At 31.4% G+C, this 72,089-nt stretch overlaps 2 protein-coding genes across 2 annotated transcripts; one reads left to right on the top strand and one right to left on the bottom strand.

Moving 5' to 3' along the window:
- The first annotated feature begins 16,999 nt into the window (after positions 1-16,999).
- wapl (wings apart-like) lies at positions 17,000-28,158 on the top strand. Its single transcript, XM_068766213.1, has 14 exons — positions 17,000-17,554; positions 17,755-19,733; positions 20,302-20,490; positions 21,222-21,326; positions 21,662-21,805; positions 22,039-22,160; positions 22,322-22,448; positions 23,091-23,306; positions 23,968-24,163; positions 25,312-25,430; positions 25,516-25,676; positions 25,910-26,019; positions 26,586-26,770; positions 27,464-28,158. The coding sequence occupies exons 1-14, from the start codon at positions 17,395-17,397 to the stop codon at positions 27,728-27,730; spliced, it is 4,080 nt and encodes a 1,359-aa protein (XP_068622314.1). The 5' UTR covers positions 17,000-17,394; the 3' UTR covers positions 27,731-28,158.
- A 3,922-nt stretch (positions 28,159-32,080) lies between these two features.
- On the bottom strand, positions 32,081-36,801 carry LOC137927021 (IQ motif and ubiquitin-like domain-containing protein). Its single transcript, XM_068770795.1, has 5 exons — positions 35,874-36,801; positions 35,685-35,797; positions 34,888-35,096; positions 34,636-34,765; positions 32,081-33,220 (listed from the first exon to the last, which is right to left on the bottom strand). Exons 1-5 carry the CDS (start codon positions 36,799-36,801, stop codon positions 32,081-32,083), a joined length of 2,520 nt encoding a protein of 839 aa, XP_068626896.1.
- Between the last annotated feature and the right edge of the window lie 35,288 nt (positions 36,802-72,089).

Raw genomic sequence — 72,089 nt, 5'->3', positions numbered from 1 at the left:
AATTAGGAAAGGACACCGGATACCAGTGCCTAATGTTATAGAAACGTATACAACATTTTTGATTTAGGTAAGTAAGCAAATAATGTTTTAAATCTTGTCATTTTTCGTTGTCAATTGCTATTTGTGCCTTGTAATTTATACAGTGTCACATAATATGTATGTTAAAACAGTAAATCTCTGATATAAGCTGCCCTAGTCTTGTGTCTTTGACAATTTTCTTTTTATTTTTAACGACTAACGACATTATATAATATCTAATAATATTTTAAATTTAAACAAGTTTTCATTAAAAGATTTTTCATCGAAATTTGTATTTTTTCAGGAAGACATGATTTGTCAACCTAAAGTATTTTGTTATAAAACCGATAAACGCTTAAATTAAAATTAATTGTAATGGGAAATTGATGATTATTAGAAATTATCAAAATAAAGTCTATAATACCTTGTTTAATTTATAAGAATTCGTTACCATACATGTGGAAAACATTGTGGATAGAAAAATTATCATATTTACCAAATCTGTACTAAATAGACGAATTATGTTTCGGCGTAACAAATATGATAAACAAAACTTATTTTTTTTTTTAAATTATTTATCTGTATTTAAAGAAAAATATATTATTTATTACTAGGTAAACAAAATGTATACTCACTTTGTGTATTGTAATGTACCAATATACATTTTAGTTAATAATTACAGTATAATCACAAACAAAACCTTTTATTAATTATCACAAGGATATTTTATAAAGTGTATACCATCCAACTGAGCAAAATTAATTAAAGCCGATCTGTGTTCCCAGTAGTTACACAAGTTTTTTGTCGACCAATCACAACTATGCAGGGTCTTATTCAAACCAATCAGATTGTTCTGGTGGATAAAACTATCTCCAAAAAGGTCATATTTTCGGCGGCCATATTGTAATGTGCTCTTAAAAGCGCATGCGCTTCCAAGTTTATAGAAAGCAGGGTAGATATCGACGAATCACAAGCCTTATATTCAACCGCCATTGTAATTCGGGCGGGAACGCTTGTCACATTTTTAATCAATGGCTTTCAAAACAGTGTATGTTCCAGAAACTGTACTATAATGGCTACCGGTTTTTAAAATAGATTTTTCATTCCCGCCTATTCTTAATAAATATATTATTTGTGGAGATATTTAATAACATAAAGAAATAATTCAGATTTAAGTTATGGTGTTTTTTCTGATAATATTTCAGGTTTAACAACTTAAGTAAACAAAATAATATTCTCACAAGCATTGTCTATTATATTATAGGTGCAAAAAAAATCATATCCAGGCTTATATGATTGGACGGGGGAGATAGACTAACATACGTTTTGTCTCATATATAGTATTGTATACTTGTTACAAAGTTTATTTGGGTTCATACTCAAACTATAAAAACGAAAGAACGTTTATACTAGAAAGAATCTATTTTTTATACTAATTGTTATCTATTTTTACTGACACAGTATATTTATTTTAATTTTAACAATCTTTACTTACAATAAAATTTTGTATTCATTAAATAAAAAAACAATGTTTACTTCCAATTGTAAAACTAAAGCTATTATATTTATTATTACATGGTTTATAAATAATACCAATCTAGATACCTATTTTTGTAATTCGAACGTATTTCTCGACCACATTAAAGCCGAATGAGATGAATTAATTTCATTAAGGACCTTGGCAGATGAAACCTTAAGATGTTCCTTATAGACCGAAAATACAAAGTTTCTCTATATAATTTAATATATTATCTTTTATCCGAAAGTTAGAGTTTAATTTTATTTGGGCTATATTTTATTACAGGAAAGGTTTTTTCACATATTTTCGGCAAATTATAAATTCTAATGGATAAAATAAACAACGAATACAGAGATATAACTTTACTAACAATCAAATATTATCTATTATTTTAGAAGATGTAAATTCTTATTGTAGAGTTGAGATTAAGACGATTTGTTGTTGACGAAAAATTATCAAAATTATTTATAGGATAATGTAAGTAAATAATTTATAATGGATAATGTAAGTTATATAATTGTTAAGATTAAAAAGATATTTAATTTAATTTAATACAAAGAGTATTATTATATTTATGTTATAGTATATTGTTCACGTAATAGGAAAAAAATATAGAGGTGACATTTTTCAAAAAAGTACAATTTGCTGTCTTACCACTCAAGGTATTTTCTTACAAACAACCTTAGTATTGAAATAGAAAAAGTACAAATAGTGAATAGTCGACGAGTACAATGTACGAGATTATTTCGAATATCTTTAGTATATACTATAACCAAAAATACAAGTAAAAAAGTACTCACATTCCAGGAAGTGAAAAAAGAAACTGGTAAGAAAAAACTCGGTAAAGTTGACAAAAATTACTCAATCAATTTGTATGTAGTGATTTCGAACGTCTTATATTTACCGATAACGTATCCCATGACCAAATAGACTGTTAGGAAAAATAATCTCAGTTTCTCTGATGTATAACGACTTTTCATGACTATCAAACAGGAATTAAAATTTTGTTTTGTAATGAAAAAGAGTGAGATGATTAATAAGAATATTGTAACAAATCGAGCTTAACACGAAACACGGAAATATGATCATATTTGCGGAATACGAATTTGAAATGAATACAGAAATTTTAAAGGCGCTCAAAATTATTCAAATGGTTTTCAGTAATAGGGAGAAGGAGTGATTGTGCTAGATCTTTTTAGTAGTAGGCAAAAATTAATTTAGCCTGCTAACCCAAATAATTTATGGGTTATTTCTCTAACCAGTCGATTCCACAAAAGCATGTTATCAAGGTAAATGTCAAGATTTTTAATAATGTCACTAAAAGGGATGGGGCGACCGATCGTAATAGCGGCCAGTTTCAATTAGAAAGTCTTGAGATATTGCGAAAAAATCACACAAAATTCAATATGATTTCCGTCTTGATCCATTATATATAATGTACGGTTTTCGCTGGGATATCTAGTACAAGAAAACATTTTTCTCCTATTACGATATAATATTATTATTTCCTACTACAATGATAACAAAGATATCTCGAACAAGAAATGTGCATCTCAATACACAATGTTATGTTATACAATACACTGCCTAATATCATATTATATATTCACAACGCCATGGATTATGAGATCATACTTCTCATAAACTTAAAAGAGTAGATTACAAACAAGGGCGATAAGCCTAGTAGGTTTTATAGAAGCGGGCGCATTTTCATGTAAGAATATTATTCCTAGCTGTCCAAAATATTGGCATTTAAATCTAATTATTAAGGTATTTCTTCATTGCAAGTCATCAACTCAAACACTTACACATTCTCATTAGTTAGCATTTTTATCTACGATCAATATGCGCAGCTTTCGTATAAGTGTAATATCAATTGCTAATTTTATATATAATTACAATTTTAGCTGGGATCAGAATTAATATGCTTTAAAATTATTAAGAAGAATCCAAATATTTATAAAAAAGTGAAGGAAATTACTATTAGAATTGAAATTATTATTACGAATACAATACCAAAAACAAATTTAAATAACTGAATAGTTTTGACTCGACGGTAATTGCCCTGGAGTCATCCAGTAACCATGTCTTAGTATTCTGCTTGGGATGAATAGATGATTTATAGCTAGTCAGTATGAGGTTATTACATGGGGGGAAAAGTTTCACATAATGATCAAAATATGGACATGAAATCAAAGTGGTTTTGGAAAATGTATAAATCGACCTTTTTTCTGAATATTTATAGAGTTTATTCCAAAAGACAAGTGAGTGAATTAAACATTTAATCCGCAGTGACCGTGGAAAAGTATTAATACTACTTGGAAATGTTAAAATACAATAAATTATTGATAATCCATTTCATTTTATTTTTAGTGTAAGACACATAACGAAAACACAAACATGTACATAAAAACTTAAGACTAGTTTATGTATATAAGGACAGACGTGCACAACATTTTTACTTAAATTAGGTGTCTGCACCAAAAATAATTTTCGTAATTGTGTCTTTAATTAAATAATAAAATGTAAACGATAAAAAAAATTATGTAGGAACATTATATAGCCAGAATTTTGTTTTGATTGTCATTGTATAGGCAAAATCTTTATTAAAAAATTCGAAATTAAAAGTTTAAAACCTTATTTATGCATAAAGAAAGTAATAAAAAATAATATTAAATGCCCAATATTAATAAATAATAGTTTCTTTGTTGATGAATTTTCCGATTGCCAACACTGCAAACAGTGATCTTAACTCTTCAATGTATGCAACAAATTTATATCTTGCAGATAGATAAGTACACTTCAATTCAGGAAAGAATAGAAAAAGAAATTATAATACTTTTTATATTTATTTATTAAAAAACCCTTATGTTGCAAATGTACAACACTATGAAGTTACTGTATATTCAAAGCGATATTTGGCAGTTTTTCATCATTATGCATTTAAGGGTTAAATTTCTGGCATTCTGGTTTAGAATTCATTGAAAATTATAAATTTTTATATCATACTTGTTGCGTTGGCAGATATTGCCTTATCAAAAGTTATTGGCCAGTTACATTTAAAAAGAAAAAATAAAGCAACAATTACAAATTCGATGCTATACAACATAAAATTTTACTAACAATGTAATTATATTTTTGAGAGCAAACATCTGCGATACGTTTCTATTTTTAAAGATATACATATATTAACAGTATAATTATTTAATTCTGGTTGGTACTTTCAGGTTTTATTTTTTAAAAATCTGACATTAGTTATGTATCTGTAACATTTTTATGTACTCAACACAATTTACTGCAAGCAAATCTGAAATAACTAAATTAATTTTGCACAAGGAATCGTAAGTAAATAAATAATTTTAACAAACTTTTGAAATATTTACCAATTAAATCCGTTGCAAACGAAAGTGATTACAAAACATATTAAATAGAATTATAGGTTTATAACGCAAGATGAAGCAAAAGTAGTTTGGATGAAATCGCGACCGGGGAGATTACTCTTTGTATTTTATTTTTTTGTCCTATTTTATGCGATTTCCTTTCATTTCCTGATGTATAATAAAGATTTAAAGAATAAATATTAAAATGAATAACGGAAATATTAATAAAAATACGCATACCGTACATTGCGCAGCAACAAAACTTTTTTCGATATTACTTCTCGTTTATGTTCCGTAGTAGATATACAGTTTTATAGGGCATATAAATAATTGATGTAGACGGTAGCGGACACAGCACGTTCGCCATAAAAATAAAAAAGCTATGAGAATGGCCCTGACATAAAGAGTGCACATAAATATATGTATACTCGACCGTAGATATTTTCGTTTAAGTTTTAAATACCAACTACCATATTTACTATCAAATGTTCTTAAGAATTCAGTCGCGTCGGGCGTTTTTGATTAAGTGTTGTATCTTTTGAAAAATAGCTTTCAAAAATGGGCAAAAAAAAACGGGCGCTGTATTATGTATGTACATGGTATTATATGTATTACCTGCACAAAAACTAACGCAATCCTTATTATTTGCTTAAATCCACCCTTTCCTCACATTTTTTGTAGTCAATAGGATACTTTTAGTTTTCGATGAACAGACACAATATATATAATGATTAGAACAAAATATTAAAAATTACAAATGCGTGTAGAAATAAAAGTAAGTATTAATAAAATACTAAATTCAATCGATTCAGAAATTTACAAAATCATAGCAGTTACAATATTTATACATACGAGTGTATGTAAATGTAACGAAATAAAATTTAATTTATAATAAAAGTATGACTTGTTTCTTTAAAACTTTTAAAAAATATGACAAAACCGTTATCGAATGTCATCAATACGCTAGATCGCGATAGAATCATGTTTAATTATAAATGCAACGGATTTTATGAATCATGTGACTACAGCAGTGTACCGTAACATCTTAGAACTTTAAATATTTTTTTAAATCTGCAGTTCACGTATTAACTAAAACTGTATGTTCAATCATCATCTTTTCTAAGAAAAAAGGTATAATAGTAGTAAGTAAGGTAAATTCAAAGTCACAATCTCAGTTATTTTTTACTAAAATAATTTCTATTTTTTGTTTAAGATCGTGGTGATTTTATTAAGTTTTTCAATACTCTGAATACACATTATAACATTACAAACTTCCAAAAAATATTTAGGCCCAATAAGACAACTGCGTTCCAAAACTACGCTTCAAAACATTTTCAACATTACTACTATTATCGATATATTAAAAAAATTACCGAAGATGTAACGTCAACTCAAAACACCAATACACACAAGAACAGAGGCAACATATTTCTAGACAATTTAAAAAAAAATAATTACTTAGAGATTAAAAGAACACTGAGAATAATATTTTTTGTAGCCTGCTCATAAAAATTTTTATCCTATAATACTATAGACGTAAACAAACTATCTTAAAGAAATTTTTCTTCTGGAAATAGATACATACAACATTATTTCACTTTTATGTACTTACCAAATCACCATATATTCCACGCAAAGTTAAACAACATAAGTAAAGTTGATTCTCGCGACCATTTTTCTAATACGTCACCCTAGCTGTAGATTTAGGGGAAATGTTGCACCCTACGAAGTCATGAAACTCAACTGGGGTTCGATATCGAAAGACATCTCGTCTCTCTGATTAGTTCCGCTTTATATGGCCCGCTGTAAAAGGCGCGTAAAACTCTAATTTGAGATTTACGATGTCATATATCAAGATTGTTTACTAGGATTGCAGTCAAAGACCATAGAAACTGTGACTTGTGATAACAATGAACCCGGTATGTTTGAAAATAATTATTAATTATCAATGTTAATAATATATAAGGGCATATATTATATGTATCATATTTTTGACATTTTGACTCTGTGTTTGGCACTAATCGGTGTAACATTACTCCTGAAGATGCCACGTGGAGGGGTGAAACACGTGATGAATAATTTGGCGGTGGTGGTTGTGTGATTCGCATTGTTTGCCGCATACGCATTTATCAGCGGGCTGGCGGGCGGTGCATTTCATTGCACGACTACCACTGCATGTGCGGAAGTGGCTAAATATTTGTCCTTTTCTAACTTAGGATTGACTTCCGCGAGGTAACGCCTGATTCCATTAAATATCATATTTTTTGTTTCTATATAAGGTGATTGGTTTTAGGTGTAAAAGCTTTAAAGTGTGTATGGTGTTATGTACAGCCCCTTTGCTATCGATTAGCCTATGGTATACATCCAAAACATAATCGATGAATTGCTCGTCTTTAGTGGCAGTGGGTTGTTCAACCGATGGCAGTTGAAGCCGAAAAGTTCTCGAGTGGCGACGACGAGCCGGTAGACGTGGCGTGGATATGTTCCCCGCTAGGTAGATCGATGACATAATTATGGTCGCGCAAAGTCGCTGAATGTGGGCAGTGCGACACCAGTGATCGATGCGATCATTGGAGGAAGCCAATGCTTTGCAGTGAGCGCCCATATGCTGAAAATAAGGAAAAAAGGCATTTTATAAATCTGTATTACTTAATATTTAACTAAAATATTCTCCAGACTTTGTAATGCCGGAAGTTAATTGTCTGACGCTTTTCTGTACAAAAAATATTAATGTACCATATTACGAAGTGATCACTTTTTACAAAGTGATTGGTCGTGTGAAAGGTGGTCGTTGTCAACTTTATGTCAACAAATGGACTATATGTGGAGATACGTCCTTCACCCATTTAAAACTTACACTTATAGCCTTTCACGGTGTATATGTATTGACTTCTACAATTCATGACAATTTTAATCACATAGTTAACTTTTAAAGGATTGTACCCGGTTTATTTTATTAGATCACACATAAGATTAAACCACTTTTGGTACAGCGCTCATCGGAAACAAACTGTACTCACAGCTTGTAGATAAAAATAGTACAGAGTCTTAGTGTAGAGGGTGGTACTGCAGCAGAATACATATACATAAAACATCATTCTTTTTGTCAATTTAAGGAAGTAACTTGCTAGGTTAGTCCCTAAAATGACAGGTTTAGTTTAAAATTATTAGTCATTACTCTAGTAATATTTGTGTCATTCTATTCTATATCATTATAAAAAAAATATTTTAATATCTTACTGCTATAATATGGATGTAAACTTATTTAAACAATAAACTGGTTTATTTGGTTGCGGTTGTGTCGCCGGGTTCAGTATCCGGACACACCTGAACCAGATTTTTGAGATAGTGTAATATGAAAAATACGAGTGTCTTTTATATTAAAATAAATAAAAAGATGAACACTGGAGGTAAAGTCGACACTCGGCTTTGCAACTCCATTGGCAGCTGTCGCTTATAGTCGACGCTCATACCAAAGTGTTTTAAATTAGGAAACCTCATCCTCAAAAAGAACATCGATTCCTTGGTTTGCGATTTGCATACTCATAATTATTATATTATAATTATAACTTAAACATAGAGATTGATTACAGGTTAAAAAAACTTTATCCTACATATTATTTTGTATTTATTCCATGAATAAACAAGAACTCTTTCACGTTCACCTAACGATGGGTGTAACGCAATCTTCATTACAATTCCCAACAATACCTTTGTTAAACAAAACAGATATAACGTGATTGATTGTCAGAAATCACGTTTTCTAACAGTTTAAGTATCCGATGAAGATTGTTGCAATTTTGATGTTATCTTTAACAATTTCTACTATTTTTGACTCAGATTAGTTTTATAATTTACACTAGACAAACTGTATTTCGAAATTCCATAAAAAATTCAATCGAAATTATTGAAAAACAGTATAATAACTTCTGTATAAATTTGATTGTAACTAATAACATTAATTTCTTTAATTCTGGATCGCGTTTTTATTTTTGACTACTGTCACATATTTTATTACATCGGTGGCACCAAAAATATGAAAAAATTGCTGGTTAAAAATATTTTTAAATTTAGAAACAATGGCGGCAAGTTAACAATAATATTTCAGTGTCATTATGAATCGATCGCGTAGAAAATTTCGGTGTATGATTTTTATACAATTTTATTGCGTCGTCTTATTCACACACAACATTGGACTTGGGTTAGCTTTTTTAAAAAAATTGCCCCGTTATAGGGGGCCCTTGTTTTCCCCTATCGTATTTATGGGACAGGGTAATTACAATGTTATTAATTTTTTTTCACATAATCTTTAATGCCTTTGCTCATCTTTCTTCGTCTTACGTTCTGCAATTTTTCTAGTACTCCATACCATACTAGTTTTCCTTTAATACGTTGCCTCACCATTCTCCATTATCTCGTTCCTCAACTATTACAGATGTTAGTATTTATTACTTTCATTAATACTGGCTCAAATTTTGGCATTCAGTATCACAAATTAAAATACTTTTTTGATTGCACACTTTATAACAATTAAACAATTTTTGCTTATATATTATATAACTTTCTGTTTTTTTAACATAGGGTGCTTTACTTTTTCTCCTATTCCTTTAATTTGCTACCCGACCTGTACTGTTTTTACCTTTATTCCTATTAATTGCGTCTTAAGTTATCGCTCTGCAACATTTGAAGAACGCAGGCCTGCCTTCGTCACTTCAGTGAGACAATGCTGTCCTCCGCTATCTTTTTTCCTGTAAGGAGTTTCGTGTCGCATTGGAGTCCTCCGAATACTAGACAGTTGGTCACTAGATGCACCACGGTCTGGTCCACCCCCGGGTCACAGAAGCACGAGACTCTCTTTGAGCTTAAGCCCTGTGCCCCGCAAACTGAGACGGCGTTCAGGAAAAATTTCCGCGTTGTCGATGCTGTCGTTCCTTCCATGTACCTCCCATTCCATTCGTCAAGCGTTTCCATCCAAAGCTACCGTTTGACGAATAAGATGGGACATTCCTCGTTGTCCGGTCTTCTTTTGCTTTGAGTTAGCTTTTGGTGGTTAGGGGTCAACGGGCTTAACGAATTCAAGCGTGGTCGTACTAATCTCAGTGATAATCGGAAACTGTCTTATGTACGAGTATAATTATATTTTGACTAGTAAGTCGTTGTAAAATTCGAGACAGCTTGGGCACCGATTTGGGTCAAATTAAAAATATTTTGTATGTTCATTTAAGCGTCATAAGTTTATGCTAACTTTAGCTATGGATACCTCATATTTTGTACAAAGACGCCATCGCAATAATTGGTGTCGTGTAATAATAATGAAGATCGCTGTATTTAATACAGTCAAGGGTAAAAAAACTTGGTTTTATTATTATGATTCCGGAAAAAGGAAGAAGTGGAAGTAAAAAGTTATTTCCCTCGTTGTTTGGTCGAACATGTCAGAATTTTATTATTGTTCTTGTTAAGAAAAAAACAGAAATAACAACGTGGTATGCAAGCATTATATACATATATATATATATATATATATATATATATATATATATATATATTTATATATATATACGTATTGGAAAAAGTATGAGAACAAGAAAGAATTTGAAGAAGAAATGTGCGTCTACGTTAGTACGTAGGTTGGGTTAGTACCCAAGCGCTCAACTTATTATTTGACTATGACAGGTGTCATCCTTCTTACAATTCGAACTTTGTACCGTGTAACTTCTTTTTAATTTGAAAAATTAAAGAAAAACAGAAGGATACCGTTTTTTTGTTGAAGAAGCGGTTCTCAAACGCAGCTACTTATGAGAACGCCACGGAAAACACCTCGAAATGATAGTGTACCCACTGATTCTTACAGTATGCAGCGATAGAATGAATGCATAGATAGCAAAGAGAACTATTTTGTAAAACAATAAATCAGTTTTAATATGAAACTTTTTAAAAAATTTTACCGTCACCTTTTGTATTTCCTTAACTAGTTACTATTTTTTACTAGTTTATTTTAACTTATTTACCCTTCTTGTTCATCGATGTAAATAATCTTAATAAAAATTGTACAATGCATAAATTGCGCAAATATCTCTGGAGTAATTAATTAAAAATAAACTGCAAACTTGATTATATTGTAAATGATAAGTAAATGTTAATCATAACGTTATGGTTATAAAAAACGAAATATTGCTTACGTTCGAATTTACGTCACACTCGTAGTTTGTACTCACGAAAATAATTAATACAGAATGGTGCTTTTTTATTTTCATTATATATAATAGTAGTGAAGAAATAGCACTAAATTAGTGCCAAAACAATTAAAACTAGACATGCTAAGAGGAGAGCGCTTGGCTTTTTTAAATTAAGCATTACTAGAGTTATGATATTCGAAATCATAAATAGTAACTCATTTACGCTTAACCTCTATTTGATGCCTAACATTCACAATTCGTATGTATTATTTTCGATGATGGTGAACATTAACAAATCTTCATAATTTTTTTATTACTTTATATCCATTTCCAATAAGTAATAATGCCTCGACCACTTTAAAAAGTTAAAAATATTACCAATTAATTAAAAGTAATTACGTAGATAACTATGGGGCTTATGGGCAATATATGATCCCATGTAAAAAAAAATAAGATGGCGTATAGACATGGCCAAAACACAATATAGAAGCTGCACAAAATATGAAAAGATCAACTCGAGGTAAATTATAATAACTTTTCAACTCCGTAATCTTCTCCATATTCAGCTGCGTGTCAGAATCGAGGACCTGGAAGAAAGCTGATCGAGATCATAAAGACGATTTAGACGTGTGATGTTCGAGGAAATTACTTCTAATTCCGTGGCCTATGTTTTGCACCAATGAGTCCATTCTACGTAATTTCAAAATTAAAACCAGGCTTTTAATCATATGCTTGCACAAAGTAGGAGAATTTTTGATCACATATCCAAAAAGGACCGACATAACTTAGAATGACTGATATTTCCCGAAAAAATCGTGCGTAAACATTCGAGAGATTGTAGTACCATCAGATAATTGGTCTAAATCTGCTCGTCTCTTAAAATGAAACTTCAAACTGCGATCCACGATGCCAAGGACGAAAACAGATGGCTCGAGTTTAATCTAGATGAAGATTGCTCCGTGTTAATGAGTCAATCATTTATGGAGGAAAACCTTAAAATATTGAAAAATTGTTAAAAAAGGTTATGATAATAATGCTGTTGAAAACACCTATTATATGTACTCGTATATCGTGTAAATCTAGTATCTAGAGCATATTATTTCACTCGGAAATTCCTTAGGTGTACACAATACATACTCATTTTATTTATTTACATATATATTGAAATACTTTTTATACAATGTATGTATAACCGCGAACTTAATGCCGACGGCATCTTCTACCACATGGGAGGTGCAGAGAAAAATTTATGAAAACTTTTTTTATGATATTTACATATTTCACCTAAATAACTTTATATCCAAAATGAGTAAAAAAAAATAATCAAAACGGGTAGGAAAATAATAATAAAGATAAAAAATGTTCTATTTTTATATTAGGCGAATTCACTACTACTACTACTATAAATAAAAAACAAATTTCCACTCTTATTACATTATTACATATTATTTATTATATATTTACTAATATATAATAAATAATAAAATCCAATTATCGCGATGATTCATGATACGCTAAAGTTTTTACGAATACCTTTCTTATTTTATGAACTACAATTGAATAAATCCAAAAAGTATTGCTTCTTGTGCATAATGTTGTGAATATATTTACAAAGAAACTTTAATCAAGTAAAATAGAATCTACCTCGTCATGCCTTCTAGGTGCGTTTGATTAAGATATTAACTAGGGAACGAATTACTTAATATCGTGATAAAATTATTATTGAATATTGTATTTTTTATTGTTAATTAAAACCTAGTGACTCTTAAATTTTAATAACGAAGTTTATCAATTTGTTATCCATAAGCAACAGCTGCAAATGGTAGCAAATTTTTGTGGGCCGTTATATTCGTCACACTTTTTTCCTAAATATAAATGATTTTATGTCACGAAGATGGTTAAAAAGATTACGACACAATAATTCGTCCTAATGTCATTTTGTCAATCAGTTCGTCAAAATACAACTTAGACAGAGGATAGAATACGTACAGCAGCAGTCTCCGCTTGCACTCAGTGACTTAAAAAGGAATTCACAATTCTTTGATAATAGTATAGATAGTAAAAAGATCAGATGAACAAAATTTAGCTTTAAATGTTTCTTGTGATAGTCACAATTGTATGACATAAATTCATCTTAAATAAAACAGATTAGGTATCGAAGGAGATGTCCGTACTTAAAATTTAGGTAGAAATAATAGAAATCGGATGAGGAAAGTTTTACGTTCCCCGTTTCATTATCTACAAAAGCCATTGTTATATTAAATTTTATTAAATGTTATATCAAAGTTTTTTTTTTCAATCTGCACTTTCTATGTTTATATAAGGAAATAACATTTTAAAATCATTTATTCAAAAAGATGTTTGTAAGAAATTGGATTCTTAAAAAATGCTTTATTTTTATAGCACACATAAATAATTTTCATTGTATACTTTTTTTACTTAATCGTCCCTTATCCATTCCACAATACTTTTACATACAACAAAAGGAATTATTTCTAAGAAATAAAACCTCAAAGCAATATCGTCCTATGTTAAATTTACGACCCCATGGAACGCAAAAGGCAGGCAGCATTATGCAATACATGCAATTTTCTTGGCGTACTTTATTCTCGTTTTTATAGACGTCTACTTGAGTAATGAAAAACTATTAAAGTGCCCGCGTGGGGGTAATGCTGGGGTCGTTGGGACCTTCCAGTTTTATTACTGCCCGACAAATAGCATTGCGCTATTTTTACACCCCTGCCAATTTCATGGAGCGGTTAAAGATGGCACCCGTAGTTTACGAGCGGCAGTAAACACAGGACGAATCCGAAATTCAGGCAAAATTGTAGGTAAATAAGAGAACTAAAATTAACTCAAAGAGTTTTCTAATAATATAAATAAACGCGCATATTTCGCTCAGTCCTACAATAACAACCGAACGTCACTCTCGAATCAGATTATTAAACGCTAAACTCTATTATTGAACGACTGCTTAAGCCGAGGTTCTCTTTAAAGAGCTCTTGTTAGGGTTAATCTATGGAACATCCGCCTAAATGAACTTATAGTTCAACGGCCTTGTAATCCGGTAAAATATCTATTTAACAACCCGGGCTGAGGCTCCCATAGAAAATCCTTGTCCTTTGTTTCTGAACCAAAGGCTTAATGTCAATAAGGCTAAGTATCCCGTTCTTACATCTCCATTTTTCTGAATCTATACCACAAAATCCGCAACGAAGCCATCATCCAGCATACGTCGTGATTTGGTGGGGTGTCTCCTGCCAAGGGGTTATAAAATTCCATTTTTGCGAAAAAGGAGTGAAAACTTCAGCCAAAGTGTATCAAGACACCGTGCTAGAAGCGGTAGTTAAACCTCTCAACAACACCCTTATTCAATAACGAAGTGTGGTCATTCCAACAGGATTCAGCCCCGGGTCATAAGGCACTACCCAAATTCGGCTTGAGAAAAATGTTCCAGACTTCATAAAGGCCAATGATTGGCCTTCGGCTAGTCCGGACTTAAACCCTTTGGACTATACATTTTCTATGCTAGAGTACATGGTCTGCTCTAAGCGTCACCCAAATATTGAGTCGCTCTAGATATCTTTGGAAGCAGCAGTAACCAAGTTTCTAATGGAAACTGTTCGTAGATCCATCGACGCATGGCCCGACCGTTTAAAAGCGTGCGTTAAAAAAGCTAAGGGTGGACACTCTAAATAACTAGTTTAGTACGTTAACATATCTTTTTCACTCTACATAACCATATATAAAACTTTAAATTAATTTTATTTTTAGAAATTATCGGATATTTTCTTTGTAACAAAACCTATGGCTAGACTAAGTAGAACTAGGTAATAATAGAAACCTTCCGTAACCCAAAAGTAACTCTATCAAAATTTATTATTGCAATATCATATCATATTTTACAAGTATTTTCACGCAGTGGTAAGTTATAAAGGCAACCTAATGCCACGAATATTAAAAAAATATATCATTTTTTTAAAATAAACGCTAATAAACAAGTAAAACCTGTTAAACGATGTTTGAAATATTTATAATTTCATTGTTTGTATGGGTATAGATCCAACAGAATTTCCTTAGGAATAAATAGTTGAAACTTTAAGTTACTGAAAGGTAAGCAACTCGAAGTTTTTTAGATCTTTTTATTAATCCAATACCCAGTCCCGCAATATTTTAATGGATCATTTTATAGTGTGATATTCACTTTTCGCGCTCACGTTTTCACGTTATTATGTCATGTTTTAACAACAATATTTATAAATAAAGAAAGTTAAAAGTCGATTAAGTATTTACTAATTACAATATTTGTAATAATAATAACTTGTAGTTTGATGACTTTTCCGCCAAAATCCTTTCAAAGTAAAATTTTCTTTTCAAAGTTTTTTCGTTTAGCACTGAAATGTAGATAACTAAAATAATATCGGTCTTCCAGAGTGTCCATTTTAATATGTACAGTGAGGGTCATTGAAAAGCAGCCTTGGAAAACGCTTGTACAGGACTGAACTCAGATAGGACCTATCAAAATAGGATAAAAAAGAAATACTGGCTCTAGTCAACGAGAGTGAGTAATCCATTGGACTCACTTATTTCCATATGGTACGTGTAGTGTTCTAAGGTATTCAGACTATCGTGGCAAAAAGCTAGCTGTTATCCTCACCAGCAGATTCATTATTTGGCATTATACAATTGTGTGTGTTACAGCGAATTTTTACTTCACAGAATAATGTTGCTAATTTAGCTTCCGTCTTTAGTAATTACGGGTTTAAAGAACTTTGGAACTTGGAGAAAGAAATTGCCTTTATTTCTGAGGCCGGTTATGGAATTGCCTCTCCTCTGTTGTTACACTGTCAATAATTTGCTTTTAATAAGGAATTTTTTGAATCGGTAGAATACATAAAGTTCCTCGGGATAAAATTGTCTTTAAATTATAGTGTGCTGCCCCATGCTGATGTCCTAGCGAACAAACTCAACTCGAGAACGTTTCCTCGCCATACGAATTTGGGGATCCGCTATGGAAGCTATTTTCCTCGACGTGGTTTAAGCGTTAGATAAAGTCTGGCATAACGGACTCGCGTGTTATATGATTAACTTGTATTTTACATGATTCCGTTATGTCGGAGCGTTTCATATTCTTAATACGACGCTTTCTGAGCATTTTAACATTTAAGTACCGCCTCGAGACCTATCTTTCGGTCACACCTAGTCAGGGCAGGCATACCCTAAGGATGGGTGTTAGGGCCTGTTCTATACACACTCTATACCAACGATGTACCACGCGTCAAATGTAGCTAAGTAGGCAAAATAGCTAACCCTCGCGGAAATTCTTCCCAGACGCCAGCAGCCTATCGCGTGCTCCGCAGCATCGGGGTGGACGCAGTCTTGTTCCAGCTCTTTTCTGACTACCTTCACCGGTTTAAGCTCAGGGAGGAGCCCTCGTGCTTCTGTGAACCGGGTATGGACCAAAACAAAAAACTTTTATTTGAAAATACAAAAACCTACGGAATAATATAAATGTTCCTAATCATCTTGGCGAATATAAAAGAGCATCAATGATTCCTTATTAAAAAAATACTTCTAACGTTCGCCTGGCAATAAAATAATAATACAAATTCATAATATTTTTGGACCTTAAGACTTTTAAAATTGTTGAAATACTTAATTGCGAAATCATTGAATTAAATATTCGTGTAATATTATCCTCCAATTATAACCAATGACAGTATCATAAAACGTCAAAAGATTATTATTTTTTAGAATCTTTGTTTCTGGCGAAATGCTTATAACCTTGGTACATTCAACGGTATTAAAAAGTACTTTGTTTATGGGTAGAAGCGCACTCCTATTGGCTATATTTTCGCCTTGTTTTGCTTTTCCAATATGGCGCTGCTCCTGTTTTTAGATGACAACATCGCAGTTTGTGTTCAATTTGTCACTATTAATGTTACATTAAACATTAAATAACTACCTCAAGAATTCAAAGAAATGTGGTGATAATTTTGTAAAATTCCCTAAAGTGAAACCTGCTTTATCGTTAAATGTACATTCAAATAGCTCGGTAGGAAAAGTACATAGAACAACTACCGTAAAAATGGCGGGTGTGTTATCTTTATGGATTGTGTTTTCATTTCAATAGAAAAGTTAATATATGACATTTGTGTGGAAGTATTAGCGATTTGAAACAAAACAATCTTAAATAACCATTATTTACGCAACATGTGTCGATTGATGATATGACGATTGCATTAGTGATTGTTCTACGGAGTTAAGGCAGGTGTCAACGGTTTTTGATGATATTATCAGAATGTCACGCTGGGGTAGAGGCCGGGGCGGCAGCGTGGCTGTGCCACTGGACAGCGCTCTCTTTAGAGAAAATAGTAATTGCCCCTCGGCGGCTCGTTCAGCGGGAACTGTGGGCAAGTGGGGTATCACAAGCTTCACATCAATCAGAAGCGCCCCGTACGGTAAGTAAAGAGCTTAGCCTTGAGTTGTTTATATTTTGAACCTGATTATTTAAATAACAAAGTACTTGTAACACGTATTTCTCTTAAGTGTTCTAAGTGCTAAAATTGGCTATGAAAACCAGTCTTGTTAGAATAAATTTAAGTAGTGTGTTTAAAGTATAAACTTGACACCATTGAAGAGTATAACTTTCCATTTTCAGCATATGCCAGTAACCTCCTGAAAAAGCCTGTTCAAGACCAAAACAGTCCCTTAACAGTTCCAGCTGTAGATTCAGAACAACCACCACCGAAACCGAAGAAATTTTTTAAATCTCGAAATGCAGAACCGTACCCTCCCGTCCCCCAAATTGCTTATGCTCCCCACTCTGCAGTCCCACCTCTTTCTCCTGAACACCCACCAAGTATTAAAGAAAAGAAAACAACAAAAAGAAGTAGATACAATAGAGATTCGTCATCGCCAGAATTGCCAAGGCGCAATTCTGAAAAAACTAAAACAAAAAAGAACACAGTTGCCACTAAAGCTTCAAAAAAGGAAGATCCTTCCAGTGAAAATTCACAGCCACCTAATAAACGGTACTTAGTGCGTAACCGTAATAAAGTTATAAATTATGCAGAGGATGGCAGCAACAGTCCAATACCTGAAATGACAACACGATATGAAAACTTGCCACCAAAGGTACCTTCACCAAAAGCTAGTCCATTAGTTTCAAGCCCAGTATCAGTAAAAGCAGATGTAGTGAGTCCATCTACAAGTAAAGAAGCCAATGAAGAACGTAAACCTCCCCCTATTGTACTTAGAATATCAAAAGGCACTTCAAGAATAGTTAGTACTGATTCAAATGAAGGATTTACATCCCCTGGATCTGACAGACACTCTTCTATGGACATTCATTCAGACCTAGACCACAAAAAGAGTCCTTCAATGGAAACAATATGTTCCCCGAAGCATGAAGGTCTTAAAATCACCATAAAGTGTTCATCACTAAATCATGAAAGTAGAAAGGAAAAGAAAAAAGATAAAAAGGAAAGTCATCATAAGTCACACAAACGTCACCATAAAAATGATGATGAATCATTTAGAAAAATTGCTTCACCCACACCAGGTACAGATACATATGACTTGTATAAAACTTTAGCATCTCCACTTCAGGAGGAAACGGAAATAAAAGGTATAGATAACATTGAGTCACAATTAGCAGAGTTAGATTCTTCAAGTAGTACAGCAAAATCTAGTTCTGAGTCAAAAGCTCCTCTTCCTGAACCAAAACCACCTGAAGGGGGTATTGGTAGATCAAGGAGAAATAGACCTAATATTAACTACAATGAAAATGATGACTATTTAGATGCATTAACATCTAAAACTGTAAACAAACAAGCCGCAAAGACTGTTAGTGATATTAAAAAGGAGGTCAGAAAGAGCAAAAGAAGGCTTGATATTACAACAGCTGTTGATGCCTCTGAATTAAATGAGATTCAATCAGGAACTGACAAAGAATCTGAAACTGTTTTGGAAAATAATGAGTTAATTGATATTTTGTCTGGTGATATTAGTAAATCTAAATCAGTAAATGAAAAACCGAAAAACAGAAAGCATAAAAATAAACCAAAACAAATAATTGCCAGTATTAACACTGAATCCATAGATGATAGACTATCAGAGAGAGATAGCAGGTCGGAAAATGATGTACAATTTGAAGAGAGCCTTGAACAAAAAGATGAAAAACTGGCTGTAGAGTCTATAGATAATGAATTAAAGGAATCAGAAGCTGAAGAAACTAATGAAGAAGAATCTCATAAAGAACAGCAAATCAATAATCAAGATGAATTATATAGTCAGACAGATGGTCAGTCTGAGAATTTGATGGAAACTCAAGCAATGTATTCAAGTGAAAACCATTATAATAATACACCAACTCAATCATCAGATTCAGCTTATAATAGTTGTCCTAATGAAAATTCAGAGGAGGAATTACAAAAAAATCAATCTGAAGATCAATTTAAAGCACCAGATGGCCTTAATGAGGCAGACATTGCAGGTGATGATAAGCCAAGTGTCAAGTTGGTCATAACCAAGAAGAAAGGCTCTATATTTAAAAGTAAGTCACTGGTTAATGACAATCCTTCACCTCTACCAGCGAGAAAAAGGAGACATCTATACAAACATCAATGGGCTAATGATGTATGTACAACAATTTATATTTTGTTCTATTGTTAGTGTTCAGTTTTTTAATACATTAAAAGTAATAAGGAAAACACAGATTAGGTAGATAAGTTAACTGTTAAAAAGTTAACTGACTTGGACATGGAATTTGATGTACATAATTAAGATTTTGAACCTATCTATTTTGTAGATGAAAATATTCAAATATCTTACACTTCAACATTAGAGTAGCATAGGTTTTTTTTCTGTTTTTATTTGTTATTACACTCTTACAATATGCATCTATAAGACATTGTTATTTATTAAAATATTCCTTACATAATTGCAAATTGTTAAAAAAATCTATGAAATGTTTCTACACATATCAGTAAGACAGAATTTTATATTGACAGAAGTTATTTCATTAACTTCTGTATAAAATTATTATAGTTGATCACAAAGACTACCATTACAATATGTTTCTTTTTATAATAACAAAACTAGATGATAATGTTAACATACATACTATGAAACAATTTTAATGTCAATTTTCATAATAGTTTTTTTTTATTTATAAATATTCTGTTACATTTTCTTTGGCTTACAGAAAGGAAATGAAACACCTAGACCTGAGAGACCAGAAAATACAGAAGTAGTTAATCCTATTTGCAAAGTACCAGAAGCTTTGACAAGAGTAACAAGATACAGATCTCCTGATCCTATTGTAGATGAATTAGATTCTAATGAGCCTGGAGTACCATACACAAGTGTTAGATGTGCCAAGGAAGCAAAAGAGGTATAATTATAAATCAATCCTAATATTAGTATTAAAAATTTATTATCTAAATTTAGCACCAGACTGCAGTTGCTAGGCCCTCAATTGCAACAAGGTCAGTTGGAAAACTGTGTTAATTTTCTTTGTAATACTATGGCATAATCTCCTTCATTTGCCATTCTCCATACCTTTAATATTATTCATGTTCACATTTTTTTGTATTACCTCTTGTGTAAATAACTTTAGTTATAGTACACATTTTCCAAACAGAAATATACCACTCTCTCTGATGCACTTTAACCTTGTGAAAAGAGATGATTCAAGATGGTATAAATAATTGTAAATAAATTAATAGTATCACATTTTGTTTTACATAATTCAAGTGTCTCAACGTCTACAACCTTACACAGCATGTCACAATCATAAGTTGCACAGAAATAATTCTACAAAAATGCCAAGAGCATGACAATGTGTCTGCACCATCCAAGCAACCTTTATACTTACAAATATTTTGCCCTTTGTAAATGCATCCTTTCTCTGATTGATCTATACTAATCATATTAATTTTATTATAGCTGTTTAATCAGTGTTTCCGTACATTTTTTTGTCACCGTAAGGACCTAAGCCTTTTTAAAATTAGGTGAATACAACTTACTTCCAAGTTGTATTTTTTAAAGATTTAAAAAATGCAATATAGGTGTGAAATTTAAATTATATGGTTAAATATTAATGGAATTAATTTTTATTTTTAGTTCTATACAGTAGTGAGAAATGTGAAAAAAGCACATCAAATTCAAGAAATTGGAGAATTCCAGGAATTTAATGATGATGTGGAATATCTTTTAGATGCTCTGCAGGTAAATTAAAATACATGTTATCTTTAGTCAAATCAATTGGTATTATAGTGCTGTTATTTTCAACTTATTCCAAATTTAATTTTATCTATTCCTTACAATTTTCGACCCTTACCTTTAAAACATTTTTTCAATGATAAAATCAAGGAGAGAACAATACTTATACATTGTATTTTCTTTAAGATACCATTTTATATATGTTATAGATTTTGGTGAATATTCAAAGTGATTATTGCATAATGTTGTTTACCATGTAATAATATCCATTTATATCATTATTAGTTTTATTTCAGATTTATTAATAAGTAGGGATTTATTAATCTTTTTTTTCTATGTAGGATAACAATCCAATGTCAACTCGTTGCCTTTCCGCCATCACATTAGCGAGCAAATGTACTGCACCTGCATTCCGTATGCACTTGCGGGCGCATGGTACCGTGCAGAAGTTCTTCAGTGCACTACATGACGCTACAAATGATCAAGTGAGTTTGTAACAAAGTAATATGCTAGTGACCTTGAGCAATGACATTGTCAACAACTTTGAAATTGTGGAACTGGAGAAGTTATTGTAAATCAATTTATTTCATGAATTCTTTCATCTTTTTGTTACATTATATTTTCCACTGTCCTGTGTGCATTCATAAACAAAACTATCTGTATTATATTTTAAAATTATGTATAGCCAATATGTTTAAATTAAAAAAAATTTTTTCAGAGCTTAGGACTTTGTACAGCAACAGTTATGTTTGTGCTTTCCCAAGACCGACTGAATATGGATTTGGATAGAGAGTCATTGGAACTTATGTTGAATCTCTTAGAATCTGATGCTTCCCATAAGTATGTATTTTGTCTTTTGTATACATTTTCTTAATTTGCTTATTATTATGCCTTCAATTATAAAGATAAATTGTTAGTTAATTTTGATAAACAAGATTTATTAATTTTAGATCAATGAGCTTTAGTAAATGTTTAATACAGTTCTTTGTTTTCTTATTCAGGAATGCTTTAGATGATTGTGGACTCACTTCAGCACAACTTGCAAAGACTCAAGAAAGAGTAAGAGAGTTGTGTGCTGAAATAAAAAGTCAAGGGAAAGCAACACATTTAGATTTGGAAAATATTACTGTAAGTTATTTTTAAAGTTTGTTGCCAAATTTTTATTTGTTGTGAATTTATACATGTCGTGTGAATTTTTGATAATTTAAAATATTTATTGGGTAATTGAGTTGAAGTGTATGTGAACTACGAGTAAATAAGGGTAACACTGCCTATACCTGTCACTAATGTACATGATCATTAAATTTTTTTGTATGTTAAAATAGCATTATTAATTTTTCTAGCCTCAATAATATTGTATCTTCTCCAAACTTTGCTTTTTTAATCTGATGTTTTTTTTTAAATCTTAAAACTTTAATAGTCTATGAGATAGAGTTACCACAAATATTATTTACATTTTGTTAATTTTTTAAAATTAACAATTATTTTTAACATTATTCATTATTTTATTTTAAAAAAAATAGATATAATTTAGTTACATACTACATTAAGTTTAGTTTTAGTATAGTAGTTTTTTTTTTTAAGTAAATATTAGAGATATTTAAATTTACAATTTAATTGTCTATGAAATTAAAACTCAGACTTTCTTTATATAAAAATAAACTATCATAACTTTTTATTCATATTGGTATCTTGTTAAGTCAAAAATATTTTGTGTCATTGTATATATATCATGTAGTAAATGTATTCTTATTTTGTTTATCATTCAAGGTTGGTCATTTAGCAATGGAAACACTATTATCCTTAACATCTAAACGTGCCGGGGAATGGTTTAAGGAAGAGCTACGTGTGTTGGGAGGTGTTGACCATATTGTTCGCACAATTCAGGACTGTGCGAGTCGATTGGAAACTCCTGCTAGCATGTGGACTAATGCCGAAGTTGATATTTTAAGGAAAGCTGACCGGTGTATGCGAGTTTTAGAAAATGTAAGTGTTACAAAAGCATTTTTGTTGTTTGTTCTAATAACAATTGCAACAGTGAGTTGCATGGATAGAAAGATATTAGAATACTAGCTTGACTAGAAATGACAATAAAAATGTTTAAAAATGAAGTAATCGTTTTTTATAATTAATTATCAATTTAAATACTTATTTAAAAGTAGTCACTGGTTCATGATAAACACTAGAAATAAAAATTGACTTCTGATGACTAAATTTGAAAAAGTTAATCAATCTTTGATGGGTCTGAGTGTACAGACGCTTATACAATAAAGTTTCACAACATAAGTTAGATATTTATTTTTTCAGTTTTAATCCTGAAATTAAAACCATATTATTATTTAAATCTTTTAGAATTCAGGAATTTTTACTCGATAGAAATGTATGAAACTTGGTTTGTTGACTTTTTTATATGGTTGATAGTATAATGTACACATCTAAAATTGTTAAATTATATTTAAAAAGTCAGTTTGTTCCTGGCCGGCTCTTTTCAGTAGTTAGCATTCCAAGCAGCATTACTACTTATGTTAAAATAATCGACGTTTCGAAAGTACTTGTAAATGTCTATTTCAATAAAGACATTTGAATTTCACATAACTAGAATTTAAAATAATGAATATATTAAGGAAAAGTTATATTATAATTACAGGTGACACAACAAAACGAGGACAATCAAGTGTATCTGGTTGGTGAGCCGCTAGGCGGTGCACGAACGTTGGCGGCGTTGTTAAGGCGCTGTGTGTGCGAGGCGCGTGCACAACCTTCATTACGCGCTCCATTACTTGACGCCGCTCTCCCTGCTCTCAAAGTACTGGTTAATCTTTCGCACAGCTTCGGCAACGCAGGTAAAAAAATATATTGGGAAGAGGATATAAATATTTTACTTGAAGTTTAGAAGTAACAGTGTTAATAAAGCACTTATAACAGTTAATATCCTCTTAACGGCGTATCTTTTACGCACTACGTTATAACACTCGTGCCGGTCTTCGGTGTATTCCTCCTGTTATTGTGGAATCGAGCATGGTCTGGACCTGATCGGATAAGCATGGGGCTGCTGCCCCGTGTTCACTGTTCTATCACCGATTCATCCATCGATTTTCCTGCCTATACAAAAAACTGTTTTATACTGGTTATATATATTTAATTTAGAACTCATTAAAGCAAACTTGTTAAACATACAATTGAATTATTAAAGGAATAAGTTAAACATTTTCTGATAATAACTTGTACATTTTTTTGTAACTATCAATTGTAACCATAACATACTTCAATAATTAATTTATTTATAAATTGCACGTCTTGTAAGATAACAAAGATTATTTTTAAATAATAGTAAATTGTAATCTGATGGCAACCACATGGCTGTTGTTAGACCATCAAGATCTAATTTTTTTATTTATAACTATTTTATGGCACAGTTGAAGTCTATTCTATATCAAATATTATCTTGATATAGTTTCTAAAAGAGCAAATCTACTATTTTAAGGTTTCACTACCAGGGAGTGGTTGTCAGGATGCATATTTATATTAAAGTTTTGGCTTGTTATGAAAAAGGTAATGTAAAGTTTTGCATCAAGCAAATAAATATATGCAGTCTATATCTGTTTGTGCAAGTGAAACAATGAACTACAATTGCTGTATGTTAATGTATGCATTAATAAATTATTAAATCTGCCCTCAAAATTACTTTCAACAAATATGCATCTGATTACATACAAAAATATCTACAGATTGCAAGAGAAACTTAAAATAGAGTCGTCGTAAAATAGCATGTCATGTGTTTTAGCATAACAGTGTTTTAGTGTTATCAGAATAAACATTAAAAAAAACCGCACCCAACCTCCTTTAATACTATGAATTTTTTGAGATATGAAATTCAAAATGTTTATTTTTAAAGCGCGATCATTAACCATGTATAGAAAATTTTATGGTAAACACTCACTTGATGTAATGCATAGGTTTATATACATGGGTTTTCCTATATGTATTCTAGCATCCATAGGAGCTCAAGTGGTGGGCAAGCAGCCGTCAATAATGGAAATTTGTTTAGTTATGTTAAATAATCAAGACAACTTTATACCTGACAGCAAAAATTTTGAATTCAGTGTTTGTGTAAGTGATTTTTATATTTTCAAAAGTTGATTAAAAATGTTATTTTTATGTTATTCTTATTAAACATTGAATTTAAATTTTACAGGTATTACTGCTCTTGATAAATTTGGTTCAAAACAATGAGAGTAATACTGAACGCCTACTGTGTGCTCAAACGCCTTTGGACAGTGAGCACGATAAGTTAAGAAGTATGTCAGCAATGGACCTCATAGTTGATCTATTTTATAAGCGGGAAGAGCTTGCGAGGTATTGATAACATATTTTAAATCACCAAATAATAAGTCTGTATAATGTGCTAACAAACATTTATTTCAAACAATTAAAAGAGTATTTATCCTTTTGAATACGCTTCGAAAGTACTTGGTAAATAAGTACTTTCGAAACGTTAAGATATTGTTGTATTATACAATACTTTAAAACAATAAATAAGTATTTTAATTTATTATATTTTACATTTATCATATTTTTGCTTTTAACAGGCGGGCTGAGGAAAAAGCCGACGCTCTTTTAGATGGCGAAAAAGAGACTGACGGAAATAAAGATAATAAAAAACAATCACAAGATGACATCGATGAAACAGTGGCTAAATGTAAGTTTCTATCAAAGTAATTTATTATAACTCGTTTTTAATTTACATGTTTTCTAAAGAAGTATTTAGTTTGATGTTATCTAACTAGACTTTTTAAATCTTTAATTTGGGGTGCCAGTGTAAGCTTAGCAAGGTTATTCACTGAGAAAAGTTCTCTTTCATCCCAAAAAGGGCATTCCTGATGTAACTGCTTCCTTATGTATAATATAAGTTTATTTCAGACATTATTTAACAGGTATTTAGACTACTGGCATTCCCACATCGATTTTACTTGGCCTTGTCCTAGATTTTCCTTGGCCTTGTCCAAGATTATCATACATAATGGCGGTGCGCTGCCCGGTCACCGTGACAATCCATAGAGTAGACTTTGGTCTTGCAGTGAGACTTAGTCGATTGATTTGATGAGGTTGACAAGCAGATTCCTCACTGGAAATATCTCTATTTAATTGATGCATGAAAATTCAGAGATGGCTACCTGTTATGCAAGATAACTATTTCTGATTATGTAATTGTCTCGTTCAGTATACAAAATGTTGAAATTAATGTAACAATGTATTGTATTCCAGTGCTGGCGCGTGCGGGTGTTCATATGGAGCACACGATGGTTTGCGCTTATATCGCGTTACTTCTGGGGCACGCGGCGTGCGCGGCGCCCTGTCACGCAGCAACTGTGCGCGAACGTGTGCCAAGCTATGCGCCGCTGTTACCTACCCTGCGGAAGTATTATACCTTCTTGTCTCTTACTGCCAGCGTAAGTATTTCAATGATTATCTCGATTTAAAAATTGTCAACACAAAAATCATGACATATTAAGTCTATCTATTCAATTAATACAACGGGGACTCTCCAAAATACTTCACTTGTAATTTTCTTATCACACCACAACAATTTTTGTGACCCTCCTGGCGAAGTATTAGTTTATAAACATTACATATAAAAAACCTTGACCCATTCTCTCCTTGAAAAAATTGATAAACATTCAAAATTTTAATGATTTTTTAATTAAATCAACAGACTGTGACATATATATAGTACTCACAACGCACTACAGTCATTTCACATGAAGAATGCAGTGAATCTTTGTTCTCCGCAGGCCTAGTTATGTCCCATACTCAAACAAACCATTCCTCAATGTCATGTGTATAAAAGTCTTTTTCTCAATAACTGGTTGAAGACAACTGCCAAAGAAGTAAAAATGGTCAAAGGGTTAGATTCATTAAATTTTTAGTGCGAATAAACTATAATAAGTAATTTTTCTGATATCTCTTAAACAGATATCAGAATATTTAAGAAACTCTTGGATATTTAAACAGTAAAGAAATTATTCAGCAGTATATAGTTAACACAATTTGGAAACATTTAGCAATACAAAATATATATTATAAGGTAGTAAGTTTTTAGTTGTGTTGAAATGTGGTTGAAAAAAATATTTTTTGGTTTTCAGGCTGAAGCAGTAATTGTTGCACATGTTAAGGCTACGCAACAGATAATAGAATTTATGGAATCTAGTGATAAAGAAAACGCCCAAGTGGAATTAGCCCAGCCCTCTACTGCATACAGTGCAAAGACTTATGCTAATAACTTCTACCAAACTTCTCCTTCTGATGTGCCTCAAGACATGTCCCTTAGTAATCTGAATTACAGTATGAATTGTAGCTCCTCAAGCTCGGACAGAATGTCTTCCACAATGGAAGTTGACGGATATCACTAAACTTCAGTGATAAAGGGATGCAAACTTTATATGTATATATATACATGTTGTGTGAAAATACTTTGGAATAAACATGTTTTGTATTTGTACAATTTTAAATCATTATGATTTGTAATATACATAGCTATTTATTATAGCCCACAACAACATGCGTTAATAATTGTGAACAAAGATTACACTGTACGCAGGTAGATCACATAGTTTACCAAGTATCCAAAATAGTTTTATGTTAAATGATGTTATGATAAACCATGCACTCACCACATGTCCCGTGTAATGTGACTTGTAAATACCAATTGAACAGGAATTTGTGTACATTGAAACCTTTTAGAAATAGTGTGATGCCATTTGTATGTTTGTTTCGATAGTGTTTTGCTCGTGGTTGTTATACCTCAACATTTTGTAACGATATCTCTTCCTTCTAGACATTGTAAATATAGTTATTCATTAGTATAACAGATAGAAGTGTTTACTGTGGAGATGGGTTATGAAATCTTGATTAAATTGAGATATTCCGAGTTTAAGCCAATAAACTGGCGATTTGAAAGTGCAAAAGTAGTCTTATTTAGTGTATAAAGGATATGTATTCTTTTATGTGAATATTGCGTGAATTTTTGTATTATAGCTCTATGAGGAAAGAAAATAAATTTAACAATGTTCTAATGAGGCACAATTCTATTGTACATATAATATTAACTAGTGTTGATAGTTTGGAAAGATTAGGTTAGTCAAGTTAATTTCTTTATTGAAATAATAGAATCTAATATCAATGGAATCGGGTTTGACTTCGTCCGAGTAAAATGATCAAAAATATTCGTATGAAATGTACAAACGAGTTGTTAGTTGGTTGCAGATGAGAAAGTAATGCTTAGATAACAAATGAATAGGACAATCTATGATGTTGGACTAATCAATAGTTGATAGAGATGAAACAGCGAATGAATAGTTAATATTTGGAGGGTGACAGAAAAAACTTGACAATTCCATTACATCTATCTTTGTACAAAAGGTCAAAAAATCTTAACTACTTTACCTTTGTGCAAATTGTAAAAAATTAAAAATATCATAATAAACATCATGATTTGTACTAAACTGGAATTTGGAAATATCAAATTTTGATTCAGATCTGATGAAATAACACGATTTATACCAAACTGTTGAAGTTGAAAATTGAGTTGAAAATTCATTATGAATCAGATCTCAAGAAAATATCATTTATACCAAACTGAAAATATTATCTTTTAAAAAAGTAATGCCTACCAGAAACGGACGCAATATAACATGTTTTGTTCGGATTTTGTTATTTCAAGGTATTTTTAAACATGGATCATGATTGGCGACAAATGTTCAATTTCGCAGGATATTAACTACAACAATAAGTACGATTTGAAACACACCAGCCTAACAGGCGACATAATTTTATGGTATTATATTGAAGGTCATTGTTCACTTTTATTTACAAATAGTGGAATTTTCATGTTTTCTTCTGTCACTCTTCATTTAAAATATCTATATATATATTTATGATTTTATCATGTTTCTTGTTTGAAAAGACTTGGTTTACTTCATTTGTTGTAAAGTAATATATAGTGCATTTTGTCTTGTGTTAGAAGAATAAAAGCTATTTTTATAAATGACTTAGATGTGACTTGATTGATGATTCCGTCTATCGATTATGCTATTGAACAGATGGTAGTTGGATTTGGTGTTCTGCAAAGTTGACAAAAAATATAAAAAAAAACTTTGCAAGGGGTTGCTCATTACTTTGTCAGTGAGGTATTTAGGCAAATATCAGCTTTGTTTTGCATAGCGTTGGACAATTAAATTAAAAAAAAAAAACATTTAAATAAAATATTGCAAGGTACCGAATTTAATAATTACCGTTTATCAACAAGTTTGATCACTGAACCTAAGCAATTCCCAGTTTCTCATATTTTGATGAAATTCGTGAAATCTTTCTTTTGGTGAAATATGTTTCCCTCGCGTTTAGATAGTTATTTGTACTTTGTCATTAGCAAGACTTATTACATATTATTTTGGGTACACTAGTGTTTAGACAAATCTGTAACTAGTTGTAATGAAATTTATTTTCACACAATGATTCTACTAATGTGAACAAATATGAAATTAATTATTTGGTCCCACTTATAGAATTTTCAATTTTTTAATTCTTTGAAGTAACTCACAAATTTTTATGTAAATAAAATGAGTTCGAAATAATTAAATTTTTTTCTAAATTGTTTTTCATGAGTTTCATGACTTAAGCCACAACAAAATATAATACTAAAAGTCACTGTTTTTCAATATAAAATATATTTGTTATATGTTTTTGACTAAATTTATAGATGATTAATAAATCCGATTGAAGTTAGACTTTTCAATTCTTGCAACTTCAAATATAACTTAGGGTGCATTAATCTGGACTCCAAGAACTGAACATTCTATATTATAATTTTATTGATCAGTATACTAATTCGTTTTGAAGAATGGGCGATGATAAAGTAAGTGTGCAACTATTAAGTGATTATTGACTTTAAATGAGTGATGGTGCCTCTATTCGATTGTCAGAAGTGGACTTTGGTCAGCCCTTCGACAACATTCACTTGTAACAGAAGCTATTGGACAAAGTGACTGATATGATAGACTTCAATGAAAAACAAAAATACTTATCGGGTATTAGTAGTTTTTCACGATGCCTTAGATTTTAAGAACAACCGAGTTTTATTATAGAACATAGTGCAATGTAGAAGTGCACGCCAGTTGGTTGCTAGGTTGGTTTTAAATTCTAAATTTATTTCCTATTGTGCCTTACACGACAAGCAACACCAGTTTAAAGTTAGTAGATCATTTGCTTCGAATACTAAGCAATGCACTGTGAATGCACGAATTTATAACTACATACCTACAAACTGTTGAGCTAATTTGTTAATGCCGACCTTGGTTAATCCTTTTTATTAAAATCTGAATGAAATTTGTGTCTGGTGGCCAGAGTATAAATATAATCATTAACAGTTTTAGTATTACCAAATACCATTTAACACTTTTAAAAATATTTATTTTGCATTATGAAATTAATCTTTTGTACATCTTTTATGATCACCCCGACAATATGACGTAAATTTTATCTCATATTCCCAGTAGATATAAAATTGATGTAAAATAGTTCACCGTTTCTCAAAAAAACCTTCACCGCTAAGCTCTTCTAGAATCCCATTGATATTGTACTGTTTAAACTGCTGAAGAATATGGACCAATCATTTCTAAAATTAAACTTGAATGACTACCGCCTTATGTATTAATATAGAGGCATAAAACAATATTTTATGTTACGTGATTTCTGTCTATATACTTAATGTCTTATCACTAGTAAATGGATATTCGGAGCTTCATATATCTACTTATGTAACGGCAAAGGCAAACGGTTTAGACAACTAATCAATCGTTTGCTAAGTCAATGTAATATGATAATTGCAGAAGTTTTCATAAGTCAAAAACGTTAATTTATAGTTTTTTTATTGAAAATGGAGACGCCGGAACGCATTCTTAGTTGTAAATTTTGTCAATAAGTTTAGAATTTTGCTTGTGCATGGTGTGTTTTATTTTAGTTTACAATGGTCAATTTCTAAAGGCAGACAAATTAATGTACTCTTAATTAATATATTTTATATATCTTTACAATGACTTAATTGAAACACTGCACTATTATTAGGTATTATCCAAAACATTTTCAGACAGCTTTACTTAATTTTTAGGAACTTTAACGACCAACTGCTTTGATTTAGTATCATTGTGCAGCTGTGTCGACTTTTTACAGATTTAGATTTTTAGCTGATTTATTCTTTAAGTAGATTGTATTTCATGTGTTTGTTGTATATTTATTATTATTCTTATTACATAAATTATATTTACGTAATTTATTGCCCTATATATGAAGTAAGCTTAGCTCTAAAATGCATTTCGTTATAAAATTACACACTTTATCATACTTTGTGTTTGGATTATAATATGTTGTGTTAGATTATCACGAGAGTTTTTGATATCATGAGAATTATTATTGTAAATGTAACTTGTAATTATGTTATAAAGTATTACATATAATTATTAAATGAACGACGATTTATTTAAAGCTGTTTAATATTTTACCCAAAAATCAGAAAATGAAGTGACTGCTATTAACTATTCAATTAAAAAAAAAAAACAACCTTCATACATACTTTCTTTAATAATTATTCTACAGAAGATCAAAATTCATAAAAAAATAGAATACGATTAACGCATAATTTGAAACAATAATATAAACCGAACATTCTTCAAAATATTGAATAAATTTTTTTTGAAAAATAACTGACATTATTTTAAAGTAATCCTGTCTACGGCGTCTACATGAGCAATTGCAGGGGCGCGGATACCTTGCCAGTCTCCGCTTTCAGTGAAGCGTTTGTTGACAGAAGTTAATTGTTCGAAATTAGCCCTGGCAAGTTTATGTTTGTTTTGAACTTTCTGGACCAGCTCCTCATCGTAAACAATTTCTGGATTTTCCAGTTTTAAATGTGCTTTCATTTCTTGGACGGTGACAAGAAAACAATTCCACGGCGACCAATCCTCGTGGACATTCCAACGACACAACCTTAGTTCTGACATATCAGTACATTCGCTGATTGCGGAGTGAGAATGCCACAGTTTCTCGACTATAAAGAATATATCCTTTTCCTGAAGAACAAATGCTAACGATCCCCAGCATTTGCGACGTCGCTCATCGCGTTGGACAGCCCGTAGTATAAACCTGAATGGTGTCATATCAATCCAAAGTCGCTCGGATACATCTTTCCAAGAACAAGACATACACACGAGAAAACCGCTCATTTTGGCATTTAACGGAAATTCTGTGTGCAGTTTTACCTGATGGCACATTTCACAGAAGTGCAGTCTTCCGTTTTCCATCTTTTGGTAGTCTCGGATATCTTTACATTTAGTAACACCTGAATTTAAATCGGATGTTTTAATCAATTGCAAAACATTTGCTGCTACTCGACGTCTCAAAAATTCAAGTTGATGATCATTGCATCTTCTCACTAGAAGATCACATTCTCTGTCTAACAGCTTTATAGTATCTTCGGTCAAGTCATGAGAAAATTCTTGGAGAGCAAATTTCATATCAACTAGAAGCTCTATTCTATCGTTTACTTCCATATCTTCACGTAGAAATGAATTATACAGTTCTTTCAGTTTTCTTGCCTTTTGTATTTCTAAAGTTTCCATTGTAATAAGTTTACCGTCCCTACCGAACCAAGCAACGGGTTTCGAAATCTCTTCTAAAAACTGTTTGTCTTTGGTAATGCGACTGTCTTCTTTTACTTTTACTCTGTATGCTTCAATGCAACGGAGCAGCTCAACTTCTTTGTCAAGGAGTAACGTGAATTCTGCAATTTTGGGGCCCTTCGAATGTAGTTTTGAAATTCTGGCTATTTCTGCATGTTTCCAACGGTCGACCTAGACAAGGATGTTAGACAAATTACTTTTTAACTGGTGCAAGAGACCGGTAACGCCCGGCATTCGTTATTTTGAAACATTGTTATTTTAAAGCTTTGGCAGGTAGCCAAATAAAAAATTTAGTATCGTCAAAAATAAGGCGTAAGTCTTCGATTTTTTCGTAGAATATTTCCGTTACCAAAAAATCACGTGATGATGGGTACCACACACTACCTCGTAGCCACTCCATACCAGGCACACGTAATCATAAATGTATGTAAGTTTACTTAAGTTATATTATAAATGGTATTTTGTATATGTTACTTGAGTGACTATCAGAAGTTATTTTGTTAAGTAACATCATCTATCAAAATTCAACTTTTATAACATAAGTAAAATTACAATTTGTCAATGTTTAGGCAAAGAGTTACTACGAATGGAGGCAATTATTCACAAAAAATTATAAAAAATGTTTTTGTCAAAAGTTTAAATACAGAAGAAAAATAATAAAGCAGATTTATTTTATGCACATTTGCTACCTGTTATCGCTTCTACCTTTATTGGAAGAATGTGCTGAGAAATTTCCAGCTTTTATAAAATAACAAAATTTTTACGCTCAGGGGCGCTTGTTGAAGGAAACATCTTTTGATATTATTATATAGTGCGTATATACAGTTATACAGCATGGCGGCCAAGAAATTCAAAAGCTCATTGATTAAGGATAACACCGATCATTTTATTGAAATACTTCACCGTTGCTTAAATTAACGTTTACTACTACCAAAAATAAGTCTACCAAAATTGTAGGCTCGATCCTTGAAATTGTTGGCTCGAAAGTCTAGCTGAGGCAAATAGTCAACGTAGGTAAGTCCAACCTTAAGAAATACATCAATCATCGAATCCAACACGACTGGGCAGCGCTCGAGAAACTCCGAAACATTTTCTTGTCCAATATCTCTTAGAGCCTTAAAACGAAGGGCTACGACCAATGTGTACTCTTACTTCCGGTGTCGTTTTCAAGATCACAGTCGCTTAACGAGGTATGCTCGAGATTTCCCTACGTAATCGAATCAGTAGTGAGGAGATCGTAGAAGAATGAAATTAACCAACTCAGCCCAAGGGATAAGTAAATTGAAGTGGCAGTGGAGAGGCTACATAGCACGCAGAATAGATGGCAGCTGGGGCCTTGGGGTGGAGACCACGGACAGGCAAGAACGTCGTAGGACGTTTTACGCCCCCAAGGTGAGCAGATGACCCCGTTAAGGTTATCGAAAAAATCCAGAGGTAGACTAAAATGATATTGATGACTGTAGAAAACATTCTGCAACAATATTTTCAACTAGCCTAAGATCGAGCATAACCGGCGTTATGTATTGTTCGTAAATGGTGTGTTTACAAAGCCTATATTAATCTAGTATATATTTAATTTATTTTACCATTGCATACAACTGGTCAAAATCTTCACGTGTTTTGGGAAACGTCTTGGTGATGAGGTCTTTGCGTAGCCGCCTTTCCATAGCTTCGCGTTCTAGTCTATCCTCTTCCATCATTCTTCTTATTCTTTCCCTATAGAAATAAACATAAAGATGTAAAACATGTGAAAAGCCCCTAGAAGGCCATTAATTAAAATAAGGAACATAAATGAAGAGAAGTTTTTAATAGGTAAATGACTAGTGTTACATACGTACTTGCATTCTTGTAGCCACCTATCAACCTTTTGTCTAAATTGATGGTGACGAAACGAACGTTGTATGACAGAAGCGTAGTGATTGTGATTAAGACGTATTACCATTTCTTCGTAAGTTTCATAAGGTTTTGGGACAATAATTTTGTCAGTCACACTAGGAATATAGACGCGCTCGTTAGCCATTTGAGTGGCTCGACTATAACTGGTGTCCTGTAATAAATTCTTTTTTGGAGAAATGTTACACCAAGAACTACTACTTACTTTCAAAAGTTTTTGAATAGTAACCAGTATGAAGAGACTACATTTTTTAATTTTTACGTCTAACGCTGTACACAGGTCGGTAACGTTGTAGTTACCGCTTGAACACTTCATTTACTTCACTCAGTTGTCTTATGTTTCATTTAATTTAGAGAATCTCTCTTTACTCCTAAGATCCTTGTTTTTAGAAAATGTTAATATAGGTGGAATATAGAAAATTTGAGTAAAATTTAGTTGTTAATATTCGGTGACGGTGCCTTAATCTTGTACGGTGAGTAACCTTTCCGACTTTTACTGCCTCTCCGAACTCGGGAACCTACGAGCTCCCAAAAGTAATATTTCTGATAATTATTATTAAAAACAATAAAAATTAGACAATTTTAGCTTGTAGTAAGCTTGAAAAACATGTAGATAATGACATAAACAGTTTTACTATTAAAATACTTTAATCTTTTGTGATCTTTTTGAAAAAAGGCGCGTGTAGTACACGAAAGCTTATCTAGTGGAATAAAATATTTTAAAGTTCAAGTCAGTACTTACCACGATTATTTCTATTTCTTCAGCCGTTTGGGTATCTCTGCAGTTTTTATTCTCGGGTAGTATTTTTTCTGGCTTTTGGGGGGTTTGCGAGTAAGCATGATGATATATAATACCTAAAATATTATCACTTCTAAATCTTATCTCTTTTCTGATGATTAGTTTCCGTTAATATTAAAAATTACACCTTACCTGTGTTTATATTTTTGTAACCACCTAAAAAAGGCTTTGCTATGGGCTCTGAAAATATCTCAACATTTATTTGTTTTAAACTGGAACCGAAAGGTACTGTTACAGCTAGGACATCATTCGACGGCACTTCTTTATACAACTTGTCCAAATTTAATTTTTTGTTGTCTTTGGTTAATAATTCAACTTCTACTATTCCATATTTGTTATAGTCAAGATCCAAAAGAGCCATGCGGTCTTTCAGTATATTTTCTCTGCGTAGCAATACAAGATTATCCGGATCGACTTGAAATAGGCCGGCTAAATTATTTTTAATTTCATGGATTTTCATAATAGAATGATATGACCTAGTGAAAGTACTAGTTTGATTACGTATTCTAAACTTTATTGCTATAAAAGGAAGTGTTCTTTTCTTCGGTAGAATTGAATGTAGCAGTTCGTGAATGTAGTTTTCCTTAGGTATAGATGACAAAGCAAATTCTTCCGAGTCCTTTGTATACACGTCGATTATCAAGTTGCCGAGAGCGTCAGTTTTCAAGTCTGACAGTAAGGTAGATTCTTTAAGCACGGAGCGGTTCATAGTCAGCAACAAATTGTTGTTGGAAATTGACAGTAGCTTGGCTAATTTACGTTTCACGAACTTTACAGGTGTACTAGTTGGAAAGAGTTTGTTGAAAGTTTCGTTGGGATGCAGCGGCGACTTGAAGGTGACTAATGTGTGGCTGATAGGACATTTATATTGCTCAAAGTCTCTCGAACACGGTGCAGTTGAATAACGAGATTTGGTATCGTCTCCTTGAACCGTACATCCTCGAATATATGGGGGAGCAGTTAGTAATTTTTCACGACCTAATTCACATTGGCACCCAATAGCTTCTTGAACATTTTTTAAACTCGGGCTTATTATAGCTATCCTTTTATTTGTGTCCATTTCGACTGTTTTTTTTATTAAAATACTAACAAATAAAACAAGTCTAAGAAAACGTCCCTTAATGTTTTAAAATCCAATAAGCCATTATGAGGCATCTAATTGAAAGGTTTTTCTGTTGTTTATTTTACTTAGCAATCGTTACTAAGCAACAAATTATAAGACAGAGTAAATAGAATTATTTTTACTTCTATAAAAAAGGAGCCTTATGAAAAAAAATTAACTTTCCTGAGTTAATTCTTGTAACTGTTTCGTGTTAATTGATGTAGGGTATTACGAACAGAGCCCATGATTAGTAGCAATGTGATACCGTGGTTTGGTTACGATAATATGGACAGCAAATTGTCTTAAATGTCTTGCAAGGGGCAATCTTAATAAGGCTCATTTAAAAGAATATTAAAAATTTACTAATTTACAGAAAAAGTGATTACATAAGTAACTGCAGATAGTAAAGAATTTTACTTATTAGATTATTATCTCAATAAAGTATCAAAAAAAGTATATTTGTTATATTCTTATTCCTTAATAATTAGAAATTTGTAGAAAAATATTGTATGGTACATATGTGGTTCAATTTTTCCTGTTTCTACAGAATTTGGCGATTGTGTAAATTTAATTCCCATTTCCTCGCTGCGCTCGCAGACTTTCTTAGCCGGGTACTTCTTAATAAAGGAAAACATACAAGAACGCCGCGGGGCTTACGATGAAAATAGTTAAAAGAGTGGAAAGGTGCTCTATTAAGAATGAATTAACCGCTTAGCTCTTAAAACTGTAAACTCCTTTGAATTTTTTTAAAGAATACGAGTAGTGATCCTGGCAACAAGCTCTTAAAGCAATTTGTATGTTCCCTTTGTTAATTCATACTCCGAGATTAATTCCTTTTCTGACTTTCGAACGAACGAGTTTTGGTTCATTATTACGCCAATGGAAGTAAAAACTTATTGATATCGCTATATAAGAAATATTATTAGGTAATCGATAGTTAATAAAAATTGAGAGAACAATAAAATTACAGGGCAATAAAATAGTGAATGTGCGAAGCATAGCTGGGGCGATATTAAATTCTACCGAAATCATAAAAATGATTTTCGATCGTAAAAGAATAATTTACAGACGTAAAAATACGCTGACTTATACGTTACGGCAAAGAACGGGTTTGCAAGCAAAGTTTTAAGATGTCGTCAATATCGAGATGCTTGCCAGTAACTAATTAATTCACAAAAATCGGAAAACAATAAGCCTATTGGCATTGCTGCCCATATATAAAATCAATATCGCCATGTACATTTTCTGTCTAAGTTTCATATATGACAAAATAAAGAGAACCAAATCAGGATGTTTAAACAGTGTCAAAAATATAAAAATATTGAAATATAAAAAAATGAAAAACAGTCTTGAAAAATATCGCGTTCACACGTAAAATATAACATTTCGAATTATGACTATTTTTAAAAATATTCTTCTTGACATTTATGCAACCATTTTAAGCAATCAAGCAATGAGCTTATTATCCTTTTGGGATTTTTTTCACGCTGTTTTCGAACGCAACCACTTCTTCATCTGCATCTTGATGACATTCAACGACATTACTTGAATTATTTCTTTTATTTTCAAGAATAAATGAAAGTTGCATGTTGCAAGATTAGAACTTTAAGGAGCCTATAAACTCCATACGTTCCATGGTCACATATTCGGAAATTCGTTTGGCCAAGTACGGTGACATGTTTTAATGTTTTTGTCATGTCAATGTCTCACCTTTTAAACTTCGCTTCTTCCTCTTCCAATTATCGGATAGCGTTTACAACAGATGCCTAGTGGTACTCTTTAGGGAGCATTGATTCATTTTACAGCATCAACCAATACGACGGCGGTTTTGAGTTAAGATCAAAATATGTGGTATTCGTCTAATTCATGGATGCACAGACCGCGGCCCGCCGGTCGAATACTGGTGACCCGCCGACAGCAAAAATAATACTTTCGTACATTCGAAAAATATTGAATTCTATTCCAGAATAAAACCAAAAAAAATTAATTACCTATACTTCTGGCGGCCGGCCCGCCATCAGTTCATGATTTGCCCGAGTGGCCCCTAGTCTTAATAAGTCTGTGCAACCATGGTCTAACTCAAGGATTCCTAACTTCTAAGTAATCATGAGATATATTTTGAATTTTACTTATACCAAGCTAACTCTCACGTGTGCCGCACAACTTTGATGTTAGTTTCAGTAGTCGCTGTTGAAGGACATTCCTCACGTCGATAATACACAAAAATAAGCACGACCTGTAGAACTCGGTAAACAAGATGATTCTTCATTATCAAAAGCTAAGCATAATCTATCGTTACTATATTGCTGAATTTTTGCTTAATGTTAATACTTTATTGCCGCAACGAAATTCGTATACAATCATGAAATAAAATTTTCACGTGTTTAATGTACAATTAAGCTGTAACGTAATTTTAGTTTCCGCCAATTTGTTCACATAAATGACAACATGATGTCATATAAAAAGTATAGTATATTCGAAATTTAAAATTATTTTTAAACGGGCAGGTTCTAAAAATTTCCAGTGTCATCAACGTATAAATCATGTTGTTTATTGTTTTTCTTAATCAATCAATAAGAAAGCATTATAAAGTATTGTCATGCAATCTTTTAGTACGCAAAGGTAATTTATACGATGTTAAGTGATTTACTCGTTAGTAGTCTTACAGATAGTATTACACAAAGAGAACGACTTAATGATGTTTAAGGAAACGGATTAGATGACGGAGCTCCTATTTCTTTATTTATACATACAATTTAACTTTAATTTTTTTGTAAAAGAAGTTTAGTAACTAGCATCATTAATAACTTCTTTTACTGGAAAATAAATAGGTTAACTATTTTAATAACAAAACTGTGTAATAATTTGAATCATGGTTTTTATCCCACTGATGCTACTTGATATTATAATACAATTCTGAAGATGTTATTTTAATACGATTACGTGTTTATAGCACTCCAAACAACCGAAAATGTAATTGTGACCTGGATGTTAATTGTTAACATTTATAGATACGATATGTATTACTACGATTGATATCCCTTGCAGGTATTAATGGTTATGTGTCCAAATACTATAATATGCTATAGTTATCATTCAGTGCAAGTGTTAAATGTTTGTAAAAATAAAACTACCTTTTCCAATGAAAGAAGTTTCTGTTAGTAGAAGAGAAAATATTCCTGTCAGTGTATAAATAATTGGGCATCAATTAAAATCATTTATCTACCAACAAGGGTAATGTATGGAGGAGGCAAAAGTATGTGCAATGGCAAAAAGCAGTAAACATTCTACTCGTTAATGATGACGCTGTCCAATAAAGCTATTTTTAAGCTGACGACCAAGCAGTTTCTGCTTCTAAAATAAACTTATTTCTATGATAGCAGTTAAGCTTGACATACAACAAATTTTTTTCTAATCTATATGGTTAGCAAGCATTTTACTATATAAAGTATGCAAATAATTGTTCTCTACGCAACGCAGAGCTAAACTATCACACTATCACTAGGTTGCGGAAGCGGCTCTATCGCTGACCTCGAGGTTTTATTGCATCTGGACGTAAAGGACGTGCGTACTGTAAACACGTGTTTTAATCAAGCCTGTTGCTTCGCTTCCGTTTGCCGCGGTCGGTGCGCTTAGCAAAGAAAAACTTTGCATGCGTTTTATTACGACGGATGCGAAATAGCCTTGGGGTTTAATTTTGTAGCCCGGTCGCAATGTCCTTTGGTAAACATTAAAAATACTTCGATATAGAACTAAATATAGATATAGACAATATTCTGTGTATTGTCTATTATTCTATAATAAACAGTGTCCATTATTATTATTATTTCTGATTGATTACAGGTGTTAAAGCTTTACAGGAGTAGATGTATAGGTCATTTGCTGCCGATGAAAGTATTGACAGCCAGAAGTCAATCGTTTCAGAAATAATAAATAACGTGAGGAAAAAAAAAACCTTTTCCGATATTCGGATTACCACATATTAAACTTAATTATTATTAACTGATTAATAATTAATAATGTCCTGATATTATATTAAGAAAAAGTGTACACTGACACAGGACGATATACGTTGTTAGTGAAGCTGGCGGTGTCCACAATGAGATACATCTGTTAAATAATTCAAAAGAAGCATCAACCAGACAATTACACAAAGTCCAAGATAATTAATTTTGTGCAATCATACTAATCATTTTATACACCCGTTCATAAAATAGGTCAAAACTTAAACATTTTCATAAATTATCTTCTTGCATGGCAACATGCGTTTGGAAACTAAGAAATTACCTAAACATTCACGTTAAAACATTAAATTTGTGTTAAAATTAATGGCACTATTTTTTTTTTCAAATTCTAGTGTATTATACAGACACACTGCCAAGAAAAGTGTCCAAGCTACAACCAATTGTCATAAATATATATATTTTCATTCAGAGCGATTAGATTTTCTTTAAACCTAAAAATCAAAATTAAGTGTTAATAGCATAAAAGTAAAATCGGAAAATATATTAACATGAATCTTTTGTTAAGTAGCTCTAAAGCGATTTTCAAGACCAGATCGTTGTATTCGTGAGAGAGAGAGAGGATTAACATAAATGGTGATCTTCGTTACGGTGACTGCGTATATGGCTTTGTAATATGATTACTTAAAAGAATTTATTTAGTTTCTTTTTTTTTGGTTTCTGATTTATCATTTTCCAATAGCGGCATGTTTGCTTATTTATACGTCAATATGATGAAGTAGAGTATCTGCAAAAAACAATCGGTGAATGTTGAAAATTACTAAATGTCCTGTTATATGTAATTTTGCATAGATTTTGCGTAAATACGGTCGAGAGACATTAATTCACTAACGGCCAAGTATAATTTTCTTTTAGACAGAACTAAATATTCCTCAAATTCTTTTGCGATACATGAATACATAGCGAGTATTGGTGCGCAGATTTCGTTATTTGTTGAATAGAACATGAATATCTCTACCGGACAACATTTCCGCTGCGATAATCGAGGAACAAATTTTATCGTGCCTTCGGGCAACGGGAGTGGCCTAAGGCGGGTAGTGGTTCATTGGATTAAAGCCCGCTGTACAGGGAAATTATCAAACGAAACGCACCGACTACCCAGCGGCCCGTGAGAGTCTCTACATTAATAGTTTTTGTTGCCCCAACTTGCGCGTTTCGTTATGAAAGGTAAAGTTTGGAAAATTTTTCTTTGTGTGAAATGCTTAGAAACATCTTTGTACTCTTTTGTGATAATTTTTAAAATAATATTTTTTATCGAATTAATTGAACAAGGGTTTCTTTTTTGTCATAATCATGATATTTTCAGCCAAACATCTGTTTTTATTGTTTAATGCCATGCCTACAGATATTGCAACCTTTTTTTTCGATTAAAAAACTTTTGCACAAAAACACAAATTCAATTTATTTCACAGTACAGATTTCCAATCGCACCTAACGTTAATTTGTTTGTACAAATTTAGTCGTGCCCACAAAACGATTCGATTAAAATTTATCCATCTATTTCATTCAGCCAACTGATTAAAATACTTATAAAGTTTACAGTATTAAAATAATACTCGATAATTAATTTATTTGCGTCACAATGACCTTAAATTTGAATTAATTCGTCATAACGAAACTAATAATTATTCATAAAAAGATGCAATAAACATGAGACGTGATCCAAAATTTGGGACAAAATTTATGCTTACTAAAGTTACTCAGATGGTTTTGTTTTGCTTATTGTGATTAAAGAACGTTAGCTTAATTTTTGAAGTTGTTTGTAATAATTCGGATATCATTTATGCCCTAAACAGAAATACAATTTTTGTAGAAAATAAAACGTCGTTAAATAATTAAACGCTGCCAGTTTGGAATAGACAAGTTTTTTACTCAAACTCAATGATAAGACGAGTAAAATTTTCGAATGATGTTACAGCTATATTTGCGTGTCATTGTTAGGCAGTAAAAAGAGAGAGCGCGCTATTACCGACTAAACGTAGTTTCGAATAACGCTATTTCAGTTAAATTATTTTAGCAAAATGAGACATATTTTTAAACATTCGTATAAATGTTTTGAATACTGGAAGCTTATAGTACATAAAAAATTAAAGTAGGCGTGAACTTATAAAAATTTGTTTGTTTATCAAAGTGGTCCATAATAATAACAAATATTTTTGTTGCATCTTGTTAAACTAACTCAGGAGTCTTTTCCGCGGTATTCCATGGTGTTTTTGTTTTATTATTTAAATTAAAGTTGCGAGGTGCGTGTTCGCGACTGTAAGAAGAATGACACAACAATTCCTCTGACATAGTCTCTAGTCTAAGTACTCAATTGGTCGTTTAGAGCATTGTTCTAATGAAAGAAGACTTAACTTTCTTCTTAACTCTTTCTAAATAACGGGCAAAGAAATGCTGTAGATGTGGTCTGCTGTTAGTTTTCTAGTTAGTTAGAGAAAATATTTGTTGCATAATAGTCTGTCTGACCAAAGAATGAGGTGATAAAGTTTTTTTCTACGCTTCTTCAGATATTGATTTTTTTAAAGGATTTATTTTACTCGCCAAAAAAAAAATAGGGAGATAGTCTTTTTATTTAAGGATTATTAAAAAGATCAAAGTGTCATCAATTATAACAATATCACATAAAGCATTTGCGGCATCATCATTGAATTTTATTATAATTTTACTGCATCAATTAATACGACGGCATTTTGAAACTTAGTCAAAAAATGAGGATTTATTAGAAACCTACCTAACGGTTAACTGATTGTGTGAAATATTTAGAATTTTACTCCTTACCAATGTCTAAGCCTGCTCGTATTTGCTGGTAGGCAACTCTGTAATGTGTCACACAACAAGTTAGATTTAGTAATCGGTGTTGAAGGTCGTAACGCAGAGCATCAGTTAGATTACTACAACCACATTAGAACTCGCAAAATTAGTTGTAAACATAAGCACGAAATGGAGTTTCATCAACTGAAGCTAATTCAATGTCTACAGCGACTTTGTTGCTAATTGAGATCGCAATAAAAATTGTAAAAAATCTTTTTAAAACTTTTCACGCGTTTCGATAATGACGCTGAAACGTAATTTTAAAGTTGCCGCCAATTCATTACAATGAAAGGATTGATGTACGAGAACAAAACAGAAAAGAGTTCTTTATTTGAAGTTTGTAATATTGTTGTTAAACTAATCAGTTCGAATAATTTTCAGTTTCGCCAAAGACTTTTCTTTAAAAACTGAAAAATAGCGATCTTAACATTTCTGTACGATTCGTTGATCTTTAGTCTATTTTAAAAACATACTTTTATTATTCTATAAGTTCTATAAAAAAAGTCGCCTAAATAAATATAGTATTTATATAAATCATGAGTTAGAAAATCAAGAAAATAATTTCTAAAAATCCTTCTAGATTTATAAAGAACAAGCAACTAATACGAAAAATATTAGTTAGCCTAAACATTAACGGTGTGATAAGTGATAAGATTCCGAACTCTTTTCAAAAGTTAGATACAGTGGATTGCCGAAAGTAAATTAAAATGCCTTTAGATTGAAAGGAGTCAAAAGTAAATAAATATAAGATTTTGCTTGTTTTATTTGAACTTTATTGTACCAATATTCACATTGACTAGTTTATATAGAACAATGGATTTATTACACGTTGATTATCTAGCCCGACGCGTACGAAATATTGAATACAGTTGTTAATGTGCAAACAGAAATGATTGTAACAGAGACTAGTACGTGCGTTATGAGGTTTGATTAGTGCTGTAAAATAATACGATACTTTAGTTTTTGGTTAAAACAAAAATATGAATATTTATCGCGATAATAAACAACTTATCTCTATCTTCTTTTTAATGTTAATTTTATTATACATATGCTAATTGTTACATAATGATGTCATTAGATCAAAATATACTAAAAACATTCGTTAAACCTGTTTCATAAATGTTCTAATGCATCTGCATTCTTATCCGATGTAAGGCATAAAATATTTATGCTGAGAACACTTGAAATATTTAATAAGTGATTAAAGTTGCTAACATAAAATTAAAATATTATATATTATAGTCAATGGTGGTAAGTAACTGACACAGTTCGTCCGACAAACCGTCAAGCTGTAAATGGTCCCAGGTGCGTAGTTCTGAATAAATTGTATTCGTCGGACAAATATTTAAACTTATCTCGTTGGTTAGAAATATTAGTGCTAAGAATGATTTTACAGGACGAAATATCAGTCTACGTTAAACATTTGTACGGGCCAGACGTGTTCTCTAGCTCGCCTTATTGGTCATAGGGCCAAAAATTAAAACAACGGAAACAATAGCTGTAAATTTTATTACTAAGATTCGTAAAAAATCGAGTATGTAATTCAAATATCATCGAAAAAGCCGATTTTTGATTATATTAACAGAAAAATAATTGTAAAGTAACTATAAATTTCTTTACAATTGTTGACGGCTTCTCGGCCAAAATCTAGGGGACACCTCCGCATAAGAAGAAAGCAAGCTTGGAATTCTGACAGTATATATTTACAAGGGTTCATAAATTTTCCTAATACAAAAGTTTCATACATCTCCATTGTGTAATAAACGTTATATTATATTGTTTCATGTTGTGTCACTGAAATTGCAAACAATTAAAAATAATAATGTAGCGCGACACGGACTCATCGTTGAAAGCTTTAATCGGTCCATCATTAGCAGGTATTTAGCCTTTCCCCGATTGCGGTATTCAGTCAATTTGTCGAATGAATTTCCATTCGCGTCCATCGCTCGCTCCATATGTGACGTATTAATTATTTATGAAATTAATAGCAATGGTAAAAACAAAATTCTGATCCGGCAAAGCGCTGCGTCCGCGATCTTTATTAGATTATGCGGTCCGTGAGTGTGTTCGACGGTTTCATGAATTTGTTATCGTGTATTCAGCAAAGAGACGGTAACATACAACGATACGTCTACATAGGTTGTTGCTGACATAATAACTGAAAAATGTGTTGATTCAAACTTGTACATAGTTAGTGGTTTTTATATTGATGTAATTTTTTTTCATAAAGATCATAGACTCTTAACGTCATATACGTTAAGAGTCTATGATCTCTTAACGTATATGGTACCTCAAAACTAAAAGAAAAAAAAATTAGTCTTTGCAGTGGTTTTCACCCTACATAATGTAGGGGAATTTGAAACGGATTGTAAGTCGAAGTAAAAGTGGGCAGGCTAAATAGCACGCAGAATAAATGACCGCTGGAGCCTAAAGTTTCTGAAAATAGACGTCCATAAAATTGACAGACGACATTGCTAGGATCGTCGGAAGACGCTCTTAAAATCTATCCCTTAAAATATTCCTAAATCTGGCAGTAAACGTCATACGGCTGCAAATATGACGACGGTACTTTCAGTGTAGTGATGATTAGAAGGATATAAAAGTTATACTGAAAGAAAACCAAGGCTGAGATATAAATTTGCAAAACGATATCATTTACTTTATATTTGCGGGAAATTGTATTTAAACTTTATAGAACTTTTTATAATTATTAGCCGTCAATTGCAGCCCTGAAAAATATTTCCGCAACACGGGAAGTTTTTTTAGTATAAAATAAACATAAAACTGAGGGCGCACAACAGTATCAGAGTAGCTAATCCAACTTCATACGAGTGCTAAAAACGGTAAAACAATGGGCTAACTTATAATAGTGTGTCGATGAAATTGGCAGCTAATTTCTTCCAGCAAAGCAACACAGTGCATTGTGACAGCTTTTTCTTTTAACCAGAAACATTGTTCCTTTACCTACCGGTGACATATTTAAAGCAACTGACGTAAAATGTTCAGGATAATTCGAGGATTCGAAGTATTATGTTCTGTTAAAAAGTTAGCGTAATATAATTGTTTATTAAAGTAATAACAAACAATAAATATTTTATAGTAGTCCACAGATAAATTTATAACTTAACCATATAATTTGATTCCGTCTGTAAAGTGTACCACAACGAGGAAAGGAGAATATCATAAAGCTACCATATTAAAAGTATTCGCAAAGGTAGGTGTATTATAATTTCAGTCGTATATCGTAGACGGCGTGAAATGTGCGGGCTCACAGTACTTAGCCGCGTCCGTCTGGGTAGCAATAAAACTTATTGTCAAATATTATGTATATATTATGAACCTCAAGAGTATTCTGACGGTAGCGGAATATAGTTGACGCCTACTGGTCATCAATTACAATAAATTTCGGTATTATTTTCAAAAAATAGATTTTGAATATTTCATATTTTTTCACGCATTCCTTGTAACAACAATTGGACCTTTTTTGACAGTACGAAAGCAATGTGTTTTTGTAAATGCTGAAAATTTTTTTTTGTCATTTAAAAAAAAAAATAATCTTAAAGAGACTGATGAATGAAATATGCAACCATTTTATTATTATTACCATTTTAAGCTATGGTAAGTGGTGGTAAATTAAACATTTATATGAAGATTTGATACTTCTTGTAATGAAGATTAAACAGTTAACCTTAGTTGGAGAGTAAAACGACATGATTAAATTCTAAATTATGTCACACGGTAATATTGAAAAAATATATTGTTTTTTCCTGACCTCGCCTTAATGATACGTAGTAATATTATGTATTACTTAATACATATGTTACTACTGAAAAACTTCAAATTCAGTGATAAACTTTAATAAAAATATTGTCATTACAATGATGCGTCGCGTTTATGAGAAATAACGTGGCTGTTTATTGACAGGGTTGTAGGAGTTGAGTAAACATATTAGTATACGTGGATAAGTCCTAGGCAAACGGACGCAGGCGTGCGTGATCGCTCGCTGGTCCGCGGGATATCCGTAGCCCGCTGTCCATTGCATAACCATCTGCCTGCGTATTTGGCGCAAGGACCAACGTGTTTGTGTATTACTTACTGACCTACCAACGGTGGCGATCATTTGTTATCGCTGCATATTAATTAATATTAATACTAAGAAATATCAATGTTTACCCAAAAGGCGGTAGTAGATATGTAAGGTTTACGTTAGGTTTCTTGATTTATATCATTCATGTCATCCAGAACTAGATTAAGTACATATTAATAAGTTTAACCTTTTGCCATGTGTATACTTCTTTATCATTAATTGATTTATACTTAATAATGTCAGGGTCAACGAAAGCATACAACATTATAGCGTGGTTTCTTACTTGTGGAATCATTGGCAAGCCTATAGTTACTAAATGAGCCGTGAATCTATGCATGGGATTTCACTATAAGATTGAATAAAGAATGAGGAGAGCCCTAGATAAATGAAAGTATCCGATATAGCCAAGCGGATTAACAAGTTGAGGTGGCTGTCGGCAGGTCACGCAGCTCACAGAACGGAGGACCCTAAAGTTTAAGAATAGAGATAACGATCTGGCAAGCGCAGTATAGGTAGGTGTAGTGACATGTAGAGAGACGACCTTGTCAACGAAGACGCTAGATGGAGGTTGGTTTCAACCGGTCTTATTAAATGTAGGATAACTGTTTGATATATCCAAAAAAAGTATTGTTCACAATTTATAAGCTGTAAACAATACTCTTGTAAATATCACTTTATTGGAGGTATGGCAGACAATTATCATAGATCGCGCGGTAAATATATTTAAAAAAATACATGTTCATCGCCGCCGTAACCGTGTTGTCACTAGAACAAACGACGCTTGCGAGCTTAGACGTCATGTGCGATGCTCGGCGCTAGAACTGCTTGTCGCCTGTGCACATGGCTCTGCGCTCTGCACCCGACCTCTCTTCACAGCAACTCCGCTAGATGGCGCACAGTAACACGGGTGCCACATTGAAAATCTATGTGAAGGCTTATGTGCAGCAATGAACTTCCCACGGCTAAAATTATTAAAAAAAATACTATGTCGTCAGTAACATTTTAATAAACGAAACGAGACAATTTTTGTAAAATAATATCCTTGTCGACCATGAAGGATTTAAAAAACACCACTGTAACGATAATCTTAAGAAAGCTTAAATCTACAAATCGTGGTAACAGCCGACGCACATAAAAATGCACGTGTTTACGGACCCAGCCAGCCAATATCCAGTGGACTGATTGCTTCTTTACTGTTACACGATAAAAATTTTATTAGTTGGTCGTAAAATGTACCGACGACTCGCGAGACCCAGTAGCCAATATATTTTAAACTGCCACGAGACTTAAAAGTGTAGACGTTAAAGAGCTTAGTTTGCGTTACGTTTAATGCCGTACACGCGATGATTATCATAAAAATGAAAAATTCCATATAACAGAAAAATTTCGAAATAGCCCTTTATTATAGACATGTCCAACCAACACCCGAGAAAGAAAATAGCTCTTGAAACGTACTGAAATTATGAGTGACTAATTATAACACCGATTAGCTAGTTAAAGTGACAGTGGCAGGCCACGAAGCGCGCAGAACAAATGACCGCTGAAGCCCTAAGGTTTTGAGGCAAGCTTAGCCTAGAACCTATCCACAAGGTGGACACATAACCTTGTTAAGGCTGTCAGAAAACGCTGGATGCAGTCCGCTTTGTACCGGTCTTTTGGAAAATTGATGGAGAAATTGTTTCTAAATGTTTTATTAAATATTCATATAATGTTATTATGGTTGTTTTAGAATGATTTTATTATTTCTATACGAAATGTATGAATACTTAAATCTACAATATTACAAAAAGGTTTGTCACCCGTTATTACATAAAAATACTTATTAATTGAACTTTCACAACTGACGTTAACTTTAAACATGGGATAGAGTCAAGTTGGTAATAACGAAGTTTATAATCTGGCCACTACTTTGTATAAGCATCATAAGTAGTTTAAGCTGTGTCTGTTTCATTAAAGGTATTAACAATGTGTTTAATACAAAAATAACTTGTTTATTTTGAATTTTTCTAGTGCGAATTTTCCTTCATATTTTTCGGTTAAGACTATTCGGTTGTCATTGTATGCTAAGTCTATGATAAGTTCCTATAACGGTTGAGTTCATACTATTGATTAAATCAAATCAATCGTTTTGTTTTTAAAAATATTTAGTTTCGTATTTGGTATTAACCAAAATAAAATGTATATCGCGGGGGAAATGAGTATTTTGATCCAATATTTATTAGGAGTCGCAGATATTCAATTTAGTTGTGGTATGCTTTAATCGTTTTAAAAGAATCGTACCGAAACGTTTATTTGCCTTCATATTTAGACTGAGCCTCGAATGCACGCGGCACCAAAAAGGACGTAAAGTTTTTCGTAATACTTTATGAATATGAATCGCAGAAGCTCACACAAAAAATTGTGCGCCCGGTTGCGCAAACCGTCGAACTGTTCAAATCGTTTAGTAAACACTGGACATGCAGTACAAGAGGTACAGCGATTTTAATCGATTGGAAACGGAACAAAGTGAAAATGTACACCTCAATTATTCCAACGGCCGCGAATGTACAATAACTATTCGTCCACATGGAGTCGCCGATGAATTAAGTACAGTTGTTTTGAAACTTTTTAAAATGTATTTTAATCATTTCCTTTGCTAGAAGCTGTATAATTTTTCTTCAAGTTTTTGTCAACTTTTCTTCTAATATTATACATAATAATGATATAGGTACTTGAATCGTTGAATAAATAACTCCGATTAATAGGCTTTTGAATATAAATTTCGGTTGTCTCCCCTGCAAAAACACTGAAAAACTGTCTGTGAAATAGATAAGTTAAAAAGATTAAGTGTCTTTTATAATCAGTAAAAGTAAGGAAATAAGCAATTAATGACAAACAACGTATTCATCACATATTGATAAAGTTTTCCGTAAAAATTATTTGAAATCTATGGCAAGGGCGTACATTTTATTACTTGTATATTTATATTGCGAATATTCTTTTTCTATATAAGGGTTAGTTTCTATTGAAATGTATTGGTGTGCACAGAATATTATAATAACAGGATTCACGACACAATCTTAAATAATAAAAGTAGACGGAAGAAGTAATTAAACTGCTCCATTGTTAATATCAAAGTCCATTATTGAGTGAGTCTCATAGAAGAACTCAATAAAACATAAAGCTTTGGTTTGTGTCGCTGCAAACCGAGTCGTCTCCAATAAAATACAAATAGAGTCGATTGAAATGCAGGACGAACCGGGCTGTTTACTTGATGCCGTTGCCGTCCAAGGCAGCGCTAACCAAGATTGCTTTTTTCAGTTTCCGTTTACTTGTAAAATGTTTTCGCGAAAATAAATTTGTTTAATAATTTCAAACTAATAAACAAGTATAAACGATGCATTTGAAATATTTAATTTTTTGAGAATAATTTTTAAACCGTAATACGCAAAGAGGTCGTTGTACGTGTTAATTTAATAAGGTTAATGCTATATCTAATTTAAGAATTCACTCCTAATTAATGCTTTAATTAACTGGCGTGAGAAGAGTTGATAAGAAACACGTTGATTAGAGTAATAACGTTTGTTCAGTTTTTAACTTAACACTTGTCCGCTGCCATGAGTGCAATAGTGTGTAAGTTTTTTTTTTATTTTTACACAATATTTAATGTTCCTGTGGGATTATTAATAACTACCACCTTTTTTCAGGTTCATTTTTAGCTTTCTTTATATTAAAAAGCTTTGCATGGCACACCCAAGAAACCTCTGAAATATTAACAGGATTGATTGATAAATTGCGCGGTAACTATTTAAAAGAAAATATGAAATACAATAATAAAGATAATGATGCGTCAAAACCGTTAAATGATTCCAATATTATTTACTTCAAATTGATTCCGAACGAATCATATCATTTGAATTTTCCACCAAACGAATCTTCAAAGGGTGTAAATATTTCATCCCTCGAAGATATACATCGTGAAAATAAAATAATAAAACATTCAAATATGTTAGATAACAATAACACAGAAGATGACAACGAAATAGAAAATTTGAAAAGTCTTCTACAAAAATTTGTCAATCCAGACGTTCAAACAAGAAAGGATGTAAGGTTTGCTAACCATGCGGAAGCAGCCAGCGAGGAGAATTTAGAAAACATTTCTCAATTTGATAGTGTTTTGAACAATAACATTTTACTTGATTTGCTGCTTAACAAAATAACACCTGCGCTACGCACTGAAAAAAAGTTTGAAGAAGTATTGATCAATCTTTTAAAGTCTCAGGTTAAAGACTTAACCGGTTTTGATTTTCATGATATACAGCAGCTATTGAAAGAAATATTTGAAATGAAGTCAAACCAAATGAACGACGGTGAGAACGAAGCTCCTGATAATTTTATCCCCTATAGTAGACGTACTGCTAATGAAATGCTGTTAACTGAACCTATCAATAATATTAACGGTGTAATAACAAATCCTGCAATAATAGCACTCGGAGAACCAAAAACAACGTCAAAAACTGCCTCTAATTATAACGGTTATCCGTTAACATGGTGTGGCAATTGCAAAAGTTTGCGACTTGCTAAACCTTTTTTAACTCCTTTAAGTATCCCTACATTGTTGCTTAGTCCGATGAAAAGTATAACCTTATATTAACGAGTTTTTCTATTAATTTGGGTCCACCTTTATATATATATTCTTCTGTTTTATTTTGCTGCTGTGTTGTTTTTTTTTCCTGTATTATAATGTTTTTAATGTATATTTAATGTGATAACATCGTCCTTTCAGCCATAGAACATTCTCCGTTTATTTCAATATTGACGGGTTTGAAACGACATACCCAGCATCTTCCGACGACTTTAAAATAGTGGTCTGACCATCTTTTGGGTTCACGTCCTGCGCTTTAGTAATATCATATATATTGTTGACTAGCTATTACTACATTATTATAAATTCATAAGAATTTATAATAATGTAGTATTATAAATTCTTATGAATTTATAATAATGTAGTAAAAAAAATTTATAATAATAAGTTTTCAAAAAATGCTGGATGTGGACCTTTTTTGACTGGTCACACGTCTGAAATGATGATAATGAAGCGATTAAATGAATACGAAAGAAAATATGTTGCGAAATAATACACTTATTAATATTATGATTATAGCCACGTATATTATAGTGATAGCTTGATTTTGGAACATCATTAAAAATTTAATAATTAATGCATTAAATTCAGTAACATTTAGTGGCAGCTAGTTAGCAAGTTTGAAATCTGAAACACAAGGATGCCATCCGCAATGCGAAGTCTAACTAGTGAGCATTGAGTAAATACGATCAGACCGAAGTCCAAACTACGATCAAAGATCTAGTTAGCCGTCGGTATGGCTCATCTTCATTGACACGTTTGACGTTCACGAATCATTGCTAAACAGTTGGATATATAGATTGTGACGTTATTTTTAAGATTTGTTCATAGATTTGTTATTACTATGTCTATGTACATTAAGAAGACTATATATCAATATAAGCGATGAACTACCGTATTAAATGTTTCTTTAAAATTACCATAACCTTTAAAACTATGCTCTTTACAAAATAGACTATTTGTTTAATCTTCAGAAGATGTTTAAATATTATTATACAAAATATAAATGGCGTTTATTCGAAGTGAAAAAATTAGAAGTAATTGATGTTTTGCTCATTATTATGTAATAATGCAAATTCATGTCTGTCGTAAACACGTTTTCCAGTAGACACTGTAAATATGTTAAGAGAGTAGAGACATAAATATTATGAAACAAGACAATTTTTACTTTTTACCAACATTAACACATTTTATTTGTTATATCGAATTAAAATTCCCATAATGTGTTTTCGACGACATAATGGGTATAAAATATTTAAAATAAATTTTAAATTTATTAATAAATAATTTTCGAATACATAAAAAATATTAAATTTGTACAACGATTTACTAAAGATCCCAAGTACGGCTAAAAAATAATAAAAAAAAATTTCATTTCTTCAAAAAATATTCGTTTTTATACAACATGCCATCCTCTGTATAAGTTTACAAGTTATGAATTATCAATATACTACAGGTTAGAGAGTATATTTAAAATAGGACATAGTTAATCGAAACCCACATATAAAGAATTGACTTTAAAAGAGAAATGTCAGTGGATGTAGAATATTAAATGCATGCTTTGTATATAAAAATAAATATATTAGTTGTTAGGTCTGTGCAAAATGTATACGCATAATTTAAAAAGGAAATGCATCTGCATAATTAAATGTTACGTACATTGCGCGACATCTCATATCACCGGCATCAGGTAACGGAAATTTCCTAGTTTCCGCATTTCTCGCTTTTGAAAAATTTTCATCGCAAAGTGCACAATAGGCGCATTATAACAAGACAACTTCACACTCGCGCGGGAGTAATCCTTAAGCGTTCATTTTCACGGCACACGCTAATCTCTGTGTGAGCTTTCAATACCGTTTCGCATATAGAAAAGTTTCGCTGAAAATGTTTCAAACTTCTCATCGGGCATACGTCGGGTGAAGTTGCCGTGTTAATACATTTTCCTCTTTGTATCAAAACTTGATGTTTATTAAATATCTCCAGCAAATAAGATACGTTTTCCTGTTTTGGTTACCTTTTTTTATTTACACTACTCAATTAAAATTAGCGTGAAACCTTAAATATTATAATTTTAAACCCCAATGAATATATGTTTAACAAATAAATACATGTTTTCATTATTTTTCATACTATTTGTACTTGAATATAATGTAATTATATTTATTTGGTTTATTTTAAAAAAGGTTATTTATTCCAAACAATAACTATTTGAATTTTTTATAATACATTTATTTAGTTGTTTTAAAAAAAATTAAAAGTACAGCACTTTGCAACCGAGTTGTATACATAGGAATAACATTAAGAAACATATAAGCTCCATTGTAGATTAAAATTATATAACAAAGAAACCAATTGTTAGAAATATTTCATAAAAGCGTGGTAAATTAATAGTAGAATCCTTTTAAACCCCACAGCAAAACAAAGTAAATAGATCTTGCGTAGTTTTAAGAAACTTATTCAAATCCAATTTATTTTCCATTTCCTCACTTCATGAAAACTTAAATATGCTCGCCAGGTAAACCACTCTGAAAGCAATCCTTTGATCGCGCTTATCTCTTTATGCAAATTTCTATCACATATTTTGATACCCCATAGTCTTTTCAAAGTTATCTCGTTTAAAAATTATCATTATAACTTTATTAGATCAAAAAATATTATACAGTATTGTGGGGAAAAAATTACTGCTTTTGAAAGATTACGTAGAATATTAATGAACACCACACATATCAACAACAAAAATGAACAACAGGTGAATAACAAACAACAAAACGCTTGTAAACAGTGATAAACTTAAATATTTCCAAGCAGAAATAAGTTGAGAAGACACAAACGACAAGTCGTCACCGCCTCTAGCTGGTTCAACCGGAAGCGGCCAAGAGCTTCATATAACAAACTATATGTTCGCGGTGTGGATATAATAAGATAAAAACTCATAGATCCGGCCTTGTAACTTTTTCACTCTACTTACCCTGTGATCTATTCTTCTTTGCTGGCCTTGTATCTTCTTCCTTTCTACTATGTTATTATTGCGAGTTATTGAAGTTACCCTTATTTTTATTGCAGGGTATTTAACGAACTAAAGTATTTATCAGAAGAAGGAAAGATGTATAAAAATTAAATGCTGGTTTAATATGGACGCTATATTCCACATTATCTGTAGAAAATTTGCTATTAAATATCTTTATCTCGTTGATTTTAACGTAAGAAGCGGCATTTTGGTTTTTTGAATTTTCGGAAAAAAAATACGATTTTGTCCAGTTAACTTTAAAATTTTCGCTTTTTATTTGTAGACATTGCTTTGGATATTACTGATAAAACCCGAGACAATTAGTTAAAGGTTAGTTCAAGGTACATATTTGGTGTTAGTTTTTTTATTACCACTGATTACTTCATTTCGCATGATCTTAATTCCCGCAAGTAAATGACAATGATTAATATTTTAGATTTTTACCTTTTAAAGATTCATGATTTTGTAATCTTTTAGAGATCATTGCCTCTTTGTTTTAATTTTTTATTAGATTCACAACACTGCAATGTGTGGGCAGTGTATCTATTATAATAAAAAGTTACATAGAGAAGTGGGTTCAACTAGCAAGACAAATAATATAATAAAACGTAGAATCAATATTTTCATACAGATGTTTTCGAAACAATAACGATACATTATCTTTTAGTATTTAAAATTGTTTCCTGAAACTTTTTTTGGGCTTTATTTTCCAATATCACTCAGCTGGGCAAGTGTTCGAAAGCAAACATTGATCAAGGATCTTTGGCCCAAGCTTTCATTAGATTTATCGTTATTATAAAGTTATAAGAATATTTAAAAACATGTGATAATCATGGAATTCCTATTTAATTGGCTACGTTAGTCAATTTTTAACCCAGTTGGTTTTTAAGAGCTATCGGAGATTCTCGAAGAGAACTAACTAGCTTGTAAAAATATAGAAAGAAAGACAGGTCACCGCCGGGTATAGTTTGCAAATTTTTAACACGAATATCCTAATAGGGAAACTTTATTTTAATGTAATTAATTTGATTTTTTATATCTTTCATCCAAAAAATATCGAGGTTAAATGTCGGTTTGATCATTCTATTGGATAAATAAATAAATCTAATACAACAACTCGCTATTCTACCTAATGAATCTTTGTTTCACCTCATCGCATAGGCATAGGCTTCATCGAAAGATATCTATGGAGGGATATACCATAATCGCCACGGTTAGCATGCGGGTTGGCGGTCGCGGTGTGGTAAAATAGTACGCCGGGGATGTTACAGCTCATCCTCTAGAAATTATATGTGAGCAGTAGTAATTCTATATGATTAATGCACCAAATGCAAATAATTTAAGATTGTATCGAACCCGTGACCTACGATCACAAGTTTCAGTCCTCTTCCATTATGCAACCACTACTCGCTTACATGAATATTGTATTTTAAAGATCATCTTTCATTCTTATTATGGAAGAGTAATTATTAAGCTCAAGAGAATAAAGATTCTTCCTTACTTAAATAACTAAGACAGTTAAATTGTGTGTTTATCATTACAATTAGAACTATGATTTTTACTAGTTGTTTGATTTAAATTTAACTATGATTGTTATCTTTAATAACTGACCCAAAGAACATATTCCTTTGAAAACCAAAGGAGAGTATGCGAAAGAGGCTTTCATCTTTTAACGAGAACACATGCATCGTGCACGAGACCTTATGATACGCTTGTTTTACACGAGTTTGAAACGAGCTACTTACGAGCAGTCTACGCGGGTGTAAGGAAAGAATTAGTACGGGTTTATGTTTGTGGTTTCTAAACTATTCCCGCGAAATATTTCGAAGTTTTAATGTTCTTCTTTCCCGACAACAGAAGAATGCCGATGTCTATAAACAGGAAAGCGGTACTATAATTTTCAAATTAACTAACATAACCGTATTAACTGTTGAAACAACGCTGTTGAGTATAGTAAATTACTTTTTTTTATTAGTTTCTTTAATAAATTGCATAGTTTCAGTTTTAAATTTATACTTTTAACTTAATCATTAGTTTTACGTGGGCTAGATCTAGATATCGGATTTGAATGATAAAAAAAATCGTTTGTTTTGACGACATTAATATTAACATTAGTGTTGGTATTGCTCGTGTGAAGTGACAGTGGGTGGTATTCATCGCTCGAGCAACCGTTGGCCCTTAGGAGCCTGGTTCTCGTGCGACGATCATAAGCAGAACGTGGGCAGGGCCCCTTCTAGACAGACCGACGACATAGTTAAGTTCGTGGAAAGTCGCTAAATGCCGGCAGCGCAAGACCTGCTATCATGCCGATTATCGGGGAAGGCCTATTATGCCTAGCAGTGGGCGTCTATTAGCTGAAAATGAATGAGTAAGTAACAGGCCAGCGCAGTGCGCAGAACAGTTGGCCGTTGGAATCATAACGCAGTGTAAGACATCTGCCCACAAGACCTTGTTAAAGTCGTTACCGGACTTATTGATCTGTGGGAGAGGCCTGTGTCTAGCAGTCCATGGTTGACATGGGACCATAGCAGCCGTAGGATTGTCATTACCGTATTACAAATTTCGTTTCGCTGTGCCACAATTCATTACAAGTAAACTAAATTTTAGTTTTAGCTATTTTATATTCTTTTTATTTAGACATGTAGCCATTCTATGAAGAGGCTCCTCTTTCGAAAATTGCACTAAGTGCATTCTATTAATCATCGCTCGTGAGCAGCTAGTTTTTATTGCTTATAATTTTTTTAAGGGAAGTGAGAAAAGTTAAGTGCTATAGAAATGACGTTAAAATTCATTGTAATAAATATATTTTTCTTTTCTTACACGTTCACTCAGGCTTGTTATATAAAAAAGGTCCATACTAACCTTTATAAATAAAAAATAAGGACAAATGTGTTGTTAGGCGAATAATTTAAGAACGTATCGATCCGATAATTTTTTTTGTTAAGGGATGGGAAGAGTTTTTCCGGACAAAAATGGTCAAATTATGTTGAGAATAGCTATAATAACACGTTACTTCTTCCATACAAACGTCAGAGTAAATTAAAGCACCTATCCAATCCCTAGCAGTCAAACAATTGAAGTCAAGTAAAAGCTAACAAGCGTGTTACAATGTAATCGTTGTGTACAATTATGATATAATTCTATTATACAGGATTATATAATTCAATTAATATATTATCATTGTACACAATACTCGTTGTTTTTTTATTAAGATGTTCAATCAAAAAATAAAATGCCCACTCTGAAATACTTTAAATACGATATTGCAATTAACATATAACAGTACGAAGTCTATTTAGACATGGAGTATTTAAATAAATGTCGCTATGGTTCTATATAAAGATACTTTAATACAGCATTTCTTAAGAATGTAGCAGCCACTACATGTTTTATCACTAGATTTCGGTTTGAAGTTAATTTGTTGAAGAGTCTGTATCTCACATTAGTTTTCGAAGACGTATATAACATATAATTTAAAAAAAAAACAATCGAAAATAAAAATATCTCTGAAGAACTGTTTTAAAGCTCAATTAAATTATGCGAACAGTTAAATATAACAAAAGTTCTAAGGAGCTTTACGATCAGTATTTCTGGAATACGTTTCGTTTCGGGTAAATTCATGAATACAAACATCGCTCTTAGCTGCGTTGATTTTCTGTCGGTGTTCATTTAGTCGAATGTTTGCATGAATTTTAAGTTTTTAACGATTTAAACTAATTAAAGAAGTAATTTTCAAAGACGATAACATAAGATAAGAGAAAAATCGACTAGATATTTGATATTGTAAAGACCGACGAAATATTCAATGTCAAAGTGTTTGGTGTACAGGGATATTTCTGATTCTATCCTGCGCCAGTAACACGAAATTTTATGATGATGTCTACCAACATCAACATGGTTATAAATAATCAATCTTTTATCACGATCTACAATTGTTTAATAATGCTTCAATATTATTCTAATTAATTCATATAAAAAAATCAAGTCATAGTAAATAATAAACAAAATAAAAAAATTATATCTTACACGTACGTGAAAATGTACATATCGTGTTACTCTAACTGTATACTTACAGTTAGTAATTGCGTTCAAGTTATTGTATAATATAGATAAGCAATTTAAGGGCTATTTGTGCTTTGCACGTAGTTAACGGATGTCAATAGCCTTGAAGATTGGCGTCACAAACATGTCAACAGCGCGTGTTGGGAATAACATTTACCGATTTACTCAAACTTTCCATAACAGAAAATAGTTTGTAATAGAATGATCTTGTTCGTCAATAAAACAACGAGTGCCACTTTTAGCAAAAAATAATTTATAAATAATAAATTTGTTATTGTAATCACACAACAAGAGATATACTATAAGAAGACACAGGGTCATTGGTTATAGATGAAAAAGCTTTAAAAAAAAACTTAAATTTAACAGGCTAATAACTTATGGCAATAAAAAATAACAGATAATAACCATAATTAATTTTATTATTTAGTAATTTAAATTTTGAAAACCTTTTTTCTTACTGACGTTATAGATTATTTATTAAACAATTGATTTTTGAATAGGGTGTCCAATGTATTAATTGACAGCAAATTAGCAATAAATTCATTCCTTTATATGCTATATTATAATATCTGTCATAAATAAATGATATATTATAAGGAGACTAAAAATGAAGAATGATGATAGAATATATAAGTATCACTATGTTATATACCTTATCATTGCCCTAACTATGTTTAAATAAAAACTACATTTGTAATCGTAATCTAGAATTTTAGAATGACGTCACGTCCTTGGATTAGTCCAATATCAACTGCACATTTCGAACTTGAATGATATTCGAATGATATTGGTCGCAAAAACTACGTAATTGGTACTTATTTCGCCAGGAAACTGAACTCAAAACTCGTATCATTGCAGCTGGAACTACATTTAATTATCATAAATTCCATGATTCTTATTTATTTAATATTATATGATACAACAATATCTTACACAGTTGTTTGAGAACATTTGTTCCTTACCAGTTTGCGAGACAAAACCCAATCGAATTGTTAAGAATTCAGGTAGCTAAGCAGATTACATCGATTTTATCCAGATAAATATCATTTCATTATACGTTGTATCCGATCGAGTCGTCTTACCTGGTCTGCTCCGAATTAGAAATACAAATTCTGCAAATTTTGTTTAAATTTTATTGTTACAATCATCATATCATCGTATTGTTGACATTATTACGATTTTCTTATCTACTATAAGGTTTTGCTTTTGATGTTGCTATAAGAATAAATTTTAACGTTTTAATGGATTCTAGTATATACATGATGGCTGTAGGCTTAAAAGATTTAAAGAGTAAAGCTCATTTACTGTTAATTAATGTATGGTACACCCTATAAAACTCAAGAGTTCCATAAAGAATAAATAAAGTGATGATCGTACGATGAGAAAAAGCGTTTACGGGATTTTGGTTCATCCCCTGCAGACTTTGTATTTATTTTTAAGTTGCCTATCGCGTTCCTATAGAGAAAATAATGTAATATAACATGAGAGTGATCACACAAAATAGGTGTAAGTCTTAAAGCTATTTGTTGACAAATGATCTGTACTTTCACACCTTTAAATTGATTGGTTATATTAATGCATAATTCTACCGTGGTTCTTTATTTTATTAAAATAATAACCTTTTCTATTATTGTAAATCACAAATGTACATATGTAAAAAAAATGTTGTTTGTTTGTTTTGTTATAAACTGTTGTTCCTATTTTTCTCGTATTTTTTCCATTCTCTTTCCGAAAGTGTAGACAAAAATATGAAAAAAGCCGGCTTGCTGGAACCGTGGAATTTAGCGGTTAGCAACTCATTACGAGAGTCATTTTAATTTATTTATTGATAATCTGTTTTAGTAATCTATAAAATTTTAATTGGAGAAAAATGATATAGAATATTGAATGAGCAATTTATAAATAACTCACGATATTTTTTTACACAGAATCGTTGATTCAGATTAATAGGGCGTAGCTATTACGTTTTTATTTTTTGTTATAAATAAGTATTTTTAGATAAATAAATTTACGGGTCTGGTTTTACATCTAATATACTTTTTAATATCAAACTGTGTTGATATAAAAACGGGACCAATGTTTACCAAAAACTTAAGGGTTTTATTTACCGTTTTTTTACGGTAATTCGTTATAGGTGTTATTAAAGGGGTAAATTTAGGGCCAAAAGATTTAACGCCTTTACACATATTACAAATATTTTCAATGACTCTCTATAAAATGATCACTCGGAAATATGTTATAATAATTTATTTTCTCTGAATTCAATAAGCTAACATCTCCTGCCAATAGAAAGTCTGCAGGCGCAGACAGTAAGCAGTAATTTACTTCAATATGTAGTAATATGCTGCTTAGAAATGGTTTTCTGTCTATATTATCATTACATTTAAAAACGACACTTTAATTAACCATTAATTGACAACTGAAAAGTAAAGAATTAAAATATCTTATTATCTGGTTGCTGCACGAGTTTAATGAAAGATATCTAATGAAGTCTTTACTCATTTGAGTTTTGGTATTGAAATGCCGAAACGTATTGTTAAAAATTAGTCACTGGTAATGTAAAATAAGGGAGCAAAAACAAAAAAAAAATTAAAAATATCATGGTTTAGTTTTTGAATGATATTGGTAGATCGCATAGATCTTTACCCGTTGACTAAATATTATAAGAGCTTCAGAGGAAAGTGTTGTAAAATATGATTTGATATGACATAGTCTGGTTTTGGCCTGTTATGGTCATTTTCGAATTGTGTAGGCAGTGTCAGGTTTACATCAAAAGAAGACGTTAAAACTACTTATTACAAGTTTAACTGGCGAGGAATGTATTAGACTCGCGTTTGTACTTAGTATAAGAAGAAATAAAAATGAAATGCAATTATGCGACAGGAGATTACCGAACACAATGGCAAATATTATCAAATGTAGACTACGTAAAAACATGTTTGTAATTTTTTATGTGAATATTCATCTTAGCATTATCCCATGACCTTAAGATGGTCGTCTGTTCTCCTTATTATTAATTATTTGTATATCTTATAATTTATATTAAACTTTTTGTATTCTTTACTACAATAAAGTAAAAACAAAAACTAAAAGATATCTAAACAAAATAATAAATATGTTTTTCGGCTTTCTAAAACATGTCTTTTATTTTTATTACTTCACATTCTAGTACTGGTAACAAAGCTAGATGCTTTGTTTGAAAATAGAACCAAATTAAATTAAATAGTTTCATAAAGTAATACACCCTTTGACGCTCTGTCTGCCTCGAAGTGTGTATCACGTATGTTAACTGTTTGCCACTGACATAGATTGGGGAGTGCACTTTTCTGTACTGCTCCTTTTCAGAGACCTGAACATGGTGTGTTGTGTATGTTGTTATAGCATATTTTCAGCAAACACGTTTTGTTAGTGAAGATTTATTTAAAAATTAACTAACGTACCTAGAGCAAGACATGTATATATATAAACTAGAAATTTAAATGAAAACGTGTTTGTACGACACAAATGTTATTACTTCGAATGACTAAATGAAACTGAACCTTTTTAGGTTTTGTCGTAGTATTAGTACAAAATTATATAAAATTTTAAGATAAATTATTACGGTATTTCTAATTCAATAAAGATCTAATAAGTGTCGCAGAAACAAATATCGAAAAATTCCGAAATCAATGTATTTCTATTGCTAATGAATCCTATGAAATTTATACATAAATTTAAAGACTTGTTCTTTTAATTGTGTTATCTTATGAATACATTTTATGATTAGACAAAACTATTAAATTGTTTAAATTTTTAAAGAACATTTTTATAAGATTTTTATATATTTTGACAATAAACGAAAAATAATTATAGTAAATCTTCTACTAACATTTAAAAAAAATCATTGCATGAACGCATGCTTTGATTCTTAAAGTTATTTTGATGCATTGAAAAATAATAATGTGGAAGTAATTAGAAAGTTATTAACCACAAATTACGAAATGCTAGGAAGCTTAAGATATTAAGAACTATGATTTAAAAAAGGGTCGCGGATTCGATTATGGGCAGACGGACACTATGTGAATTTTATGACATCGCTACGTCGTAAACCTTGAAGAAACTAGCATATTGTATGATTGAAAACCCTAAAGACGTAATTATCACTATTCCTCAAGAAGCCTGTTTAGTGGCTTATGACTTGTATGTTTTTTTCTCGTACACCCGTATCTAGTTTTGGACAGGCTATACATTTTTAACATGCTGTTTAATTCCATATTTTATATACGTTTTCACATTTTTCACTGCAACATTTTGAGTTTATTACATTATTTCTAGTTTTTTTATATACAATTAATTACTATCTTCAAATTTTGTTATTTTCGGTACTGTTTATTTCGATCACATCCTGAACTATGGCCCTGCAGTATTTGAGAAACGCAGGCCTATCTTTATTGATCACTGTTATTCACTGTTATTTCTGACCTGTATGTTTGTAGTATTGTGTTCTAATAATAAAAACGTTACAAAGGTTACATAATAAAAAGGTCATATAACTGTCGATGTTTGAATCGAGGTAGCCGTGAATTAGCAGGAAAACATGGTAGCACATGCAAAAATTGAAAACAAGTTAAAGCATCAAAGAAAAATTTCGAGAATCATTTGACGCTTTACAATTAGTTATAAAAAAGAATGTCTAAGAAGTTAAATGCCATTTGTGTTATTCGTGTATGTTTAAAGCCTTGTAAGCACGAAGATGTCTGCGTAGAAGGAGCAGGCGTTGAGCAATCTACTCAGGCTATAGAAAAGCTTGCTACTGCTCGTCTAATTAAAGTTACATATAAAAGACATCTTAATATATTTTCGAATTCTTTAAAGACACATTTATGACTCTTATTTATAAAAAGTAATTTTTAATTATAAAATGTTTCTTCTTTTATTAGGTCAGTATTCATATCTCTTGCTTTATATTTTATATATCATTAATGTTTTTAATGTCGTAGTATGTGCAAAAACAAACTGGCCAAATAATTTTGAATAGAACTGACATATAGATTAAATTTACCAATACAAGAATTTTCATGAAGAAAGTAGCGTAATAAAACTTAGTTATTATTAGCTCTCCCAAAAGATTGTTTCGTTAACCGGCTTGCTTGCATCAAACGACTTGCCGTGACCCTGACCAAGTAGACGTTGCCATACTACAGTGATAATTATGCCATTTTCTTCAGATGCAACAGTGCAGAAACATTTCAGTAGGCTAGATAAACTTGTTTACTAAACAGTAGGAGAATTTACAAAACAAATGTTATTTACAGATGAAATAATATTACATACAAAATAATAATATTACAACATGCGTTCATTGTTCTTTTAAAAGTTTTTAAAATTATATTTTATTTATAATTAGAAACTGAATAATGAGACGTGTAAGTAATGAAGTTATAAACACTTATTGTTGACAACTTGGTAAGATGCAACGGCAGTGCACCCAGTCGGCAAAATCACTAAGCGTAAAATACTAACGCAAGGTGTTTTAGCTACTTATTTCAAAGAAGAGGAAAAGTTTCCCCCGGTGATAAAATATGACAAATGTTTAAATTTAAATTAACAACGCTAAGAGCTAAATATGTTTTCAAGTATTTTGTAGGAACTTATCTGTATTTTTTATCATAGTGTCTTTTATTTAATATTTGTTTAAATAGGCTTAATTATGTTAATTAGCACTTCGTTACACAATTTAATTCTTGCTGGGATATAATATAGATATAGTAGGCCAATACACATTATCTTGTAATTTGTTTGTAATGAAATATATAATTTGTTCATCGTAAGTTTACAGATAAAAGTTTAAAAAACGATAATTGATGATGGTGTCATAGCCTAGAAAATAAAATTAATAATTAAAAGATTTGGATATAATATTTTTCATGTGATAATTTTTGGGTAAACTAATTAGAAATACTAATTTTTATGAACAATTTGTAAGGGATATAAAACGATTTTTTTACTTATTTTTCATGTAATCCCGTCATCATGAAGTAGTTGAAGAATTGAAATATATTCATGCAGCTCCCAGTTACTGTTATTGCGTTCGTTACCCAACTATTGTTAGACTATTTGCATGAGTAATTGAAAAATAAGTCACGTCAGAGCATTGTTTTGGTTCGACACGAAACCAAAAATTTAGTTAACTGTAAGTTCGGTGACGTAAAGTTTGTCAAACCACAAATACAAATTTTATATCGCAACTTGAATTTAAAAAAAAATAATAATTCTTGATTCTATTCTATTTCATTCGATGTAAAATTATTCCTACAGTGCTTTTTGAAGTATTAAAGTATAGATATGACACAGCTATTACTTACTCTTTTCAGTGTCAATATGTATCATTTTAATTAGTTTCATTTTATTTATTTTATGTTAAAACTTTTGTTACTTGACAAGGGATATGTGAACATATTTTAACTTAAATAATAACATCACTTTAATATTACTTATGATATATTCGGTGCCTCAAATTTTCAATGTTTTGATTGGCTGATAAGCTCTGCTTAACAGAGCTAGGTTTGTCTTTTGTTGTTACAATAAATTATAATAAATAACTAAATAAAAATCACTCAATTATCCAATAATTTACAAATTTCATTCCTAACGACACTTCGTTTATGATTCGTCCCTCCATTTTATAGATATTACATAGATTGCAATTTTTTTATTTAACAATGTTATAACAATTTGCTCTGTAGAAATGTTTTTTTTTATTTCTGAATACGTCATTACATTGTTAGTCGTCGGGTGTCCACACGCGTTGCACATTTAATAATTTTATGACTACGTGTAGGCAAATTTTGTTTTGAGGTACCATACCACATATGTTGTCATTTTCCATCACAAATATGTCACAAAATAGTTTGTGGTGATCATACGTTGTTTGTATAAAATTATGAAAACCAATGTAACTAACATGGTTCTGTAAATATCGACTGTGGTTTTAAACGGGTTATTAATTTCTAGGGCTGTCAACCGTGTCACGCTCAATATGTGAATGATTATTGTGGCTGCTTTGTGCGTCTTCATGTTATTATGCAGTTAAGTTTTGGATTTTAATTTAAAAAACTCTGAAGTATTTTTTAATCCTTGAATGTTTTTTTAAGCGAATTTGGTGTTTTCAATGTAAACAAATTAGCTAATTAACGAATTAATTTGATTTTTTTTATTATAAAGTAGTAAATGGCATCATTAACCACAGTAACACCTTAATCTGATCAAGCTATTAGTTCCACACAAATTTCTCAGATATCCTATACAAAAAAACCTTCCATATACCGTCTGACCGTATCAACAAAGGCCTTAGCATGTGTAGCGTATTCTTGAATCTCAACGTTAAGTCGCACACCTCGATATGCAAATTTCAAAAAGAAGCATTTACACATTTGCTTGATTAAGCGATAACATTATAATAGCGATATAAACGCGATATCATTTTTTTTACATAAAATGTATGTAATAGCAAAATATATTATCGTTAACCTAATTCGTTGTATTTCTTTGCTGTATGTTATAAATATTTATTATCAATGTATAATGTAATGATGTTGTGACTGTTGCACATATTACAAATATGGATTACAGTTTTTAATTGTTTTTACCGTAAATATTTTAATGCATGTCCTGCTGGTGTACTTTTTCTAAATAAATAAAATTGTGCTTGAATTATTGTTCTTTTTATACGTACAAAATTCGTTTCACATTGTTTAAACATATCTCAGCTGGGCTTTTTACAACAAGCTAAATTATAAACGATGAAGAATAGTGTCTGCTGTATTTCCGGTTTACATCTCTTCCTTTCTTTGTTACAATTTATCATTTTGCTTTTTGTAGTTTTCTGCGTCTTAAAAAAAATATTTCATAGCATTTTTTTAACAGTGTACCGCCTTAACAAAGCTCGGATCTCTCAAACATTAATTTTTTCAGACGCTCATTAAGATAATGCCTTGTTTTTTCTCGATGTTCTAGGAGTCTTTGGTACTTAATTACCGATCTTTTGACTGTAGTTCTGCTTTTACCTAATTAAAGGACTTATAATTTTTTCAGGTATCCTTTGAACAGCTACATCATTTATCTGTGATCTCCTCTGTAAATTAAAGTTGAGTCTTCACTAAGTCGTAAACAATGTATGAAACTCCGTATTATTTTAAACTTGTACAAAATTTGTAAAATCATTGTTGGAGAGTACCCGCAGTGCTGCAGCGCAATAATTGCGATTCCTTCTTTTGCTTCCGTTAGGTTCTTTAAAAAAAATACATATTTTGTTCGTGTTTGAAAATGACGCGAAAAATTCTTATATATTGAGATATAATGCCACAAAGGGTAACCTATGTCCCGCAACAGATATCTTTCTGCTGAAATTATGATAATGAATACGAGAAAATTTGTAACAGGAAAATTATAGTACTACAAAGTAATAAGAACTTCAATTATTACCATATTATTAACCCCAGAGTATGGACAGTAATGTCAAATGTAATAATTAATAATATATTCAATAAATTAGTAAAAATTTAAACATTCCCATGAAGGATCATCCGTAGTAACTATATATATTCTTTTCTATAATTCTAAATAACCAGACGGAGATCTAGTTCTTGAAAATAGCATCTGTTTCAGCATTCTGTAAAGATCAATTCATTCCTTCCAACCTTTTCATGCCAACCTTTCAAACAGTTTTAATAAGGATAATGTAAAAGTAACGTCTTAATTTCGATGCAATACCAAATCTTATACTGACATAATAAAAGTAAAAAGTGTATTTTTAAAAATATAATTAGCTTCAAAAGAGGGAATGTTGTCACAAATTGGACAAATAACATTCGTTTCAGCCCACAGACACACACTGCAAGGCATAGGCCTTTTCAATATCTATGGGGAAATATGCCATATTCGCCTGCAAAGCATGGCGATATATTCCCATCCTCTGGTAACTTATTAGTGAACGTGTTGTGGGAATTATATATAACACTGTATCCCAGAAAACGAACCCGCGACCTACAATCGCAAGTCTTAGTTCTCTACCGCTGCGTTACTACCGCTCAGGGACATATAGTAACTATAATTAATTTCAATATGTAGTAATTTGAGTTTTGAATCGTTTTTTATTACCATTACTACTAACTATCATTACGCTATATTATTTCTGAAACCTTTTGGAACTTTAGATAGTGACACATTATCCCCATATATTACTTGATCACCAAGTTAATTAAACCAATTTTTTTCATAATGACAATATAGAAAAAACAAACAAAAAGAGAAAGATAAAAAAATCCAAATAAACAAACTTTTCAACGAGAGCTGTATAATCAATGAATATTAGGTTGGATCGTAACAACTGTTATAAAACACTTTATTTTCTTTCATCATGTGCGGTCTTTCTTAGTCGAAATTAAGCTCATTCATTTAAGTGCTATTTTTAAGTATTTACCTATTTCTTTATAAATATTCTCTACCGCTACAACTATTACTGTTGTAATGCACTGAATAAATATTATAAATAATTACTAACATCATTTAAAATGTAATATATGACGATACTAATTAAGAAATATACACGTACGTTTATATGTCAAGCGAAAGAGTTTCATCTCGCTGCACTGGCTACGTTTTCCGTTCAGTATAATATTGAAGAAATTGGAAAGAGGAAGCAAGCTCTTATTAGTTCATTATTTGTTCGTGTAATCATTCAAATTATTAATCTCATAACTTTTTTTAAAAGAAATTCTTTTTATAAAATAATAATTATTAAGATGTATGGTATATTCAAAACCTCAATATAATTATCCTGTTTGATATACGATATTTAATGCCAGGAATAAGATTGAAAATGAGTAACTCAATTATGTGTGTATTATATTATATATGTATATGTAAGGAAAATATTTATTTATTATCCACCTTCACTCAACTGTCATAATCTGAACAAAACACTTGCACTTTACTACAATCATCTATCATTATCTATTTCTTGTAATTTGTATTACATAAAATAGTCAAATAACACATTATACATTTGTTTAGCTACCTAATGTATCAAATTAACTTTAAAAAGCGAAGCGGAATGTGTATCCATCCGTGTGAACAGACCGAGTTTTAAGCGGCAAAACCTTAATCACAGAGTAGATGGTTTAAATGTTTTCCATTTAAATATGTTTACACATAAAAACTTCAAAATATATGTCTTTTCATACTAGTGTAATACGCACTATTTTCTACTATTTGAGATTTGTCCCTGAAGTTTTTTTTAACAAATGATGCAAAAGGTCTGTGTATTTTTAGCACGATAATATTATGACTGTTTATCGAAAATATTTATCTTTTAGTGTAACTGGGCGATGCATCTCATGTCAAATACACTCTTGTCCATGTCTATTTTTTGTTTTAAAGTATCAATGCGATTAATTGCAATATGCAACCTATAAAAACAAATTTTTAAAGATTTTTTTAGTACAACTAAGTACAATTTTTATTTATAAATTAATGTGTTATTTATTAAAAATAAAAATTTGTACATAAAATCTTTTGTGATGAATTGTGTAACTGTCATCTCATAATAATTATTGGCATACAAGTTGTTATTATTTATTTATGCCCTAAAGGTACTTTTATTTTTTTATCTATAATAGTATTAAAGACACTTTTATTTTCGTCATTCAACAACTTTTCGTTTTTCACTCGTAGCGATGCTAAATTGCGTTCTTTTAAAGTCTTTATACCACAACCAGGAGAACCAGGTCGGGTTAAGTATCTAACTGATTTAATAAAAGGACAAATGACACACATTTAGTTGCAAATGAAACGATTTCAATTAGATCAAACATCGACCTTATTCCGAGAGAAAAGGATTCTGTATAAAGGTGCAGAAAATCTATCTGCACTTTTTTGATTGAAAAACCAAACAACATGAAACTTGTTGTTTATGGTAAAAGATTGAACTTTAAATTACTGGGTTAATAGAGTCGCATAATGACTCAACTTAGGGAACTCAAACTGGGTGTTGCGCGATTGATTCGAAACAAACGGAATTTCCTTTTCGGGAGCTCTTGCACCTATTGGTTCTACGGAGCGTACGCCCATGCGAACTAAGAGCTTATGGAGCTCTTACTCCTGTGAAATAAACGATGTAATGGTCTCAATCCAAGGTTCTTCAGGGAGCTCTCAAGCAAAGTTATTGTAAAGAGGCTCAGGCTTATCGCGTTTAGCCCTATGTTCACCGGTAAAGCTGTAAATGTTGAAACAACGAACAACATTATAAAGAGGACTTTGAAGGGGACAAAATAGGTGTTCATGAATAATTTCATAATTTTTTATTAAACTATTCGCGAAATAGACCTCGTATTTGTAGAACGGTTGTGCTGCATTTACGGCCTTATACATTTTCATACCTGTAGTTAAAGTTGTTGTAAGTTTTATATGCCCATAGAGCAATCTCGTTTCTGCAACGTGGCACTCAACAAACTTTCTCTTTACATGGGAGAGAGTCAAAGAGAATTTAATAACCAAGTAAAGTGTATATTTTTTTCCATTGAATTTATTTATAAATGTTAGGTACGCCTTAACTTTTTTCATAAAAATTACAATTGCTGCTGAATAATTAACAGGCATTGCAAAAGTTTGAGATAGCATTCAATTTGTGATCGGAACTCTGCATTATTAGACGTCTTTGCCTTTTTTGGAAATTGTATATATAAAAAAAAAACAAACCACAACTATCATAAAGTTTTCTTACCGCATCCAATTAACAAAAGATGAATCACTAACGCCAAGTTTCTGTAAGTTATCAAATAATCAATTTTAATTTATGTATGATACTTAATTGTTGTGTATGTGATAATAGGTTGCCTAAATACGACTTGAATTCTGATTTGCTATTGATTAACGATTTATGGAATATTTCAGAATATAAAAAAAAAAAAAACATTTTTCCAATGCTTTTACCTTTATCAACGAGTTGTCAAAACTGTGATTAGCTAATCGGTGAACCTATTGAATATTGTTAAATAAACATCATTCAAATAAAATCCCCTTTTAAGTTTTAACTAAAATCTCAATATTTTTTTTGTAAAAAAAAAACTTGTCTTCATTAGCAAGTCGCAAGCTAATTTTGCTATTTTGAATTGACCTTTCGGAAACTGGTAATGTGTTAATCCCTAATAATAAAGGATCTAGATTTAAAAGACGACATAAAGCTCAGCGAAAATCTGCTAGTTCTTTAAAAATGGTAAAAACAAATGCACTTTTGAAATGTTAAGTGGTGTATTAATTACAGCAAAATAACCTTTGGGATTACCGTGCTGAATGAGAACGGGCTGAAGTTTTTGTCCAAAGGGATTGTAAATCTAGGGCGATGTTCAATGTGAAAACGTTTTTAATTATTATTTTTCACTAAAGTGAACGATTGGAATTATTCTCTTTTCATCTGATAATTTACGGTTTTTTTAACTGTACTAATATTAATAAATTGCTATTTCACTTTAAGGAAAATTAAAAAATCACTATTAAAAATAAAAAATATTATTTATGTTGTTTGATTTTATTTGAAATTTTACTATCGCACTTATTATATTTGACGAACTTTGCTGACGGCCGCTGGGGCCAAAA

This window comes from Battus philenor, unplaced genomic scaffold (genome assembly GCF_028537555.1).
Source record: "Battus philenor isolate CCGP_79_NKW_IND1 unplaced genomic scaffold, ilBatPhil1.0.hap1 SCAF_10, whole genome shotgun sequence".
In the NCBI taxonomy this organism is placed as follows: Eukaryota; Metazoa; Arthropoda; class Insecta; order Lepidoptera; family Papilionidae; genus Battus; species Battus philenor.
This window is presented reverse-complemented; position numbering and strand designations above follow the sequence as displayed.

What these genes read in the sequence shown, in the direction of transcription:
- LOC137927021 (XM_068770795.1), bottom strand. Translation starts at nt 36,801, where the DNA reads ATGGACACAAATAAAAGGATAGCTATAATAAGCCCGAGTTTAAAAAAT. An exon ending in TTACAAAAATATAAACACAG is followed by an intron (nt 35,798 to 35,873) that starts GTAAGGTGTAAT and finishes ATAATATTTTAG; the next exon opens with GTATTATATATCATCATGCT. An exon ending in TTGACCAGTTGTATGCAATG is followed by an intron (nt 33,221 to 34,635) that starts GTAAAATAAATT and finishes ATCCTTGTCTAG; the next exon opens with GTCGACCGTTGGAAACATGC.
- wapl (XM_068766213.1), top strand. Translation starts at nt 17,395, where the DNA reads ATGTCACGCTGGGGTAGAGGCCGGGGCGGCAGCGTGGCTGTGCCACTG. An exon ending in AACATCAATGGGCTAATGAT is followed by an intron (nt 19,734 to 20,301) that starts GTATGTACAACA and finishes TTTGGCTTACAG; the next exon opens with AAAGGAAATGAAACACCTAG. An exon ending in GTATGCGAGTTTTAGAAAAT is followed by an intron (nt 23,307 to 23,967) that starts GTAAGTGTTACA and finishes TTATAATTACAG; the next exon opens with GTGACACAACAAAACGAGGA.